Here is a 69,562-nt window from a genome sequence, read left to right as displayed (position 1 = left end):
AGGCCACGATCTACACTTCCACCAAGAGAAATTTGATTCCCCCCACTTATCCCTAGCGGATCTTGTTACTCTTGGGTGTTTGAGCACCCTAGACGGTTGAGGTCACCGCGGAGCCATAGTCCATTGTGGTGAAGCTTTGTGGTGTCGTTGGGAGCCTCCAATTAAGTTGTGGAGATTGCCCCAACCTTGTTTGTAAAGGTCCGGTCGCCGCCTTCAAGGGCACCAATAGTGGAATCACGGCATCTCGCATTGTGTGAGGGCGTGAGGAGAATACGGTGGCCCTAGTGGCTTCTTGGGGAGCATTGTGCCTCCACACCGCTCCAACGGAGACGTACTTCCCTTCAAAAGGAAGGAACTTCGGTAACACATCCTCGTCTTCACCGGCTCCACTCTTGGTTATCTCGTTCCTTTTCTTTCGAAAGTTTACTCGAGTTATATCTCTTACTTGCTTGCGTGCTTGTTGTCATTGCATCATATAGGTTGTTCACTTAGTTGCATATCTAGACAACCTATTTTGATGCAAAGTTTAATTTGGTAAAGAAAAGCTAAAAATTGTTAGTTGCCTATTCACCCCCCCCTCTAGTCAACTATATCGATCCTTTCAATTGGTATCAGAGCCTCGTCTCTTTATTAAGGACTTTACCGTCCAAAGAGTATGGTTGACGTCGTAGACGGTGCGGAGGAGCACTCCGGTGAGAATCCAGTCTCGTCTACGGGAGATGGGGGAACCGCGGTCTCTCGTGAGGAATTCAATGTGGCGTTGGACACATTGAAAACCTCCATGACGACCAAGGTCGAAAGCATGTTGAATAAATTCTTAGAAGGGCTTAAACTTACCACCGCACCGTTGAAAGTGGGTGATCCCGCTAACAAGGTGACGGATGCTACCTCCGACAAGGGGGAAGCTTCTAGCGAGAAGGCTCCTTGTTCTAGTGATAAAAATGGGACCGGCATCTTTGCCCATGTGGAACCTCCACCTGTCTATGGTGGACCGCTCCCTTCCACTCATTTGAATCATGCCGGCCCGGCCCCTAAGATTGAGAAGAATGTAGATTTTGATTCTTGGGTCTATCGTTTTAAGCGTCATTTAAATCATGTGAACACTAACCTTTGGAGAATCATTGAAGAGGGTTTTTATCCGCATGACCGAAGTAACTTCACTCCTAGAGAAGTTGTGGATCATCAATTCAATGAGAATGCTCTCTTCATCATCCAAGAAGCAATCCCACCCGAAGATCTTCCTCATCTCCGGCCTTACACCGTGGCCAAAGATGCTTGGCTCCAAGTTGTTTCCCTCTATCGGGGAAGCGCAAGCATTCAACGCTCCAACTATGAAGTGGTGCAAGATGAAGCCGACGAGTTTGCAATGAAAGAAGATGAAGAACCTCGTGAGCTTTTTCGGAGAGTAACCAAACTCGCGGTCTCTCTCCGAGATCATGGAAGTAAGGACACGGATGACAATTGGATCAAGCGCAAATTCCTCAAGGCAATGATGCCCTACCACAAAGCCATGTCCTCCGTAATTCGTCAAAGGCCGGACTTCCACACCTTATCATCAAGTGAAGTGTTGGATGAATTTGTTGCTATGAGCATCTTGGACAAGACCGCCGACAATGCGGTTCTTCGTTCTCAAAGAGTAAAGAAGCCCAACCTTGCTTTAAAGGCCAAGGTTAGTATGGAGGAAGAGGATGAAGAGGAAGAAGAGGAGGGCAACCTCGAAGATACGAAGTATGCCTATCATGAACACATGGCTCTTGCTTCAAGGCAATTTTGGAGCAAGAAGAACACAAGGCCAAACTTCAACAAGAGCAATTCAAGTGGCGCAAAGGGCAAGCAACGGATGAGGACTTGCTTCAATTGTGGCAATGTGAGCCACTTTGTTGCGGAGTGCCCTTACGAGAAGAGGGAAGACAATGGTGGCAAGCTCATTAGAAAAGACAAGGCCAAGTCGTTCCCCAACAAGAGCAACTTCACCAAGAAGACTCCTCCCAAGGCGTTGGTGGTACAAGAAGAGTACAATGAGGATGATGACGATGATGAAGATGGTGAGTCGGTTGCCATGGCCTCCGTTGCCATTGCGGAGACTCCACGGGTGTCTCTCTTCGACTCACCCAATGAGAACATCACCGCCAAGTGCCTCATGGCTAAAGCCACAAATAAGGTAACCTCCAACATCAAAACTACCATCATTAATCATCCTTCTTCGACGGATAGCATTGATGAACATGAGGGGACAAATGTGGAGGAAAATGAGTTTGAGATCTTTATGGGTAAACTCAAGGGTAAATCCAAGAAGCACTTCGTTGCTCTCTTGGAACAACTTGGTGAAGCCAATGACATGATCGAGGCTCACGAAGATACCATCTCTAAGATGGAGGGGCATAGTCGTGACTATGCCGATGAGATTTCGGATCTTTCCAATGCTCTTGACGAAGAGCGTGGTCTTCGTTTGGCTCTTGAGGAGTCATACAACGATGATCATGCTAAGTTAAAGAAAGATCTTGATCATGCTCTTGTTGTGTCTCGTGTGCTAAACTCCGAGAAGGCAAAACTTGGGGTTGATCTTGCTAGACTTAAAGAGGAGTTTGACATTCTCGACAAGGCTCACAAGGTCTTGAAGGGTGCTCATGCTAGCCTCAAGGAGTCTCATGATCAACTCCAAGTAATGCTAACAAAGGAGAAAGCCACCTTTCCTCATATGGTGTTAATTGATAATGCAAATGCTACTAACCCTTGTTGTGAGCATGTGCATCTTGTTGAGGAGAATGCTAAGTTGAAGGAGCAACTTGAGAAAGGCCTTGTGTCATGCATACAAGGTGAGAAGAACCTCAACGACCTTTTGAGAAACCAAAAGGAAGTTGTAGCCAAGGAGGGGATTGGGTTCGCTCCCAAGCCCAAGAACAAGAAGAAGAATGACAAGACCAAACGACCTCCCCCTCTCAAGCAAACTTTTGTGAAAGAGGGAGAGGGTACTTCCAAGGAGAAGAAGAACAATGCGAAGGGTGACGGTGTCAAGAAGGGCAATTCCACCCCATCCAACAAAGCCGGCGACTTTAATCCTTCTTATGTGTTATGTCGTGCAAGTGATGGGCATGTTTATGCCAAATTTGTTGGTTCTCCTCATGAGTATATTGAATGGTCCATTTGGGTTCCTAAGACCCTTGTTACTAACATCAAAGGACCCATTACAAAATGGGTACCTAAAACCAAGCATTGATCTCTTGTAGGTGTTTGCTTCCGGTGGGGGATCATGGTTGCTCGATAGTGGAGCTACAAATCATATGACCGGAAGCAAGGACTTGGTGGTGGACGTGCACAAGATTCCATCTATGCCCACCAATGTCGAGTGGGGTGATGCCTCGTCTTCTAAGGTATTGGGACTCGGCAAAGTTGTCATTTCTCATGATCTCACGATCGAGAAGGTCATGCTAGTTGAGTCCCTTGCATACAATTTACTTTCCGTTCGTCAACTTGCTATCATGGGCTTTGCCACTTTCTTTGATATTGATACCGTGGCCCTCTTGTGGAGCAAGACTCTTAAAGTAGCCTTTGTTGGGCATGTCGAGAACGGTCTCTATGTGATTAACTTTTCGGAGCGACCCACTAAGACCGCGACATGCCTAATGGCTAAAGTTGACGTGGGATGGCTTTGGCATCGCCGTTTAGCCCATGTCAATATGAGATCTTTGCAAAGTCTTCTCAAGGGGGACCATGTCCGTGGACTAACGAACGTTAGTTTTGCTAAAGATCGTGCTTGCAGTGCTTGTATCGAAGGAAAGCTTCATGAGAAGGCTCACCCTCCCACGACTCTCATTTACTCGAAGAGGCCCTTGGAGCTCCTTCATTTGGATCTCTTTGGGCCTCCATCCTTTGATAGTCTTGGGGGTAGAAAATATTGCTTGGTAATTGTGGATGACTATTCTAGATACACTTGGGTGTATTTTTTCAAGAGGAAGAGTGAGACCCAACAAACAGTCATTGACTTTGCAAATGAAGCCCAACGTCAACACAATGCAAAGATCTTGACTATAAGAAGTGACAACGGCACCGAGTTCAAGAACTACACCCTGGATGAGTTTCTTAGTGATGAGGGGATCAAGCATCAATATTCCGCACCTTACACCCCTCAACAAAATGGTGTTGCGGAGAGGAAGAACCGGACGTTGATGGATGCGGCAAGGACCATGATGGCGGAGTTCAAGTCTCCATACAACTTTTGGGCCGAAGCCATCAACACCGCGTGTCATGCTTCAAATCGGCTCTATCTCCGCAAAGGCTTGAACAAGACTCCATATGAGATACTCACCGGTAACAAGCCCAACCTCAAGTACTTTCGGGTGTTCGGGTGTAAGTGTTTCATTCTCAAGAAAGGTGTTCGTTTGTCTAAATTTGAGACTAGAGCTCATGAGGGCATATTTGTTGGTTATGCTACAAACTCCCATGCTTACCGTGTCCTCAATAAGTCCACGGGACTTATTGAGGAGACATGTAACGTGGAGTTTGATGAGAATAACGGCTCCCAAGTGGAGCAAAGTGGTACTTGTGATGTAGGTGATGAAATTCCTCCCCAAGCCATAAGAAGAATGGGTGTTGGATATATCCTGCCCATTGAGGAACCCCTTGTGGCCGAAGGAGAAGGACAATGCTCCACTCAAGTGGAGCCATCACCAACCCAAGACCCACACGCTTCCGAAGAACAAAGTGAAGGCCCTCAACCTCATGAACAAGATCAAGGGCAAGATCAAACTCAAGATGGTGGTGATCCACCAAATGATGCCCAAGGTCAAGTTCCTCCCCTCGAGCAAGTTCAAGATCAAGAACAAGCTCAAGACGACACTCAAGATGATCAAGTAACCCCTCCTCACTTCACTTCCGAGGAGGAATTGGAGCGTCGTGCCGCTAAGATCGCTTCCAAGCTCACCACCAAAGGTCATCTCATGGAGAATGTGGTTGGAAGCCTAAGAAAGGGGGTAAGCACTCGTAGACAATTAGCAAACTATTGTGAACATCATGCGTTTGTTTCTTGTGTCGAACCCCAAAAGGTTTATGAAGCGCTCGAGGACCCGGATTGGCTCAACGCCATGCATGAAGAACTCAACAACTTCGAACATAACCAAGTGTGGAAGTTAGTGCCAAGGCCAACCGGAAATCATAATGTCATTGGAACCAAGTGGATATTCAAGAACAAGCAAGACGCTCATGGAATCATTGTTCGCAACAAGGCTCGTCTGGTGGCACAAGGCTACTCCCAAGTCGAGGGTATCGACTACGGTGAAACCTTTGCCCCCGTCGCTCGCCTTGAATCTATTCGTTTGTTGATTGCTTATGCTTCTCATCATAATTTCACATTGCAACAAATGGATGTGAAGAGTGCTTTTCTTAATGGTCCCATAAATGAGTTGGTATATGTCAAACAACCCCCCGGGTTCGAAGATCCCTATTTCCCCGATCATGTGTATCAACTCCACAAGGCGCTCTATGGCCTTAAACAAGCCCCACGTGCGTGGTATGAGCATCTTACGGAGTTGTTACAAGATCGTGGATTCGAAATCGGGAAAATCGACCCCACTCTTTTTACTAAGAAGGTCAAAGGGGAGTTGTTTGTGTGCCAACTATATGTTGATGATATTATTTTTGGTTCCCCTAACAAAGCCTTCAATGAAGAATTTGCCGCTCTCATGACCTCAAAGTTCAAGATGTCTATGATGGGAGAGTTGAAGTTCTTTCTCGGATTCGAAATCAAACAAAGAAGAGAAGGAACCTTCATCAACCAAGCCAAATACACTCAAGACATGCTAAAGAGATTCAAGCTAAGTGATGTCAAGCCGGCTTCCACTCCAATGCCCACCAAGTGCCAGCTTGACATTGATCCCAATGGTAAAGCGGTGGATCAAAAGGTATATCGCTCCATGATTGGATCCTTGCTTTACCTTTGTGCATCTAGACCGGATATCATGTTGAGTGTGGGAATATGTGCACGGTTTCAAGCCGCACCTAAGGAAAGCCACTTTGTGGCGGTCAAGCGAATCTTTCGATATTTGGCTCATACCCCAAACTTTGGCCTATGGTACCCAAGAGGAGCAAACTTCAAGCTTGTAGGTTATTCGGACTCCGATTGGGCGGGAGACAAAGTGGATAGGAAGTCCACTTCCGGAGGGTGCCAATTTCTTGGTTGCTCTTTGGTAAGTTGGTCTTCTAAAAAGCAAAGTTGTGTGTCTCTCTCGTCCACCGAAGCGGAGTATGTGGCGGCCGGAAGTTGTTGTGCACAACTGTTATGGATGAGGCAAACTTTAAAGGATTACGGTGTCATTTGTGACAAAGTGCCTCTTTGGTGTGACAATGAAAGTGCTATCAAGATTTCTCTCAACCCGGTGCAACACTTCAAGACAAAGCATATTGAGATTCGGTATCACTTCATCCGGGATCATATTAGGCGAGGGGAGATCGAGCTCAACTATGTCAACACTCATGATAACCTTGCAGATATTTTCACGAAGCCATTGGATGAAGCAAGATTTCGCGAGTTAAGGCATGAGCTAAATATCATTGATTCGAGCAATGTGGTTTGAACCTTTGCACACCCCTCACATTCATTGTGCATTCTTGTCTAGGTGTAGGCATGGACGTAGGGGGAGTGTTGTTCTCTCAATGAACTTTCCCTCCCCCACAATGCATAAACTGATCTCACTCTTTCACATTAGCCATTTTTTATGGTACTTGTGCTTCAAAGACGAGCTTTGGTCATGGGCCCAAGGATAATTCTTCGCGGTGCCATACCAAGTGACTCAAACATAGGTGGCCTTGGCCACCGCCCTCTCGTATAGAGGCGTGTGATTCTTGTTCTCTTGCTAGTGCTCTTGTGTGGTCTTTTTGCCGTTGTTTCCCGTCTTTTGATTTGCACTATATGTGTTGAGTCTGGTTTGAGTTGCGCTGGGCGGTACTACCATTGAGAAGGCGCGGTACTACCGCTCCACGGAGCGGTACTACCGCTTATGTGGCTAAGCGGTACTACCGCCCATCACCACGGTACTACCGCTGAGGGGCGGGGCCAGGGGGTTAAGTCGTGGGCAGGGGTGGTTTCCTCCACCCCATACCCATTTGCTTCGTCCCCTAGTTCCTCTTCCTCTCTCTCCAGCGCCATCTTGCCGCGGGAGGGCTCCGGCGGCCCTCCGTCTCCGGACCGTCCCTCTCCATTCCCTTCGGTGGAGTCGATCCCCACCTCGTCCTCTTGCCATGGATGCCGGTATTGCCCCCGTTCCTTTTCTCTTCTTGTCTAGTTTTCAGATCTCGCGTTTTAGGGGCAGTAGTAGTTGCATCTCTAGATTTTTGGCCAAATCTAGGCTTGAGTAGGTTGGAGAAGGCAACTAGACTCTTTGGATTGATGTTTGGTAGGTTTATTTTTGAATTTGGCATCCCCGGTAGTGCCGGATCTGACCACGGCAGTAGGGATCATCCGTGCCCCGTCTCGGGCGGTACTACCGCCCATATTGCGCGGTACTACCGCCGGAGCGGTACTACCGCTGGGAGGGCACGGTACTACCGCTTGTGCGGTACTGCCGCAGTACAGGCACGGTACTACCGCTGGATGCCCAGTTCCATCGTTTCCTACCACATGTTGATCCATTTGTGTTGTGTTTATTTGGTTTTGATCGTTCCTTCTGGTTGTTTCTTGTGTCCGTGTGTTTGGTTCCAGGTGATGAACATCCTGAGCAGCAAGTCCGCCGTGTCAACCCCGGGCGTTCAACGTCAAAGCGGTACCGCTCATCTGAGACTGCAGGTGGTTCTTCCAGTGCTCCACCGCCGGCAGGGGTGCTTCCTCAAGTGCTAATCCTCCTCGCAAGAAGAAGATTGCCAGCCGACCAAAGCCAAGTGGCAAGAAAGTGACTGAGATGTCTAGCAAGGAATTCTGGGACAGGCGTCGGCGCAACCCCTATGAGGAAGACCAAGAACCCAACCTTGTCAATCGCCCGTTCTGGAACCGGTTTCAATATGCCACATACTTTGATGTGATCAAGGCTAAGAAGAACCTCTTTGTCAATGTTCATTCTATCAACACGGATGTTATGGAGAAGGACCCTGAGTACTTTGGTGATGCCCTTCAGATGTGCTCTCAGTTGAACATTCTCAAGATCATGCAGTTCAACAAGGACTTTGATGCAGATTTGCTGGCACAGTTCTTTGCCACTGTTCACCTAGGAACTGATGCAGACAGGACTCTGACTTGGATGACTAATGGGAAGGTGCTAGCTGTCATGTGGCAGGCCTTCATGGGGCTGCTTGAGGTGGAAGATCAAGGGCTCGAGACTCCAGTCGGTTTTCATCCTCACCAGAATGTTACCTCCACTCACAAGCAAGCCCTCTGGCCCTTCTGTACTCGCAAGGTCAACCCTGAGACCAGGAAGGAAACCTATGAGTTGTCTACCTATCTGGACATCCTTCACCGTATCTTCCGCGAGACTCTCTTCCCTCGTATTGGGAATCTGGACATGGTACACTCTTATCTTGTGGACATGCTTCTCTTCTGCCAGCGTGAGAAGGAAGCAAACACCGGCGAGTCCCTGGACATCTCTCATGTCATGTGGTCTGAGCTTCTGGCGGCTCTTTCTGAGCGCAAGTGCCCAATTTATGGTCTGTTCATTATGTTGCTTATTGAGAGGGCCTGGAGACATACCTATCCTGAGGAGCAGCTGGAAACTGGAGAGTTGGTCTCTCATGAGATCAACCGTCTGAGGAAGAAGGATAATTGGGGTAGATCTGGAGCTCCATCTTCTGCTGCTGCCATGGAGACCGAGGACGAGGCTGATGCCGGTGATGATGATGAGGATTATGTGCCTCCTGGGACAGAGCCTTCTGCGGCAGAGCCCTCTTGGGCAAAGAAGCTCAAACGCAAGATGAAGAAGCTGTTCTGCATGGAGTCTCACGGTCAGTACTTGACTCATGTGGCTGAGAAGAAGGCAAGGGGACGTCATAAGGAGCTTATGCGTCAGATGGGTGCGACCGTCACCAGCGGCTCTGAGGGTCAGATTACTGAGGAGGAGGAGTGGATCCAGCAGCACTGCCCATGGACTGATTCAGATGCCGAGCAGTTTCCGGGCGAGGACGGCAGTGCAGATGATCACGCAGAGTCCTGATGTTCGAGATCCTCAGCATGCTCTCACCTGGAGCCGTAGGTTAGCTCTTTGCCCCTTTTGGTGTCTCGATGCCAAAGGGGGAGAGAGTTTAGGGATTTGCGTCGTTGTGTTGCGAGTGTGTCTTTGCCTTTGTGCTTTCGTTGTGTGCTACCTTGTGCTTTGCTTGGACCTTGTGCTTTGCTTGATTTTGTGTTCTGTGAGACTTTAGTTCAAGTCATATGGTGTGAGACATATGCTACCCTATCCTTATCATATCTTTATCTTTGTCTCTAGTCATTTGATATCTCATGAGTTATATGCTTCATTATGTTATATATCCTGCTATCTTGTATCTCGCTTAGGTTGTTGGTCTCTAAAATACAGGGGGAGTGTTGATCCTAGTATGTGTGTCGTGCAGTCCAAAGCACTTATCTTGATGGCACACATCTAGGGGGGGGGGCGTCTATATTTTAGAGATTTGCCCTAGTGGCTTCTTGGGGAGCATTGTGCCTCCACACCGCTCCAACGGAGACGTACTTCCCTTCAAAAGGAAGGAACTTCGGTAACACATCCTCGTCTTCACCGGCTCCACTCTTGGTTATCTCATTCCTTTACTTTCGCAAGTTTACTCGAGTTATATATCTTACTTACTTGTGTACTTGTTGTCATTGCATCATATAAGTTGTTCACATAGTTGCATATCTAGACAACCTATTTTGTTGCAAAGTTTAATTTGGTAAAGAAAAGCTAAAAATTGTTAGTTGCCTATTCACCCCCCCTCTAGTCAACTATATCGATCCTTTCAGATGCCCATATAAGCTAATCATGAAAGTTTTGGATAATCGGGTGGCGGTCTTTGCTGATAAACTGATTAGTAAACATCAAAATGCCTTCATTAAACACAGAAACATTATGCATGGGATACTTACGCTACATGAGGTGTTGCATCGTACCCATCAAAAGAAGAGGGTGGGAGTTGTCTTAAAGTTGGATTTTGAGAAAGCCTACGACAAAATTGACTGGGACTTCCTCCTAGATTGCCATCGAGATCGGGGCTTTGGGCCAACCTGGTGTGGCTGGATTAAAAATATACTTCACAATGGCACTGTTAGTGTCAAGCTGAATAATGAAAAAGGCCCATATTTCCAGAGCCACAAAGGAGTGCGTCAGGGCGACCCCCATTCCCCTTTTCTGTTCAATCTGGCAGTTGAGGCTCTCTCAAAAATGATCTGCAATGCATAAAAAGAAAAATTGCTCACTAGATTAGCACCAGACCTTATTGAAGATGGGGTGGCCATTATTCAATACGCTGATGACACGGTCATTTGCTTTGAACACGATAAAAGTGCTGCTGTAAACCTGAAGCTGTTGCTTTACATCTTTGAGCTTATGTCAGGACTCAAAATCAACTTCCTGAAAAGTGAAATCTTATGCATTGGAGGGGATGATGATACACTAGCCTTTTATGCAGACCTTTTCAACTGCCAAATATGACATTTCCCAATGAAATACTTGGGAGTGCCAGTCAGCTACTCTACCCTTCGTAACCTGCACTGGAACTTTGCTGATGAAAGATCCCTTAACTGCTATGAATCTTGGATTGGCAATGCGGCCTCCTCAGGAGGAAGGCTTATCCTTCTTAATTCCTCCCTTACTAGCATTATATACTTCTATATGTCCATGTTTTTGCTGCCAAAGATGGTCATTGAGAAACTGGATAAACATCGTAAACGTTTCTTTTGGCAAGAACACGAGGGACGCAAGAGATATCACCTGGTGAAATGGGCCAGAATCTGTAGATCTAAAAACAAAGGAGGCCTGGGAGTGAAAGATCTCCGGAAACAAAATATTAGCCTGCTCACCATGTGGTGGTGGAAATTAGAGACACAGCAGGGGTTGTGGCAAGAGGCGATTCGAGCGAAATACCTAAAAAAAGATACGGTAGCCTCGGTCAAGTGCAAATTTAGTGATTCCCCCATGTGGAAGGCAATTATGGAAGTTAAAGAGTACTATCTAGTTGGACGAAAAGTGGTAATGAACTCGGGTAATTTAGCCAGAGTTTGGAAAGATTCCTTAAATGATGACCCTCCTATGAATCAGAAATATCCTGTGTTATATGACATTTGCAATGACCAAGAAATCACAGTGGATAAGTTCAGAAGTGGTGTGGGGGGTGGTTTCTTCCGGAGACAACTCCACCCCTCACTTCTAGATCAATGGGATGAACTTAAGGCTACGGTTGCTTCCTGGCAATTATCAGAAGAACCTGATCAGGTTGTTTGGAACCTTAGCAAAAAGAAAAAAATCACAACCAGATCGGTTTATGATTATCTAGAGAGAAATATAGCAGGGTGCAACTACAGGTGGATTCGGCAAGCTAAGATTCCCCTAAAAATACAAATCTTCCTGTGGCAAGTTTTTCAAGATGCAATTTTGACTAGGGACGTCATGAGCAGGAGACGCTGGGCTGGCAACCCAAAATGCTCATTCTGTAGTGAAAGAGAGAAATCTAAACACCTGTTTTTTACATGCCCTGTGGTTACTCTGGAGGATAGTGGGCTGTGTCTTTGGCACGGACAAGTGCCCGAACAATATTTGGCAATACTTCTCGTGGTGTTATGTATTCCTTCCAGATGGGGAAAAGTTGTATACTTTTGTGCTAGCGGCCATATGCTGGGCAATATGGAATTGCCGCAACCAAGCTATCTTTGAACAGAAAAAATTAAAGACTCCTTTCTTTGTGATTTACTCCGCATGTGGCTTTATAGCTTATTGGGCAGGGATGATGACTGGAGCGGATCGGGAGGCGATGGAAGGGGGGGCAACATGCTAAGGGCTAGCGCTTCAAACATGATGAGGATTTGCGCGGCACCAGGCGAGATGGCGCAAGACTGATGGGAGGATCTCGGCTAGCGTTGGGCCATGTCAGAAGTGTTCCTTTTGGTTCCTTCACTTCAATTCAAACTGTTTATTCTGCTCCTGCGTGGGCATTTGGTGTTGCTCCTGCGAGAGCCCTTTTGGTGTCCCATCTTTATTCACCCTTGCTGGTACTTGAGTAGGTCTAGCTCTTGTTTTGGTGTCCTTGGATTTTCGCCCCGCGGTAAGCTGCTCGACGACGAGTGCTTGTAGTGGGTTTTCCAAGGATGCGTTGAACTCGCTTTCCCTTTTCTAGTTTCCTTAGTAGTTTCAGCCTGAGAACGTTGTATTTCCGTTATGTCAAAGTAATGGAAAGGGGTAATGCCCGGTTCAAAAAAAATAGCTGTTGGGAACAGAAATTTCTTGTTTGGGTAGGTATTTAGATTGACAAGGATGCAAAGCAACGCATTCATGTAGAGCCAACAACTAGCTAGCCTTTACTTATCTCAATTAACCGAGGCCACGAAACGGATCTGCCCATTCCATGGGAACACCACCGGGCACGCAAGTTACATATCTCAATTCATGATCTACGCACCTAATTAAAAATCTACTAAATCCACTCCTAAAGGAAAGAACAACGCGTGCACGGGTGCAACATCACATATTCCACTTTATAGCATGCATGAGAAGGTGAGATTGTTCTTGCTGATGGGTAACTAGCAGCGTATCATATCATAGCATAATGGCATGGCAGTAGTATAATAGCAGTACGTCACACGCAACCCATGTCGATGACACGCGCCTCGCTCCCACTGGCCAGGAGCGCCTATTTAGGCGACCACTCCCTTGACCCATCCGTTCACGTGCCACCCTTCCCCCCTGCGGCTCCTAGCTAACTCGTCTCGCCATGGCCGTGCTGTCCCACCACGACGCCGGCACGGTGGTTGCACAGACGCTGCTTCTGCTGCTGACGGCGTCGTCGTCGTTGCTGGGGGCGGTGGTGCCGGCCCTCGCCGCCGACCCGCCCTTCTCCTGCGGGCCGTCGTCCACCGCGGCGACGCAGGGGTACGCCTTCTGCGACGCGACGCTTCCGGTGGCGCAGCGGGCGGCGAACCTGGTGGCGCGGCTGACGACGGCGGAGAAGGTGGCGCAGCTGGGCGACGAGGCCGCGGGCATCCCGCGGCTGGGCGTGCCGGCCTACAAGTGGTGGAACGAGGCGCTGCACGGGCTGGCCACCTCCGGCAAGGGCCTCCACTTCAACGGCGCCGTCCGCAGCGCCACCAGCTTCCCGCAGGTCAGCCTCACCGCCGCCGCCTTCGACGACGACCTCTGGTTCCGCATCGGCCAGGTACGTACGTACGTACGCACGCATAAGCTACCCGTACTGGCCGGCGCTCGCCGGCTGGCCGGCGGGCGGGCCGACTGCTGGCGGTTTCTTTTCGCTTTTTCTCGCACATAATGGCGTGCGGCAGTTTCATTATGGAATGTTGCGTTGGATCGCTGTCTCGGACAGTTAGTTGTTTGGGTTGGGTTAGGGTCGATCGATCGGGCCCAGGCATCATGCATGCATGCCTGCATGCGCGCGTGCATGCCATGACATGCATCATGCACCAGCCATTTTCTTTCCTTTCACCGGGGGGGGAGGGCTCCTTTTCTTGATCCGTGATTTGGGAACAGACAAAGAGCGCGGTTGTTTGTACAGTATGGGGATGCTCGTGGGCTAAGGATTTGCTAGGTAGCCCCTCTTGCCAGGTAACATTATTTTTCATGGTTCTGTACGGCGCTATTATGGACATTTTACTTCTATATATATAGTACAAACTAGGAAAGAAATTATAGTGTCCTCAAATCTTCAAGGTAAATAACCTCGCAAAAAAATCTTGGAAGTTAAACAACGAAAGATATAATAAATATTCTAATTTATGTTAGATGTTATACTACTATATTGATCTTGGAATATGTAGCTTCCAATTTTGGTTTCAACACAAAGGTGCATTCTAAGTATAACAAATAATGCCAATTAGTAAAAAAATTAATGAAAAAGTGTGATGTTTTTAGAAATACACGTGGATCATATCACATATACTTGTTTATGTGCAAAGTATATATTAATTGTGAATCAAGTAGCTAATTTAGACAAACTATATTTCTGTCACCCCACACACATACAAAAAAGAGTGCTAATATGCATATTTTATATTTTAAGTACAAAGACATTAAACCTAGATATTTAACAACATTCACATGAGATTTTCTTCCAACACAGAAGGATGTGGCAAGAAGAAGAAATAACATACTTCAAGATATAATTTGGACAAGTATGATACTCCATATTCGGAGTATATTTAGTATTTTACTTTGAACGAATATCATAATACTATATAAGGAAGGCACTATTTGAACTGAGATGGCATCAAATCTGTCAAAAAAAATAGATATTCATCTTGTCCTAACTATATTTTAGTAGCCAGATTTCCCTTGGCCTACCGACAGGCAGTATTAAATTATCCTCATGCCTCTATGAGTGGGAGCGTCTTAAAATTTCTTAAACTAATGAAGTAAGTCCAAATTATCAAATTCCTTTCGTGTTTTCCTCCCTGCAAACCATAGGACAAACTGCCGTGTGTACACCAACACCCGGAGGCACCTAGAAAAGAGCTACAAAGGGGCAGCACGTGAGTACACGTAGTGTGGTGAGTGCCAACGACAAGGAGAAGAATGTTTGCGCGGGGAAGAAAAGTGGCGCCTTTTTGGTTGTGGGAAGCCGGCCACATGTGAGCTGAGGCACACACAGATCTGATACGAATAGATCGGGCCTTTTCCATCGTACCCAACCTTTTGGTTACCCTGTTGTCCGTGGGTATGGACTATTGAGCGTGCCCACAATGCCACAAAGGTCATGCCTCACGGTACACAGCCCGTGCCTCTTGTTAGCAGCAGCAGCTAGCTGGATCCATATGCATGTGATTTGATTCTGGCACTACTAATTTAAGATAGATTACTGCCGGATCAAGTATGTCGTTAACTTCATGTTCGAGTTCTACCAACTTTATGTTAGGCCTTCCTGATCACTAATTGTTAGGCCGTATAAAGTCTGCAAAAATCAACTAATTGTTAGGTTTGTTCGGTCAAGGACCACTTACTTGTTCAGTCATATATACCCGCAGTTCATGCACTCCCTCCGTTCCGAATTATAAAATGTTCTAACATTTTTCTAAATCGGATGTATAGACATGTTTTAGTGTGTTTATTCACTCATTTTAATCCGCACATAGTTTATATTGAAATATCCAAACCGTCTCATAACTCGGAGGGGAGGTGGTAGCATACTTTGAGAAGGCGTCACGAACTTGGTGGCCACCATGCAATGCAAGTTTGTGTTGCAAGCATGTCTTAATTATTGTCTAGTACACTATACGTGTATCCATGTCTTCTCCTTTTCGCATTACCTTTATTGTTCACTGCCCATTGCGTGACACGTACACGTCGGCGTGCATGCGTGCAGGCGATCGGCAGGGAGGCTCGGGCGCTGTACAACCTGGGGCAGGCGGAGGGGCTGACGATGTGGTCCCCGAACGTGAACATCTACCGGGACCCGCGGTGGGGCCGCGGGCAGGAGACCCCCGGCGAGGACCCGACGACGGCGAGCCGCTACGGCGTGGCGTTCGTCAAGGGCCTGCAGGGGAACTCGTCGGCGTCGCTGCTGCAGACGTCGGCGTGCTGCAAGCACGCGACGGCGTACGACCTGGAGGACTGGGGCGGCGTGGCCCGCTACAACTTCGACGCCAGGGTGACGGCGCAGGACCTGGAGGACACGTACAACCCGCCGTTCAGGAGCTGCGTGGTGGACGGCAAGGCCAGCTGCGTCATGTGCGCCTACACCGGCATCAACGGCGTCCCCGCCTGCGCCAACTCCGACCTGCTCACCAAGACCGTCAGAGGCGACTGGGGCCTCGACGGGTACTCCTCCTACCGAACGCGTTTTTTTGTTTTTTGTTTCGATTGGAAGTCACATGCATGCGGGAGGGAGTGCGGTCGTCTTCACGCGCTGCTACTGATGAATGCCATGGTCTACTCTTTTGGTTGCTTGCGTGCGTGCGTGCAGGTACGTCGCCTCCGACTGCGACGCCGTGGCCATCATGCGTGACGCGCAGCGGTACGCGCCAACGCCGGAGGACGCGGTTGCACTCGCGCTCAAGGCCGGTACGTTACCATCACTAACCACTTTGCATGGATTTGCATTTGTTCAGTGAACACACGACTAAAACTCATCCTCCTTCCTGACCTGTCAATTAGGACTGGACATCGACTGCGGGACCTACATGCAGCAGCACGCGGCGGCCGCCGTGCAGCAGGGCAAGATCACGGAGGACGACATCGACAAGGCGCTCAACAACCTCTTCGCCGTCCGGATGCGCCTGGGCCACTTCGACGGCGACCCCAGGGCCAACATCTACGGCGGCCTCAACGCCGCCGACATCTGCACCCCGGACCACAGGGCCCTCGCCCTCGAAGCCGCGCAGGACGGCATCGTCCTTCTCAAGAACGACGCCAGCATCCTCCCGCTCGACCGTGCCGCCGTCGCCTCCGCCGCCGTCATCGGCCCCAACGCCAACAACCCCGGCCTGCTCATCGGCAACTACTTCGGCCCGCCGTGCGAGTCCGTCACGCCGCTCAAGGGGGTCCAGGGCTACGTCAAGGACGTCAGGTTCCTGGCCGGGTGCGGCTCGGCGGTCTGCGACGTGGCCGACACGGACCAGGCGGCCGCGCTGGCGGCCTCGTCCGACTACGTGCTCCTCTTCATGGGGCTGAGCCAGCAGCAGGAGAGCGAAGGGCGCGACAGGACCAGCCTCCTGCTCCCCGGGCAGCAGCAGAGCCTCATCACCGCCGTCGCCGACGCCGCCAAGAGGCCCGTCATCCTGGTGCTCCTCACGGGCGGGCCGGTGGACGTCACCTTCGCCAAGACCAACCCCAAGATCGGCGCCATCCTCTGGGCCGGTTACCCCGGCCAGGCCGGCGGGCTCGCCATCGCCAGGGTGCTCTTCGGCGACCACAACCCCGGCGGGAGGCTGCCGGTGACCTGGTACCCGGAAGAGTTCACCAAGGTGCCCATGACCGACATGCGGATGCGCGCCGACCCGGCCACCGGTTACCCCGGCCGGAGCTACCGCTTCTACCAGGGAGAGACCGTCTACAAGTTTGGCTACGGCCTCAGCTACTCCAGCTACTCTCGCCGGCTGGTCTCATCCGGCAAGCCCAACACAGACTTGCTCGCAGGCCTGAGCACAATGCCATCGCCAGCGGCGGAAGAAGGCGTCGCGAGCTACCACGTCGAACATATTGGCCCCAAACGGTGCGATCAGCTCAAGTTCCCGGCCGTGGTCGAGGTGGAAAACCACGGCCCCATGGACGGCAAGCACTCGGTGCTCGTGTACCTCCGGTGGGCCAACGCAACGGCCGGCCGGCCGGCGAAGCAGCTCATCGGGTTCAGGAGACAGCACCTAAAGGCAGGAGAGAAGGCCAGACTCACATTTGACATCAGCCCGTGTGAGCACTTTAGCAGGGTGAGGAAGGATGGCAACAAGGTGGTAGACAGAGGGTCTCATTTCCTCATGGTTGACAAGCATGAGATGGAGATTACATTCGAGGTTTGATCTCTCTAGATTGATTGATTTGCAGGGAAGGGGTAGAGGTGGATACATAGAGTGTAATTCCCCCCACTGTAGTAGTATAATTTATATTTCCATTGGTGTGAGTGCCCTTTCGAAAAACTAGGATGTTGTAAGGGAGGATGAGTTCGCCGCTTTTTTCTTCAAATAAAGATAAGATCAATTAGTACAACAAAAAGACGTGTCTTTTTCCCCCCAATATCATCCAGATGGAGAATGTCATGCAAATGTCAATTTTAACAATTGATTGTATCACAAACAAAATATAACCAGACTTGTACCAAACTAACAGATGTGCACCTACTTAACTGCACAGACTAGAGAGGGCAAGACACCAATTGCTGTAGTGTTATGCTATGATAACATAGAGGAACATAGTTGATGCAAACCAGTGCAAAGGCCAACTCTTGATTGTTCATCACCAAGCTCATGCAAGCACATCTCCATATCCGCCTGCAATCCATCTCTTGTGATCATTCATGTTGCAGAAAAACGAAAAAAAGGAATAAAGAATGCACCAGCTAGCACGAAGCTGTCTCAAGTGTACCCTTTTTTGCTTACCATGAACAGCTTATTCTTTAGGTCTGGTTGCCTGGATATGTATGCAGAGGATGGGGGATGAAACACTTCCATTATCTAAAAGACTGTTACATATGTTGAGAATGTGTGCTTCTTGTGATTAGACATCCTTGAAAAGAAGCTGGAATCTGGGTATCCTCTCTGGTGGAAGTGGGCAAGACACTATCAGTTTGCCTTTCATCGCGCCCCTGAATACTGCCTGCCATCAATACATCACAAAGAGGTGAAATGAAAAATATTTGTCTAGCAATGCTGTACAGAAGAACCTGTGATACAGAATGCCAACCATCACAGATGAGCTCTGCTGCCTTCAATCAACTAAGTTTTTTGTTGGGCAGAGACAATTGCATACCAAAAATCTCAGATAAAGGTACTGTTAAGAAATAACAATCATTGAACTTTTCAACAATACTGCCTTCATACTTGAAATAAAGGCCAGCAAGTTTTGTCTAAAGTCAAACGATGCAAAGTTTGACCAAGTTTACAGGAAAGCCTATTAATACATACTCCCTCTGTAAACTAATATAAGAGCGTTTAGATCACTAAAATAGTAATCTAAACGCTCTTATATTAGTTTACGGAGGGAGTACAATACTAGATAGGTATAATACAACAACAACAACAAAGCCTTTAGTCCCAAACAAGTTGGGGTAGGCTAGAGGTGAAACCCATAAGATCTCGCAACCAACTCATGGCTCGGGCACATGGATAGCAAGCTTCCACGCACCCCTGTCCATAGCTAGCTCTTTGGTGATACTCCAATCCTTCAGGTCTCTCTTAACGGACTCCTCCCATGTCAAATTCGGTCTACCCCGCCCTCTCTTGACATTCTCCGCACGCTTTAGCTGTCCGCTATGCACTGGAGCTTCTGGAGGCCTGCGCTGAATATGCCCAAACCATCTCAGACGATGTTGGACAAGCTTCTCTTCAATTGGTGCTACCCCAACTCTATCTCGTATATCATCATTCCGGACTCGATTCTTCCTCGTGTGGCCACACATCCATCTCAACATACGCATCTCCGCCACACCTAACTGTTGAACATGTCGCCTTTTAGTCGGCCAACACTCAGCGCCATACAACATTGCAGGTCGAACTGCCGTCCTGTAGAACTTGCCTTTTAGCTTTTGTGGCACTCTCTTGTCACAGAGAATGCCAGAAGCTTGGCGCCACTTCATCCATCCGGCTTTGATTCGATGGTTCACATCTTCATCAATACCCCCATCCTCCTGCAGCATTGACCCCAAATACCGAAAGGTGTCCTTCTGGGGTACCACCTGGCCATCAAGGCTAACCTCCTCCTCCTCACACCTAGTAGTACTAAAACCGCACATCATGTACTCGGTTTTAGTTCTACTAAGCCTAAACCCTTTCGATTCCAAGGTTTGTCTCCATAACTCTAACTTCCTATTTACCCCCGTCCGACTATCGTCAACTAGCACCACATCATCCGCAAAGAGCATACACCATGGGATATCTCCTTGTATATCCCTTGTGACCTCATCCATCACCAATGCAAAAAAGATAAGGGCTCAAAGCTGACCCCTGATGCAATCCTATCTTAATCGGGAAGTCATCAGTGTCAACATCACTTGTTCGTACACTTGTCACAACATTATCGTACATGTCCTTTTCATATTATAAAATACTAGATAGGTATAATATGAAAATATATTTATTATGTATTTACTCATACTAAATTGGTATTGTAGTTGTTGATAGTCTTTTTATAAACTTGGTCAAACTTTCCACCGTTTGACTTTAATCAAAATTTGTAGTCCTTTTCAAGCATGGAGGGAGTAGATTACAAAGGCTCTGTGTTTCCCTTCCCACCAATGGTTTGGTGATCATTTTTACAAGGCCAATGGCCTATAAAAGGCACCCCATGGATCGTTTGTAAGAGCTCTCCTTAAAGGTGTGGTCCATAACTTCTTTGAGATGACCCATTTGGACAACTAGAGGTGCAAGTGAATTTTCCCTGAGCATTGGTCTTGGACAGAGTACCGCTAAGGAAATCGTTTCGTGTCGATGGACTGGCCGCCGACACGTCTCCGGATTGACATCTCGTACCCACGGCTACAACCTTCAACAGAACTATGACACGCTCAACTGGGAGTCGTGGTCGAAACTGGTTAAAAAATATCATGTGCGACAAGACATCTGACAAGTCTCCATGTTGGTAGTTGGACCCTTGTTGAGAAGGTTGATTTATACTATGCCATTTTGTTTCCATCAAAAGGAAACAGGGTACTGACGTTATTACAAAGTATACCTTTTGAGAAGTTATAGTATGGCTTTGGGTTCTTATGTGGTCTTATCCAATTTTGAAAATAGGTTCCAGTAGAGGACCAGTATCCACAGATTAAAAAAATTACCATTTTCATTCAGCTTTCTTTTGTTATCCAAGCATGTACTCCAATCAACCGTTTGCAAGAGATTACACAAAAATGTATAGGATATCAGCCCAATCATGAAGGGCTTATCTATTCTCTTCACATATATTCTTGGTCATGTGGATTCTAAACAACAATTCACACATGTATGGACAAGTATCGATAATCTGTATTTGTGTATAATCTGCAGCTAACTATAATCAGTTCTCCTTTTTAGTTTCAACTGATTAACATTAATGGATTCCATGTACAGATTTAATATTACAATTATATCATGATAATCTGCACTTACCATGAAAGCAAAAGAATTATGTTGTTCACATGGTTAACTTGCCATTGTCAATAGTCGAATCAGATAACTGAAAGACTTGGAGAAAGTACATCACTTTTTGCCCACTCACCTCAACAACATCAATGAAGTCTTGCTTGCTGCTGAAAGAGCCTATCCATTTTGTGTGATCAGGTGTCCTGTACATATACATTATAACAAGTTCATCATTTATTTTGCAGCTAGATTATGCCATCAAATGTAACTAGTATGATATCCATGTTGGTGCATACAATTCAGTATCAACTTAACCAACTCTATGAAGTTCGATGAAGTTCGGACTGCAGCCACAGATACATTTACACAAATGTTTGAAAGTTTATTCATAAACCTTTCATGTAATCTATCTACTTGAAATTCCAAATGAGACATTTTAATCTTTTGTAGATCTTCCGTGTAGTGGTTAAAAGAAACTCGGTAGTCAGTAGTTTCAGAGGAAAATGGATGTCTCAGATTTTTACATCATGATACATATCTATGTGAAATCAACATGAACACAGCGTGCCAAATATTTGGAAATAATATATCAGCTAACCAGGCAGTATTTGAAATACATCATAGGCTGTGATAAATTGAGGTCGGTGTTATTCAGATACACACAGCTCATTTCAAACTTTGAAGGAAAAGGCTTGAACGGTATCAACATGAATTCATATATAAGTATAAAAAGTAAGACAGATATCTAAACAGCATCATAGCAACAGATAAAGAACAATAACATACCCTGAATCCATTTTCATGTGATGAGCGTTGAAGAAAAAAATGATTGCTGGGACCAACGTGATATCAAAATAGTCAACATACACTTGAATCTCCTCAGAATCCATGTCAACTAATGCTACCGTTGCAAATTTGGATATGTCCCAAGAAGCTTTTGCGAGCTGTTGAAACAGCAAGAAGAGGATAAAATTAAGAAAATGGCATACATATTACAGAACTCATAAAATTCGATGCAGAAAAGGACGTGAATGAAAAGCTTGCCATCAGTAAGTTCAATTAATTTACAAACTATCCTATCAAACAAATGAGGTGGTAGCCACCAGGAGTTAGGCAGGATGACCTAGGAATGTTCAAGCATTCTTTTCCTTTGCTCCTATTTTGTTCATGTCGCGTCACTGTAAGACATGTGTATTAACAATCTAGCTTTTACCATGATTGGCAGATTCTGCTTAGAATATACTCAGTAATCCAGTTTAAGGTTAAGTCATTTGAATATCAGGATTTGCCTCTTAACCCTGCCCTGCTCAAGCGACCAAGTTTGTAATCGCAGAAACCAGGCTTGTCATTTCATCCCCACCGGGAAAATTATACTACTGGGTATTTGTGAACAGACAACAGTGCAATCACTCTTAAGAGTAAAGGAAATGACTACCTCGCTATAACCTGACAGTAAAAAGGCCCTCCAAGAACTTAATCAGACTGAACCAACTGTTCCCAGCTATAAGATTGGACTCGCCTACCGATCCAATCACATCTGTGCAGAAGGAATAAGGAACCCCTAGTGGAGTATTCATGGACCAACTTGACGAGAACCGGTGGAATCTTTCGGTAGCTACGGGGGAGAGGAGAAGGGAGAGGCGCTGCGGCGGCGATGTGCTGCGCACTTACGACGTCGTCGAGTTGGAGGCAGGCGGCGTCGGAGGCGCGGCCGAATCGGAGGACGAGGACCTTGTCGAGGGTGTCGCGGATGGCGGTGTCGACCTCCCGCTTCCGCCGCAGCGTCGGCAGCACCACCGACCCCATCTCGCCCCCTCTCTCCTCGCCGGACCTTTTTTTTTTTTAGAATTCCCTCGCCGGACTGCTGCAAGGAAGGAATCAACGGATTCCCCCCACCTATCCTTCTGCAAACAGGCCTGTTGTAGCCTGCCGTTGAAGCGGCCCAGAAATGAATATGCGCCTGTTTCGGCCCTCGATTAGTCTTCAGCCCAGGTTAACAGCCCACACATCTTTTTTCTTTTTAGAAAAATAATTATTTGTATGCCTCAAAAAAATTGCTATTTGTATTTTTAGGAAAAATCAACATGGCTAAACGTGTTTTTTTTCAAAAATGATCAGATCTATTATAAAAGATCACTGGAAGTACAAAGCAAAGCATCTCAAACATAACAAAAATTACATCAAGATTTTGAGATCACCAAACGACCACTACTTCCACTAGAATAAGCCACCAACACGCCGTTGTCCCCCCTCCCCTACCGAAGCCGGCTTGACCTTGTCGATGACAACAGTGAAGTCTTTATGCACGTGCCTTAAGGACCAGCGCCCTGGAGCCGTAGTTGTTGCCGTTGAACCCTTGCATAGATCTGAAACACCAGACACCAAATCTCACCACATGACGGGAAATCTTGACCTCACCGCCCCAAGGAAATGACAGGAATGAATGACATAGCTTCGTCGACTACGTCCAGACGGACGAACTCGAGGAGGATCGAAGCCCGAAAGACAAACTCGAAGAAGAAGCGTTGCTATCCGCCCGAGCGCTGCGCCTGCGAGGACTTAAAAATCGCAACGTACACTACTAACAGGAGCGGAGGCACCAGAATTCCCCTCCCCGCCACCAGCAGCCGGAGCGGGAGGCAAAGGGAAGGCAAATCCACAGGCTTGTCAGTGAAGTGTGGATGATGGAAGGAGAATCAAAAGTCCACTAGACAATTTGTTCCCCTAGTGATTTGTTTCCCATACCCTAACACAAGCATGCCCAGAATTGTAGCCGAATCCTACGAATATGACCTGGAAGAGTTATTTCTTTCCATGGCTACTATGAAGCCAGGTTTCAAGGGAATCACTTTGGGGTCTCATGTGACAAGATATGATTGCGAGATGTTTTCCTACTTCCAGCCATCATGGAAGGGGGTTCTGAGATGAAAGAAATAGCAATATCCATATATTTCAATTTGTGCGCAACATTCTTTTCTTGTCACGGTGAAAGATTCCACATGAGCATATATGCATATGTATGTTGTAACTTTGCCACAGAATAAGGAATTTAACATTCTATCACTTGTTAGTCAACTTATTATACTTCACAATCAAGGCAATATGGAAAAGAAAAGGAGGAATTTCTCTGAAGATTTGCGTTAAAGTTATTACGGAAGTGAAGAACTTTTGTAAAATGGCCCATTTTCATTATGGTGAGCCATAAATTAAAGTGTTCAAAATGCCCTACTGAAAGATCCTACCAATTAAACTAAATACACAAGCTATTTTTTTACCAAGAAATCATAATACAAAAAAATCCAAGAAATAAATAACACTATATGTATTTAGGGATTTGATCGTGTTTTGACATGACCATAAGTGCCTAAATGAGGAAATTGCACTGCATGCCCATGAACTTGGTGCAAGGGTACAATTTAGTCCACAAAGCCTCACTGCGAACAACTACGATGACCGCAATACAATGATCATGAACCGCCCTCAGAGGATGTGCACCTCAGCTACCATTGAGCTTGCATACATGTCATGGTGCACAAACGCATGCATTAGCCTAGGGTCTTGTTGGTATGGCATGGTAAGTTTGATGATGGCAATGACGACGGGGACGTTGAAGTAGGTGGCAATGAAGTGGCCCGAGGTGGCAAGGAAGTGGCCCGAGGTGGCAAGGTGGGCCTCGAGGAAGAGCAAGAGTTGTGGGGCCGGACATCGTTATGGATGACAAAATTAACGAGAACAGTGACACGATGGAGTAGCTCGAGAATGCAGAAGCTGGGTTGATGGATGGTGACCACGATAGTCTTGTCGTGCACGGTGGCTAAGTCCATGAGTGTATTGACGACGCATTTGTGCAAAGCTGGAGACAAGGCCAGAGTTGGCCTCATCCAACAACAACACAGTTAGGTCTCGATGCCGATGGACATTCCTCCGCTCGTGACCCTGGAGCAGGCAATTTGAAAACGTATCATATTTGATATTCATCAAGGAAAACAACAACCAGTACAAAGAAAAGATAACATGACAAAAACAACCAGTAAAGATAGAGATCAAGAGGAGCTTCCCAAAAAGATCTCACGATTTTGCTCAACAAAACCCTTTGAATTTGTTTGAGAGGCCACGTCAACTGCTAGTGTGCGCTAGCATGTCGGATGTAGGCATGTAACAGTACTAGTATGATTTGGATGAAATGTAGGCGACCAGGTCTGGTGCTATAGGCTTGTTTTTGGCGGGACAGTAATGGAAACTTCTTGACAGCTCAAGCTTAGTATGAGAGAGCGGCAAATCCACTAACCATGGAGGCCCTAGAGATCCGTGATGGGGTTAGGATGGCACTACAGAGAGCCCTGCCACACGTTCACATCGAAATAGACGCGCCACAGATAGTCAAGTTGTGGAAGATCAACAAATTTGAATGATCAGAAGTTGAAGGCATTCTACATGAGATCAGCAAGGGCCGGTGGCTGCTGCTCCGCCTTCCGGCGGTGGTGGCTATCGGCAGCGGTGGATCTCTAGCCGTGGGCGGGCCCTCGGGTGCGGCAGCGGTTGGAGCAGCGGGGAGGACGCGTCCCTCATGACCCTAGTGATCTTTGCGCAAAGTCACCGTTCTACTTGAGATCAGTCCTCTTTGATTTCGTCATCGGCGAGTTTCGGACTTCTCCTTCGAAGGAAAACAGGGACTGGCGTATATGACGCTTTTTGGACACCTTGATTGGATTGGTCCGGTCGAGTACACCCGCAACATCAGCATAACTAGCTTACCGGGGTATCGCGAAGCTCTATTTTTGTTGACACCTCGGGACATGTCTGCACTAAGATTTCCAAGGGATCAACACATGCGAAGAATGCCATGGCGTGATTGGAGGAACTGCAAGCGACGAAGGCAGGGTCTTGGATGCGATGAAGACTTTGCTTCACATGTAGTTGTCCAGACTTGGCCTGGGGGATATGTTCCCGTCCAAACCGGGCACGAGTTCCTGTGAGCCTGGTGGTACGAGACTTCTAGTAGTGGACTCCGAAAGTGGGGCGGTAGCATTGGAGGACTTCTTTGTTGGTGGTGCTCCTTCGAGTACCGAGTCGTCATTTTCAGGGTGAAAAACCAAGGTCTGACCTTTATTGGCTATGCCTGGCAGTGACCTTGTTGAAGGCATTATTTTGGGAACGCGGTCTTTCTTGAAGGTGAAAACCTACGATTTTTTATCGGGCAACGACAATGCTTGTGCATTGTTTCCTCCTTGGAGGCGTTGCTTTTGAAGAACCTTATTTTTAGTTCGGGTGTTGTCTTTGGTGGTGGTTAGAGTGTTGCTACTGTGGATGATTGATCACCGTGGCAGGGTCTTTTTTCTTCTTCTTTTTTTTCCTTTTTTTTTGGCTGTTTACATCCTGAATGTTTTTAGAGATCTTGTTGGTCAGAGGCTAGGTGTAATTGATATCTATTTAATATTAATATATTTCCCTTTTCAAAAAAAAACATAAGATCAAGGAGTTATGTGGGAACTTCTCTAGTTTCCTTTTGAGTTTTATTGGGAGAGATGGTAATGTAGCAGCTCATCTTGACGTAAAAAAGAACGAGTGAGTCTAGGTGTAGATGCTTATGGCTTAATTACATCCCTCGCTCATACTCTTCGGCAAGTTGTAATCCTGATAATTGATCAATAAAGCTCATTGATTCGCAAAAAGAAAAGTTTATTGAATGGTTTGAAACTGTGTACAATTATACCCTTCGCAAAATTTATCGGCCCACAATGCAATTTTTTCCTCTAAAGGGCGCTGCTACGCGTCCGCCGGTCAATGTTTACATTTTATCCATCGCCTCGATGGCTGTTGGATACCTGAGCTGATAGCCGTCCGATCCGTTGTCCGCGCACGCCCACTTGTTATTTCCCGCAACAAACGCTCTGTTGCAGAAACAAAATATTCTTGACCCGACCCCGACAGAGCTGCGCCCGCGCGGGGCCGCCGCCAACCCACCGTAAAATCTTCTCTAATTTCCTGCAACAAGAGCTTTGTTGCGAAATTTTTGCATCTCTAATTTCCTGCAACAAGAGCTTTGTTGCGAAAACTCCTTTTCTCTAATTTTCTGCAACAAGTCCCCTGTTGCAAAAACTCTTATTCTCTAATTTTCTGCAACAAGACCCTTGTTGCAAAAATTGAAAAGACACATCCCGCCGCGCCTAATTTTCTGTAACAAGTCCCCTGCTACAAAAATTACAAAAACATCTCCAGGCGCGCAGCGCAGTCTTCGCTGCCGCCGTTCCGCAACAACATTATTGTTGCAGAAACTTGTAGTGTGTGTGTGGACGTAAGGCGTTGTGATGTCGCTGTGTCTACCGTTGGTGGTGCTAGGACGATGGTCGCCCAGAAATGCGGGGGGAATGGGGGGGGGGGGGGGGGGGTTGGTCTCCGATCCATATCTGCTGGAGTTGACGTCGGCGACCGCCGTCGCCACTGCTCTGGATATGCCCCGGTCGCCGAACGCCGCCGACCCCGCCGCGCTCCCGAATCCAGGAGTGTTGCCCTCCCAGAGAAAATGAACGCACATGACGCGGAAAGCGATAAAACGGACACGGAGCCGGCGGATGTGTGCGAGAGATCGGTCAGCTGAAGGAAAGCTTTTCCCCTAAAGAAATAACTAAAGAGGAACGCTGTAACAAAAAAAACTAATTGAATTAAGCACGGCACGCTTATCACGTCCATCAACTGTAACGAGCAGCCTCCAAGCAGTGAGGAAGATACGGCGGCTCAAAGGAATCGCAAAATCTAGATACATATCCATCCACGGTCGTTTTCATCCAGGATCCACCCATGTGTTAAGCGCCAGCCATCGGCAAATTCCTGCGGCGGAGCATATATGTGTGGTGGCATGGATGGACCAGATCCGAATTAAGCGAACGATGACGATGAACATTGGACCGCTTGCATTGGGTGCCAATTACCATGTCCCACGCACTCCATCTTCAAGTGGGACGAGGGTGGTGGCTTCCGGACCGTGTGCCACATTCCCGGAACAAATCGGGCATCTTGCTCGTTGGCCCGGAGGAATCCGAATTCTGACTCCACTTGAATGCAACATCTCAGGGCTTGCCAGTTGCCACGCCGCCTCCAAATCCAGCTCACCTGGACGACACACGCGACCAGCGCAGGGAGAGGTTCCTCCTCCGGCATTCCGATACTTTTACGCATCCTAATTCCCAGGTTCGCGCTGTTGCCGAGCATGTCACATTGTCACTCGGACACTCACTGGATAAATAGAAGAATAATCGACTCGGCTGAAAAAGGAGTGACCATATCTAAGCGGAGAATCCTAATTAGACAGGTTGGAACGTTGTATCTTTGTTTCCAACAGCTGGACTAGTTTTTCATTAGTCATTAGCAGAATTTGCTCGCTCCAAGATTCCATCTTCCTTCTCCATCTAGACCCTGATCAAGAAACTGCTATAAATAGGCACGAGCACAACGTCGTTTTTCACAAGGCGAGTGCAGACGTGTAGTAGCACATTCAGCTATACACTAATCCGCACTTTCGCTCGCCAACGGAAGCAGAAATGGCGAGTCGGTGGTGCGAGTTGGTGTGTCCGCAGCCTAAGCAGGTGGCGAGCGAGAGCATGCACGGCGCTCGGCTCGCGGCGCAGCAGCTGAGCAGGGGCCGCGATGCCTGCGACGTCGAAGCAGGCAAGCCATGTCAGGAGGCCGACGGCGGGGGGAGGGTCGAGGCAGTGGCAGTGACCACTCAGCAGCACCACAGCAAGCCTACCAGCACGTTTGCCCAGTCGGTCATCAACATGGTTGGCATGCTCATAGGTAAAATAAAATGCTTACGCCACGTATACATATACATACTTTGTGCCTCACATTTTAAATGCCGGAATGACTTCATGTTGAGCTGGTACAGTTTGTAGCTGATATATAGTCACCTGAACACTACACATTATTCATAATCAAAGTACAAAATGAAGAATTAATGTGCTGGTACTCCAAAAGTAGCATGAATTGGTGATGGACTGATGCATGGTTACATGTTGATCCAAAAGTTTTGAAAAGTGGGGGTACTATAACATTTCTTCTTCTTCTTCTTCGAATTTGACCAAATATTGCAGCTTTAACCTCTAAACAGTCTTGCTACATCTCACTCAACTGAAATTTGGTTATGTCTCAGTCCATGCTTATATTCATGAGATTTTACATTGAGATCCATGTATTTTTGGGAGGGTCACTTGGCTGAGACTTGATTAGATCTAGTTAACTAACTCACCGATTCACCTTTTTTTCCAGGACTTGGGCAGCTCTCCACTCCCTACGCCTTGGAGAACGGCGGCTGGGCCTCTATTTTCCTCCTGGTCGGGCTCGGCATCATGTGCGCCTATACCGCGAACATCATCGGCAGGTGCCTAGACGAGGAGCCCAGCTCCAAGACGTACCAGGATATTGGCCAGCAGGCGTTCGGCTCCAAGGGCCGGCTGATCGCCTCTGCATTCATCTACCTCGAGATCTTCTTCGCCCTGGTCTCCTACACCATCTCCCTCAGCGACAACATCCCGCTCGTGTTCGCCGGTGTCCGCCTCCACCTACCATGGCTGCGCCTCAGCACCACGCAGCTGCTCACCGTCATCGCCGTGCTGGTGGCTCTTCCCAGCCTTTGGCTAAGGAACCTATCGTCCATCTCCTTCCTCTCCTTCGCCGGCATCCTCATGTCGATGGTCATCTTCGTCACCATCCTCTGCACCGCGGCCTTCAGCAATGTCGGCCTAGGCAAGCACATCCCAGTCCTGAGGCTTGACAAGATCCCGACGGTGTCCGGCCTCTACATGTTCAGCTACGCCGGCCACATCGTCTTCCCCAACATCTACACTGTCATGAAGGACCCCTCCAGCTTCACCAAGGTCTCCGTCACGAGTTTCTCCATGGTCGCCGTGCTCTACACGGGCCTCGCGTTTGTCGGCGCGAGCCTCTTCGGTCCCACTGTGAACTCCCAGGTCACGCTCAGCATGCCGCCGGGGCTGCTGGTCACCAAAGTGGCGCTCTGGGCCACCGTGCTCACGCCGGTCACCAAGTACGCGCTCGAGTTCGCGCCCTTCGCCATTCAGCTCGAGCACCACCTGCCGGCGACCATGGGGCCTCGTGCCCGGATAATCATCCGTGGCAGCATCGGCTCGGCGGGGCTTCTCCTCATCCTGGCGCTGGCGCTCTCGGTTCCATATTTCCAGTACGTGCTCAGCCTCACCGGCTCGCTCGTCAGCGTGGCCATCTCGGTCATATTCCCCTGCGCGTTTTACCTCAAGATCCGCTGGGACCGGCTATCGCGCCCTGTCGTCGTGCTGAATGCGGCGATGATCGCCGTTGGTTTTGTTCTCGCGGTGGTGGGGACCGCTTCGTCAGCTAAGCTGCTGGTGAAAAGCATACAGAATGGACATGTGGCGTAGTTTGTATTACACTATTACTAGAATTTGTAGATCCTGTATATGTGCATCAAAAGTGTCATTAAATTACGCCCGTACATACACCACGTGAAAATAAGAAATACGTAAAGTATGCTTGGGGTGTATATTTAGTTTTCTGAAAACTGTATACTTGGTTGAAGAATGGTAATTGTCGGTGAGAACGATACCTATGAGATCACTGGAATCACTTCTACGGTCGGCGGGCGCGGGGTTGTGAGGAGAGCAGGTCTAACAAAAAGCATACGGATCGTTTACCGAGGTTCGGGCCGCGAGGATGCGTAAAACCCTAATCCTACTTTGGTGGATGTATTGAGTGTTCTTGAGCTTCTGAACTAGCTACGGTGGCTGCGTAGTTTCAAAAAGCCGAATCCCTCTCCTGGTCGCCTCGGGCCTCCTTTTATAGGGAAAAAGGGTTGCCACAGTGGCACACAGGAGGTGGAAAGGTCTACAGTGCGCGAGCTTATCGCACGTATTACAGGACAAGACGCATTTAATGCGTCGCTTAGGTGTCCCTTAGCTTTATCGGGGACGGGAACGAGGCCCGTCCCGTTCGTTGCCGCCTCACCTTGCTTCGGCACGTGCCCAGGCCAGCGATCACTAGTAGAAAAAGGGCCTAATGTTCAGCTCATTAGTCCCGGTTGGTATTTGAGCCGGCACTAATGTGACCATTAGTGCCGGTTCCAACGGCTAGGCGGGCGGCGCTCATTAGTACCAGGTCGGGGCGAACCTTTAGTACCGGTTCGTGCCACGAACCGGTACTAAAGAGCTGGTGGCCTTTAGTACGGGTTGGTGGCTCCAACCAGTACTAAAGACCCCCCTTTAGTACGGGTTCGTGCCACCAACCGGTACTAAAGGGTGCGCTGCCACCCGTCGTGCACAATGTTTAGTCCCACCTCGCTAGTTGAGAGGAGCTCGCACCGGTTTATAAGCCCCCGCCGCGGCTACCATGTTGAGCTCCTCTCTAAGCAGGCCTTTGTGGGCCTATTGCAAGTCTTCTGCCCTGTGGGGCCTACTGGGCCTGCATCCTGGCCCAACTAGAGGTTGGGTTTCTAGTCGTATGCAGGCCGTGCCGGCCCAGTAGGTGGGCTGTTTTTTCTTTATTCCAAAAGAAATAAAAAAATCCATTAGTACCGGTTGGTGTTACCAACCGGTACTAAAGGTTACAGAACCGGCACTAAAGGGCCTTACGAACCGGTGCTATAGCCCGGTTCTGCACCAGTGGATGCATGCGGCGCCATGTAGGCAGGCAGGCAGCTGAGGTGGCGCGGTGGTAGGGTCTTCACGAAGATCTGCATGCCACCACGCAGGTGCTTGCTGAGTCGGCGTAGAGGCCGCCCGTCGCCACGCAGGTGCCTGCCCAGCTGGTTGAGCTAGCAGCTGCTTGGGGACGGCGGTGGAGTCTTGGTCGACGCGGGCCTGACAGTGGCCCCGCTGACGCCCTCGACAAGGGTCTTGCCGTGGCGTTGCAGTCGTCCCCGGCAAGGCGCTTGCCGGGGGTCTTATGGATCTCCTCGGCAAGGATCTCGCCGAGGGTCGCCGTCTTCTGGTTCTTATCTGATCTCATATATCTATGGTCTTGACAAAGATCTGCATGCCACCACGGAGGTGCCTCCTGGGCCCTAGTTCCAATGTGGTTGGTTGGGTTGGAACCCGTGGGCTCAAGGGTGGCTCACTCTGTTGGCGTCGAGCGTGCCGCCCCGGCAAGGCCCTTGCCGGGGAGCCTGCTTCGCCCTTCTGTCCTTTGTGTTCTTGGTCTTGGCGTTGCCTTGGCCATCTTGTGCTTTGGCTTCTCTCCGGCTCCCCTCCTCTGCCCTGCTTAGTGTGGCCGCGGCGCGCGGCTCCGACTGCCCGTGCACAAATAAAGGGGTACAAAGGGGTGCCCCTACTTTGGTACACCGACAGGAGCCCCCGGGCCTGGGCCACACATAAGCGCGACACGTTGTTGGGCCAGGCCCAAACGGTGCGCGGGCAGGCGGGGCGGATCTTTACCGTAGTAACTCTTCGTCTGCTGCGCTTCCCCACGACCCGCGTTGAACGCGCGACGTGGGGGGTCGTGCGTGACGTGGGGGTCATGCGTGGGGCGGTCTCTACATGCATGCGTCACGTCGTGGTTAATGGGAAAGGAGGCGACCCGCGCCTTCCCCGTAAAAAGGGATAACCGCGGGCGCGCTGCTCACTTTACCCCCCCTTCCTGCGTCTTCTCCAATCTCAGAGCCGCCGCCTCCCCCTCCGTCCTCTTTCTCGAGCTTTTCGCCTTTGCTCGCCGCCGCCGCGCCTTCGCTGTCCTTTGCCCCTCGCTTCTTGCAGCCGCCATGGCTCCCAAATCCACCAAGGGCAAGGTAGTGGCCAAAGATGCCGGGGCGACGGAGCCGCCGGAGAGTGAGCAGGCGGCGCGACGGACGCAGCTCGCCTACTTCCCCTCGACAGTCGACGTGGTCGAACTGCGGGACTACTTCAAGCCCCTGTGGGGGTGCAAGACGGGGGGGGGGGGGGACGACGGGGCATCCAGCCACGCGTGTCATCCCCGTCAATTGCGTCGAGGCCGCCCCAAATCGGTATCCATTCTTCGTTTATTACTTCTCTTGCGGCCTCTGCCCCCCTTCTCTGATTTCTTCAACGACGTCATGCACACCTACGGCTTCCATCTGGATTTTACCCAAATGTCATGGCGTGCATGGCTCTCTTTGCGCACCTCTGCGAGGGTTTTGCCGGGGTGCATCCCAACACGGCGCTCTTCCGTCACTACTTCTTCCCTCGGATCCAACCGGGGGGCGCCATTTCCGGTTGCGTCGCCTGGATCCCACGGACCAAGGGGGCATACCCGGAGGGCGCTCAGAAGGAGATGTGGGAAGAATGGCAGAGCCGGTGGTGCTGGATTGAGGAGGATGATCCACAATATTTCTGCTGGGTTCGCCAGGCGCCGCCGGTTCGGCGGAGCGACTGGAGCGATGTTGATGCCGACGATGCGAAGCTCATGGTCGCCACCACCAGGATTTTTCGCCTCACCGAGGCCGGGCTCACCCTTGAGATGATCGGGGCGGATTTCATCCGCCGCCGAATCGCTCCGCTGCACAACAAGGGGAGGCCGGCCTGGCTTTTCACGAACGCCGCCGACATCATGAGGCTCCGCCCCGGCCTCGACCACAACCTTACGGTGATGAGGCACGCCCATCTCTGCCAACGGCTCTTCCAGCTCGACGTGAACCGTGATGGCGAGGTCGAGCGGTCCGGCAAGGCCGCGAGGGCTGCCGCGAAGGCCGGCAAGGTCGCCAAGGGACCCTTGTTTAAGTTGCCAGTGGGAGTAGTCCCGCTAAGCAACAACTCTCGCCGGACCGACATCATCGCCATGATGCCGGACTTCAACGCGCATGGTCTTGTGAGATGTCGGTGAGAACGACACCTATGGGATCACTGGAATCACTTCTACGGTCGGCGGGCGCGGGGTTGTGAGGAGAGCAGGTCTAACAAAAAGCACACGGATCGTTTACCCAGGTTCGGGCCACGAGGATGTGTAAAACCCTAGTCTTGCTTTGGTGGATGTATTGAGTGTTTTTGAGCTTCTGAACTAGCTACGATGGCTGCGTAGTTCCAAAATGCCGAATCCCTCTCCTGGTCGCCTCGGGCCTCCTTTTATAGGGAAAAAGGGGTTGCCACAGTGGCACACAGGAGGTGAAAAGGTCTACAATGCGCGAGCTTATCGCACGTATTACAGGACAAGACGCATTTAATGCGTCGCTTAGGTGTCCCTTAGCTTTATCGGGGACGGGAACGAGGCCCGTCCCGTCCGTTGCCGCCTCGCCTTGCTTCGACACGTGCCCAGGCCAGCGATGCATGCGGTGCCATGTAGGCAGGCAGGCAGCTGATGTGGTGCGGTGGTAGGGTCTTCACGAAGATCTACATGCTACCACGCAGGTGCTTGCTGAGTCGGCGTAGAGGCCGCCCGTCGCCACGCAGGTGCCTTCCCAGCTGGTTGAGCTAGCAGCTGCTTGGGGACGGCGGTGGAGTCTTGGTCGACGCGGGCCTGGCTGTGGCCCCGCTGATGCCCTCGGCAAGGGTCTTGCCGTGGCGTTGCAGTCGTCCCCGGCAAGGCGCTTGCCGGGGGTCTTGTGGATCTCCTCGGCAAGGATCCCGCCGAGGGCCGCCGTCTTCTGGTTCTCATCTAATCTCATATATCTATGGTCTTGACAAAGATCTGCATGCCACCACGGAGGTGCCTCTCGAGCCCTAGTTCCAATGTAGTTGGTTGGGTTGGAACCCATGGGCTCAAGGATGGCTCACTCTGTTGGCGTCGAGCGTGCCGCCCCGGCAAGGCCCTTGCCGGGGCTGCCCCGACAAGGGTCTTGCCGGGGGAGCCTGCTTCGCCCTTCTGTCCTTTGTGTTCTTGGTCTTGGCGTTGCCTTGGCCATCTTGTGCTTTGGCTTCTCTCCGGCTCCCCTCCTCTGCCCTGCTTAGTGTGGCCGCGGCGCGCGGCTCTGACTGCCCGTGCACAAGTAAAGGAGTACAAAGGGATACCCCTACTTTTGTACACCGACAGTAATGTACATGGCACGCAGCTGCAATGGATTTTAAATTGTAATGAGAAACGTCATGTACCACACAAAGGTCTCGTTGGCTGTGTGCGTCAGAGGCACCCTCCTTAGAAAAAAACCATAAAGACATAGAGACCCATATCTGATGGCTCTCTTTAAGGCCTCGTAATGCGAGTATCAGGACTTGAACTCTGGTGGGCTAGGGATACCACTGTCTCTCTAACCATCCAACCACATGTTGGTTCGCCACAAAATTTTTGTTCGCAACAACTATTTATAAGTTGCTCGACAAAAAGTTGTACTCCCTCCGATCCATATTGTTAGTCGCTCAATGAATGTGTCTAGCACTACAATATGTCTAATATATCCGTTTGAGCGACAAATAATATGTAAATTGGAAGTGGCGGCCCCGGCAAGGCCTGGCTACTCGCTAAGACTACATACGAAACGTGCATGATACGGCTTGCTGCCGTGTAGCCAGCAGAGAAAGAGGCGAAACTTGATCTACGCGAGTGTATGGCCTTTTAGCTCCGACTCCCACTCGAATTAGATAGCTACCTCGTTGGAGGCGGAATGGAAATATTATGCGGTACACAATATGTCTAGGCTGGGATTTGAACCTTCGGCAATGAAGAGATACACTCTGGGCCCACTCAGTATTATGGTATCCAACATCGTGTGGCAGGTATAGTGACTAAGGCGTTAGTCGCGAGGATACCGGTATAGAGAGACACACTAAGGAGTTTTGGAATCAAAATTAGGATCTCATATCCCTTATTTGTAGGAGGGTTTCTGACGAAAGGAACATTGCTCTACTAGCCCCTTATTTTGCCAAGGATGTTCGTTTGGATCTATTTGATATTGGTGCTTTAAAGGATTTGGAACTTGATGGGCTTCATGTAATTTGCATTCTGAACTGTGACCTATTCTCTTTCAATACTATGAAATTTTTCCATAAAAAAATAATACTATGAAATTCCATTCCCATTAGATTATTCATTGAAATGTGAAAAAAGAGGAAAAACTCTAATACAGTAGAAAATAATAATCTATTTTAACCCATTTGCGAGAAAGCGTGAACTAAGAGAGTTGAACTTTCGACTTGAACAATAAGAATTTTATGATTTGTATAGTCAGATTCAAATTAGCAAGTAAACTGGTTGTCTTATTTTTAATATAAATTATTGCAATATTCAAATTGCAATATCGATGAATTACAAAAATCATTTAAGTGAAAAATAATAGTATGTGCACTACAGGCGTATGATCATTACCCTTTAACCGGGTTATTCTATTCCACCTCTATACATATAAGAAAACTAAAAGAGAATACATAATAATACGACAAAACATTTATAAAGGACACCTATCCCAAGCACACACAAGGAAACCATAGACAGGCAAGTGAAATCCAATCCACGAAATAATTTAATCCATCGAAGATCAGTGTATCGATTGCTCCTAAAGATGGGAATGCGAAAGAAGACGACGATGGATTCTATAGCGTGAGAATGTGGTGCACCCCCAGGGTCTGCTAGACCGGTTGGTGCTCCCGGCTAGTCAGCGGTGAAAGAACATGCGGTGCTCCCATGTTTGGTTTTGGTAATTGATGACAATCTCTATGGACTAATGGTTGCTTTGAGTTATATTTGAAGGATTTGTCCATCGGCATTTCTTGAAGTCCATGTGTTGGTTTCAAGGAGTTTATGTGGTGACCAAGGTGTTATTAAGGAATTATCCAAAGATTGGTCATGTGAGAGCTGAGCTTATTGCAAGCATGTCTTGAAGAAGAAGATTGTGTGATCATTCATGTTTACCTTCAAGACATCATCCAAATGAAGAGAGTTGGAAAGAGTCAAGGTTGATCAAGACTAAGTCAAGAGTGAATCAAGTTGATCAACACACAAAGCGCATAAGATGTACCGAGGGATCAAGCGATCCCATGGTATGGTAAGCATTGTCAATTACGCTTTGTGTACTAACCCATGGTCTTCATGAGAGTTCTTTGTGGGGTTAGGTTGTGGTGTGCAAGTTCAAGTGAAGCGGGCAAGTTCAAGTAAAGCATCACGAAGAGATCAAATGCTTGAAGCCATTGTGGTGACAATGGACTTGTGAAGATGTGCGGAAGGGTGGCTCACCCATAGTGGAGTATGGGGGAGCAATCAACTAGTCTTCATCGAGCCAACACAATCAAGAAAGGTGGTCCATCTTGAGGGAGTCAAGATCGTCATCATCTAGCTCAAGTGGACCATGTGCAAGGCAAAGGTTTGCTCTTGATAGGTTTTCTATTTTACCGGTCTCATGATGGTAGTTGGGAGACCGGGTTATAGGATCGATTGCCGTACTATTAAGGGGGGCTCTTGATGAGTAGCTTGATCGTATCGTTCATAGAGAGCTCAAACCATTGCATCCTTGCATCATCTTTATTGGTTCTTGTTTGGTTCTTCTCTTTGTGAGTTTTGGAGCTTATGGTCATATTGATGACAAGCTCGAGTTCATCGAAAACGGAGTTCACTCGCATCTTCTATGATGTTTTCGATGTTGGAGGTTATGCCGGTTCTTCTCGGTTGGAGGTTTCACTCCTCTATTTGTTGGCATACCTCCCCTGCCTCTTCTTACTATAACCAACAAGCTTGAATTTGCTCAATTCGGAGCTCATATGAAGAAGTTTTGGCAGTTCTGTTTTTCTCCCTACGGTAGTACCGCGGTGGTAGCGGTAGTACCGCTTGTAGCGTCAAGTGGTAGTACCGCTCTAGTACCGCTCTACTACCGCCTCGATTTTGGGTCTGCTCTTTTCGTGTCGGGTTCAGCGGTAGTCGCGCAGCAGTAAGGCACGGTAGTACCGCTCCGGTCGAGCGGTAGTACCGCTATTGCACTACTGCCACCGTACTCTGCTCTGTCCTGCCTCCTTTTGTCCCGTGTTCTGCTCCTCCAGCGGTAGTACCGCTGGGGTGTGCGGTAGTACCGCTTATCGGCGGTACTACCGCCCCAAGGTTCTTGTGTTGTTGCTCCTTTTCACTGCTTCTTCCGCCCGAGCGGTAGTACCGCTCGTGTGCGGGCTGAGCACATAACGGTTGGATTTTCCCCCTCCTATAAAAGGGGGTCTTCTTCCCCAATGAACCTTATCCTTTGAGCTCGTGTTCTTCCCCCATTGTTGACCTTCTTCGAGCTTGCTAACTCTCAATCCCTCCATGGATTCTTGCTAGTTTTTTAGGGAAAAGAGAGAGGAGATCTAGATCCACATTTCCACCAATCACTTTGTCCTCTTTGTGAGGGGAACCCCTTGGATCTAGATCTTGGAGTTCTTGGTGTTCTCCTTCTTGTTCTTCCTCTCATTTTCCTCCCTAGCGTTAGTTGCTTCGGTGGGATTTGAGAGAGAAGGACTTGGGCACTCCGTGTGCCCTTGCCATTGCATTTAGTGCATCGGTTTGAGTTCTCCACGTGATACGTGGAAGTTACAAGTTGAGAAGCTTATTACTCTTGGGTGCTTGGTACCCTTGAGCTTGTTCCTCTTGGGTGCTTGGGCGCCCTAGACGGTTGGTGGTGTTCGGAGCTCAATCATTGTGGTGTAAAGCTCCGGACAAACGTCGGGGTCTCCAATTAGGTTGTGGAGATCGCTCCGAGCAATTTGACGGGTACCGGTGACCGCCCCCAAGGGTTGCCAAAGTGTACGGGTTCGGTGACCGCCCCCAAGGGTTGCCATTTGTACGGGTTCAGTGACCGCCCTCAAGGGTCCCTTAGTGGAATCACGACATCTTGCATTGTGCGAGGGCGTGAGGAGATTACGGTGGCCCTAGTGGCTTCTTGAGGAGCATTGTGCCTCCACACCGCTCCAAACGGAGATTAGCATCCGCAAGGGTGTGAACTTCGGGATACATCGTCGTCTCCGCGTGCCTCGGTTATCTCTTATCCGAGCCCTTTACTTATGCACTTTACTTTGTGATAGCCATATTGTTTCTTGTCATATATCTTGCTATCACGTAAGTAGTTTTTCTTGCTTAGCATAAGTTGTTGGTGCACATAGGTGAGCCTAGTTGTTGTAGGTTTTGTGCTTGACAAATTAACCGCTAGGTTTATTCCGCATTTGTTCAAGCCTCAACCGTAATTATTTTAAAGCGCCTATTCACCCCCCTCTAAGCGACATCCACGATCTTTCAGGCGGGCTGCTTGGTGAGGTCACCAGATTTCTTGGTGTGTGTGGCGAGGTTGTAATTCCAGAGGAGTCATTATTGCAAGGCATAAAGATTAAAGAGGGAGGTCATAAGCGCCTATACCATAAAATAGTTTTCGGATGGATTCAGAAGACATATCTGGTAGAATCGTAACCATAAAATATGATCCTAATCAAAATGCGTGTGCATGACCATGAGTCATTGTGTTATATCTCATCTACACCTGGCGTGAACATTGTTTAATAGATTATATGTCTACACAATTTTATTAAGTAAAAAACACTAGAAACATAACGGTTGTAAGTAGCAAGACAACAGTAATCGTTGGCAAGTCATGAAAGTTGGTCCATGGCTCTCGATTACAAGATCAATATTGAACCTTTGAACCGATTCATTCCATGAGTTATTGATTGAACGAAATTCACTTGTGCACGAAAACTAAGTATTGGTCCCCTTTCTTCTCTTATTGGATTAATTACTTCATTTTCTTTTTAGTGTTGGATTTTTGATATTTTTTAGATTTTATTTGGCATTATTCAACAACATTTTTTATACAAATTCCTTTTTTAATAGCAGGTACAGTGTTCCTTGAAATCCAGAGGGCCACCTATCATGGATGTTGGGCATAATTCCGCAAATATATGGCCAAAAGATGTACCAAGAGGTTAGGACCGGTTCCTTGTGCACTACCGATCACATGACGATTGCAAACCCATTTCTTAGTTCCCACCAGGGAATCGACCATATTCTCTAAAACCGCCCTCAATTACATGTGATAAATATCTAGAAGACATCGATTCCATAAGTCTCCGAGGATCCATTTGAAGATGGCGGTTGCCACCAAAGACACGAGCAATACACATATAAAATGTAGTATAAATATAGCGGTGGCATTACATTTTAATAAGATCATGTACTTGGTTCAAACTAGAATTCGTAATGTGGAGAAGTCAGAGCTAAGGTGTGTCACGGGCCGTCGCAAACGGGATTGGTTTGTCATGAGCCGGCTTCGTGTGTATTATGTGGTGTCCGTGTCGAGACTTTCATCAAAGTCAGAATCATCAGATCGTGAGTGTGGGATGATGACAATGATGCTCATGGGTAGCGTCGATAGCCATGGTTCTTCATCCGTGTTTGCAGAGTGTTTGCTTGCGGTGCCGTGGCTTTTTTTTCGTATATTGTTGTCCTTTGCATGTTTGTTAAAATTCTTTACGTTTCACAATGTTGGGTTTTATCCCACTTTTCTCTAGTTATCTGGTAACAAGTTTGGTGTCAATTATAATTGAACCAGACAGGTCTTTTTTCCTTCGCTTTTGAAAAGAAATAAACAATTGTGTTGATCAATCCTTGATCATTGGATATATACAAAAATAAAATATGAACGTTCAATGTTGATTTAAAGGCACCGTATGCAAGGTGCTAAAAGACTTAGGTGTGTGTACGCGACGTCTCTTCCAAGTTGAGCAATGCTATTTTTTTGAATTGTTTGAATTGCTTACCACATATGTCACGTGGTGAGCAATGCTATTCTTACGTGCTGATTTCACAAAAATCTTGCGCACTAGTTCAAATCGCTGACGGTTATTCCGTTATTTTTCTCTGGATGGTTATTGTCTCTCTCACGTATATAAGTTTTGCGTAGAAGTAGTGCGTATGAATAGCATTTTTGCTTGCAAGTCTCGCATATACCAGTGCATGAGTCCAATTGCAAGGGCATTCAGATTCCTCTGTTGACATTTGGGAAGAGAACAAAGTAGACTGATTGCCATTACTTCCGAAATTACTTTGTCCCTATGCGGCGATAAAAATACAAACGGTGACAGCAGGTAAAGAACAAGAGACTGGACATATGCAATGCCAATAGCCTTGCTAGGCTCATAAACCTTCTGCATGATTCTGTCTTTTCTCCGTTTTCCTTAAGCTGCAGTCCCGTTGTCCGTATGTCACATGTGAATGTAGTCTAGTTAAATTTGTACATATGTATGCAACCTTCAATTTTGTTTGTTTTGAGTTTAAGATCGTGGGAGAAAGATACACCTCCATGTCATGCATGGTTAGCAGCTTAGCATGCACGTGAGAAGATTTTGTATGTATGCACTTCTTTTTCAACTACGCAAGAAAACACATTCCTGCTCTTTTTTTTTAACGTCAGTACAGATACAAACGCTCATAAACCTTCAATTTTGTTTGTTTTGAGTTTAAGATCATGGGAGAAAGATACACCTCCATGGAGTATTTAACCAAAAACTACCACATTTCACGGACTTGTGACAGAAAACTACCACTTTACGTTTTTGTGCGGAAAACTACCAAATTTGTCCTAAAACGTGGCAAAAAACTACCAACTCGCGTAAGCGCTCGTTTCGCCCGCGCTAACCCCGAATCTGACCGGTTGGGCCCACGAATCAGTTGCCACGCAGGCAACGGACGGCCGCCGCGCGTTGACGGCCGTTAACGGCCCGTCCGCCTGACGGAACGGCGGCTGTCGGTGGTCCAATAAGTGAGAGCGAGCTCAGCCACTCGCTCAGTCTCTTCCTCCTCGCTCTCACTCGTCCTCATCCTCTCCCTCTCCCTGGTGCTGTTAGCTAGGTCAGCCTATCGCCGTCGCCGCCGCGGCCATTGCTGCCGGTAGAAGTTGAGGATGCCATCCTGGAATGATGAGGAGAGCTCGGACGAGGACATCAACATGGTTTCAATGGATCCTCAGCTCTTTGTAAGTGCATAATGGTGGAACAGAGTTAGGGTTAGGGTTAGTTCATCCAAATTGGAGATTCCAATTTGCTTTAGGTTTGATTCGAAGTTTCTTTTGCAGGAAACCCCTGACAGTGTGGTGGAACCAACTTTTTGTGGTTCTTACACTGAATCTGAGCCGACGTGCATGATGCATCATCAGAGGCCGAAGAAGATGGTGGCTTTTGAAGGTGCTTTGACTGGGAGGCGATTCCTGGGTTGTCCTGTGCAGCAGGTATTTAATCTGGAACGCTAACTTGTTTTGCTGGTGGAGATGTGTGATGTGTTTTGCTGCTGGAGATGTGTGGTGCAGCATGTGGTGCAGAGATGTGTGATGTGCAGAGATGTGTGCTGTAGTTTACAACTGAAACTTGAAAGTGCCATACATATGCAGAGATCTTTAGTGTACTGTGAACTGAATGTATTAGTTAGGTGTTTTCTGAATATAGCTGTTAACTGAAAAAGAACAGAGTTAAATGAATTTATATCTACTGCTAAATATAGCTGTTAACTGAATTTATCTCTGATGCTAAGTCAGGTGATGTGTGCTTACTGTGAAAGAATTATCTTTGCATAATTCAGAGAGCATATTGATGTAAACAAAGGGTTTCAGTTAAATGAGATGACTTTATAATTTTAGTTATCTGTACTAAGATTGTTACTAGTGCTTTGTGCTCAATTATAAAATAATTGCTTCTGTAGGATGTAGGTGTGAACTGTGGGGTTGTGGAGTGGGTGGATGGTCCTTGGCCAGAGATTCTACAAAGGTGCCTAACCAGGATTTGGGACATGTACCATGAGCAGAACTTGGGAAGGGTGAATGACAAACAAGCTCATGAGAAAGAGGTGGCCAAGCTACAGAAGGAAATTGATTTCCTGTCAAACAACTACAGCCAGTTGGTGGAAGATGTATCCAAGCTATTTGACTATCAAGATGGCAAGATGTCTCATGACATGGGCTATACCAGCAGGCAATCAATGAACTAAATGAGAAGAAGAAACAACTTGAGGATCAGGCAAAGATTGAGTTAAGTATGGAGAAGATGAAGCTTGCCAAGGAGCAAAGGTGCATTCTTCAAAGCCAAGCAGATATCATTCAGAACATGAGGAAGGCCATGAAGGAAGTGGAGGGGGAGAGGGACCTACTAAGGCAAGAGAAGAAGAAGCTGGAGTATCTGATTGCTGATCTGCTCAAGGCTGGGCATGCCAGCAAAGATAAACTGGAGAGGATCAAGGCAATTATGAATGAGTGAAGTGGTTGGTGTGTGGGTTAAGTAATTAGTAGGCCTATATATATAGCTGGCCTTGGAATGTCATGCATGATAGGTACTTAGGTGTATATTTTGGGAAAGTTTCATGTGCTTTTAGAATGGTATGAGGGAGGGAGGTACTGTTATGGTTTAAGAACTAGTTGGTTTTATCTATGATGTAATGACTATGCTAAGTTAAGTAAGTAAGAATGTTTTATCTATGATGAGGCTGTTTTACTCTGCATATATCATGTGTGGATAACTGACAGTAGTGACATAGTTGGAAGTAGCAAGTAACATATATAGCAATTAGCTTAGATAGTCTGACAAATAACTTAACATATGTAGTAAGTAGCAAGTAGCAAGTAACATATATAGATAGTCTGACATAGATAGATAGTACTAGCATTCATAGTCTGACATAGATAGGAACTAGTAGTAGATAGTGCCTGACATAAATATAAATAGCAACTAGTAGTAGATAGTGCCTGACGAAACTGAACCTAGGAACTTACTGAACTTAAAGTTCAGGACTGACGAAACTGAACATTAGTGCATAACTGAAGGCAGCACTTCACTCCTCCTTCTTCAGCTTCTGCAGGCGCTGGGAGTGGCGCACCGCAGTCACGACCGCCCTCTTCTTCTTGTTCTTCTTGGCCGGCGCCGGCTCCAGCACATCTTCCTCACCGCCATCTTGTTCTTGCTTCACGACGACGCCGTCTAGGAGATCGGCGACCTCCGGCAGCGCATCCACGTGGATTGGGAGGTTCCTATCCCCCTCCACGGCGTCGAGGACGGGAGCCAGCAGCTGCACTCCAGGCTCGTCGTCGGAGAGGACGACGACCTCATCCACCTCGTCGTCAGAGTCGTCAGAGGGCTCGTCCTCATCATCGTCACTGGACTCGCCGTCAGAGTCGTCAGAGGGCCCAAGGACCCATGGATTGTGCCTCTCCCAGTAGGCGTTGTTGATTGGGGCTGGGAGAGCGAGGACGGTGTCGGTGACGTGGTCCGCGGCGGCCGGCGGCGTGGTGGATGAGTGGTACATCCACCATCGGGCGCGCTGCTTGGGGTTGGGGGAGCGCTGCACCTCGCGCATCGCCCGCAGCAGAATGGTCGCCGGCGGGATGGTGCGGCCGGCAGGGAAGGCGCGCTGCTTTTCAGCAGCTGTCATCACCTTAACCAGGCCGTGGGCGTGGTTCCTCATCATCTCAAGACTTGGGAACCAGCGCGCGATCTCCCTGTACTGCGCGCGCATCTCCTGGTTGTTGCCGGCGAGAGCTTCGATGGCGAGCTGCCAGTCCATGGCGACGGCGGTGGGGGTGGTTGTCGGCGGCGATTTCGACAGGAGAGAGGGGGAAGTGGAGTGGGCGGTGCGAGCGGCGAGTGGGCAGAGAGAGTGGTGGGTGGACACGTATTAAAGCCGTAGAATCTGAAACGTCTGGTGTTACTCAACGCTGCCGGCTAACAACATATAATAAGTTTGGCCGATGCTAGTCAAACAAATCACAAGCACTAGCCCATTGGTATTGAACGCATGGTTACAACCAACTGGTCTTGGGTTCGAGCCCTAGGACAGACTTTTTTTGTGCAGATTTTTTTTCTAAAATGAATTTGGCAGTAAATGGCAATGTAACTTCTGAACTGTTTAAATGGCAATGTAAAACAAATAAAACAAGTTAAAACAATTTCAAAATGCACCTAAACCATACATTCAACATTGTTCACAAGTTCACATGTCTGAATTTAAGCAGGCTAGTAGCACAACACACATTTAGTAGCAGAACACAAACTTAGTACCATACACTCAAACTAGGTAGCAGAACACAAACTTAGACACAGAGTTCAATAGTTTCCACTAGCATTGAAATAGGATGCAAACTTGCTAGGAGGTTTCCTCTTCCTCTTGCCTGCCAATATCCCTGGTTCTCCAGTGGATGTTCTTGGTGCATTGAATGTTCTTGTTGATGCTGATCCTCTTGGAGCTCTTGTTGATGCTGATCCTGTTGCAGGTGCTGGTGAAGACCTGGCTGCTCCTGCTGAAACTGTTGATGTTGAACCTCTCTTATTTGCTGCTGTTTTTCTGTTCCTCATTGCTTTAGGAGGTGGAGCAGATGATGCTGACATCTGTGCAGTTTGCTGTTGAGGTGGTGGTTGTGGAGGTGGATGTGTAGCACTAGAGGAACCCCTAAAATTTTCTCTATTCTCCTGCATGACAAAATTAAATTAGTTAGTAAATAGACCAGAACTAAAATAATTAAACAAAGAATGCATCATTTTTGAATGACCTGATGTAAGTTCTTTCTCATCTCAAGACTAGGTTTTAGAGCTTTCCCACAGTTTGTATATCTGTGGCCTTGTAGACCACAATTGCTGCATGTAATTGTTCCCATCCTGCTTGTGTCCTTTGGTGCAGGCACCTCAAACTAGCCCTTTCTCCTAGCTGTCTGTTTCTTGCCTGCTTTTTCTTTGAACACTGGGGGCTCAATATCCTGAGTATGGGTGTCAGGCCAGAATTCAGGACCAGGGACAGGGTACACTATGTCTTTGTATGCTTCAATATATAGTGGTTTTTTGAAAAATTCATGCACATAGTCCTCTGGGTGCATGTGAAGTTTGCTCATTGCTGCTATTGCATGACTGCATGTCACACCTGTCATGTCCCACCTCCTGCAGTCACATGATTTAGTAGCTATGTTCACACAATACTGATTTTCAGCACTAGACACTTGCCAGATGTCAGGACCAGCCCTATGTGCCTCAGAAAATTTGGCATATTTCTTATTCTCCTCTAGTTTCTCTGAATAGTTGGGTGTGATCATCCACCTGCTGTTCTCTGTTTTTTCCCTAGTCTTCTGCCTTTTGATCATCTGCTTAGTCCCAATTCCTTCAAACATAGTCCTAATTGGTTTGGCCCTAACATCAAGGATCATTTTGTTGAAAACCTCACTAAGGTTGTTCACAACAAGATCAGTTTTGCAATTGTAATCCATTGCAGACCTACACCAAGTCTCCTTTGGAATTTTTTTAAGCCACTTCCAGGCATCCTCACACTCTGCTTTAAGCTCTGCCATTGCTAATTCATGGCCATGTTTTGTGAATGAGTAGCTAGCCTGATCTACTAGCTTCTTTAGTTCTGCTCCTCTGAAACCAGCTGACTGAAAATTTGCATATATGTGCCTGAGGCAGTATCTCTGAGGGGAATCAGGGAACACCTCATTTATAGCCTTAAGAAGACCCTGATTGTAAATTAATAACCATGGTCATGAACAAAAAGAAATAAAGCTACTAATAACAATATATATCTGAACTACTGGCTAAGATAGGGTGCATACCTTTTGCCTGTCAGAAATAATGGTGTAGGTTCCAAATTTGCTACCACTTCCAATGCAACATCTTAGCTGGGTTAGGAACCATGTCCAACTCTCTGAATCTTCCTTATCAACCACACGAAAGGCTATGGGGTAGATGTTGTTGTTGCCATCTCTTCCTGTGGCTGCAAGAATTTGCTGTCCAGTAGTTAGCTTGATGAAGCAACCATCAAGCCCTGCATCCATACCCAAATTAGCTACCATAAATGTACAACAAGATATTTTGAACAAAATGCAGTTATATATTTACCTATAAAGGGCCTGCAACCATTAATAAATCCTTGCTTTGATGCATGCAAGCAGTAGAACATGTACTTAAATCTAGGAGTTGGGGCAGGGTTTTCTGGGTCCTCAAATGTTGTAACTACACACCTGCTACCAGGGTTTGTGTCAAGAATTGCTTGTAGGTAGTCCCTCAGTCTGTAGTACTGCTCCTTCTGGTCACCTTGTACAACCTTAATAGCCTTCCTCCTTGCCCTATAGGCCACACTCTTTGATACATCAACTGAAAACTTGACTTTGCTGTTTTTAATAAGAGAATCCACAGGTGCTCTAGGATCTGCTCTAAGGGAAGGCTCAACTGCTTTGGAAAGCCACTTAGTAGTAACCTTTGTGTTCTCTGCTGATGCTGGACAAGTGTGCTCCATGTTACACTTCTTAATGCAAAATGTTCTTTCATGAGCTATCCTGGAGGCACACATGTAAAATTCACATCCATGCTCTCTCTGTGAACACCAAACAATAATTCTTGTTGGAGTGTTCCTGTGGTAGTGAAAAGACCTCAAAGTCCTTATATGAAAATCTCTTAATGCTTCTCTGAACTGGTAAACACTATCAAAACACAAGCTCTTGCACAAGAGTAAATGTGAATTGGGAATTGAGGGGTCAAAATATAGCCTTTCCTTCATCTTTTTCTTACTACTCTTTGTCTTTGGCTTCTTCATGAGGTATGGTAGTTCAACTTCATCATCTTCGTCCTCATCACTTATGCCTGCATCACCAGCAAAACAAAACTCATCTGCTTCAGGAAACCAATCTTCAAAACGTTTTATCTCTACCTCATTGTGACATCTGCTAGTTGGACCAGGATTCTTCACATGTTTCACAATAGCAGTAGTTTGCAATGTTGTATCCTCTTCAGAGGCACACTCTATTTCCATTTGTTGAACAGCTTCAGCACTCCCATCTGAATGAACTGAATGCTCAGAACAAAATTCAGACACTTCAGTGTCTCCTTCAAAGTGGTTCAAATCTGCCTCTCTTTGAATCCTGCTCCTCTCAAGCTGAGCCTTTCTATCATCTATCTGATTCTGAAGCTCATATTGCTCCACAACCATTTTCACACAGCAGCTCTCTTGAGTGTTCATGTAATTCTCATTAGCCTGTGTACTAATTCCAGGTTCAACATCTCTCACAACCCTTATGTTCACAACCTTGACATAATGAAAATACTCCAACATTTCATGAACACTAGCTTCATTACCTAAATACTTTACTCTTTCAGATCCAATTTCCTCCTCCTTCACATAGTACATGTAATCACTGTCCTCATACCCTTCACTAGCAATGAGTGATTGTAGAGTAAGCAAAGAAATATCTGACTCAAATATACCCCTTTTCACAGGGTTTCTTCCTTCTAAATGAAACCATATATCCCATTTCTGGTCAGCCAAACTGCACAAATAAGTGCTCATGAATTAAATTGAAATTGACTGAGCTACACCAGCAATACAGTTTACTACACATGTCCAACTAACAGAAACAAACACATCTTACTAATCTGCCAGATTGAAGCAGCTAACCAACGGCCCAGCAGATGATACTTGCATACCTGCAACCAATTGGCGATGACTGGGAGAGCGGTGCCTCCGGCTGCTGCGAGCCAGCCTGCGTTGAGAAACTGGTGCTCCCCAACCAATTATCGACTGAGCCGCTGGCCATCAGTGGAGGCGCGTCCAAACTTGTGTCAACGCCGCCAGCGTCGCCACCGCCAACGTCGCCGCCGCCAACGTCGCTGCCGCCAGCGCCGCCACCCTCCGGAATCAACGACGACATGGCAGCCGCCACCTAGTTCAGAGAGAGGGAGAGGAGGGAGAGAGTGAAGCGAGAGGGGAACGGCAGATCTTGACCCGCGCCCGACCGACAGCCGCTGTCCCGACAGGCGGACGGGCCGTTAACGGCCGTCAACGCGCGGCGGCCGTCCGTTGCCTGCGTGGCAACTGATTCGTGGGCCCAACCGGTCAGATTCGGGGTTAGCGCGGGCGAAACGAGCGCTTACGCGAGTTGGTAGTTTTTTTGCCACGGTTTAGGACAAATTTGGTAGTTTTCCGCACAAAAACGTAAAGTGGTAGTTTTCTGTCACAAGTCCGTGAAATGTGGTAGTTTTTGGTTAAATACTCACCTCCATGTCATGCATGGTTAGCAGCTTAGCATGCACGTGAGAAGATTTTGTATGTATGCACTTCTTTTTCAACGACGCAAGAAAACACATTCCTGCTCTGTTTTTTTAACATCAGTACAGACACAAACGCTCATACATACACGCATACACTCATCTCTATGAACGCGCACACATACATCCTACCCCTATGAGCACCTCCGAGAGACTGAGCCGGCATATCATCTTGAGATTTTACGAAGTCACCGTAGGCGTCTCATAGTCGACGGGAACGTCTCCTCCACTGAACGAGTATCACCGGTAATCCTGAAATAAATCCAGAAAAAATGCAAGCATGAGGATTTGAACCCACTGTCCACCTAACCATCCGACCATTGCAATGTTATTGTAGCCAAAGTGCTGGCAATAAAATATTCAAGGTATGTGTTTGCGCATTTGTCCATCTCTTTTGTAATAGAAAAAAGAAAACATATTTCCTATCCCTTAGGCAACTGAAAAACAAAACCAGTTCAATCGATTCCGGAGATAGGAAGCAAAGCACCAAAGGCGGAGCCGGGGGCGTTGCCAGCGGGGCATGCAGGGAACGAGTAAGCGACGGGGAAGCCACAACCGGCCACGAAGTCGCTAGAGGAAGCGAGTTCTAGGGTTGATGGTATGGGTGTGGTGCAGAGGTGTTTATCGATGCTGAAGAACACGGGGGTATAAAGAGATGGTCGGGGAGAGCAACTTCAATGGGGCGACCGTCCGCCGTTGTCCGTTTGGGTCGGCGCGGACAGAAAAGACGGCCCAACGCGCTGATTCAAACGGACGCGCGTCCGCTTTTCGTCTGCGTGCGACCCATTCCCGGTCCATTTTTGAGCCGGATTTGCGTCGGCGCGGACACGCGACGGACGCGCGCACGCTCGCCTTCTCCTCTCCCCGGGTCCTCTGGTCGGTGGCTCATTGGCCTCTCCCCACCCTCTAGCCAACAGCAACCCTCGCCCGCCTCCCCGCTTCCTTCGTCGCCGCCGCCGCCACCCTTTTTTGCCGGCGACTCTGCCAGCTGCCGTCGCCTCCACATCCGCCCAGCAACGCCGCTCACTCCGCCCCTCGCCCCGCCACCGCCGTCTTGCCGCCGGGGAGCAAACTGTTTCCCACCGCCACTCCCCCGACCGCACAGCCGCCCGCGACCAAGAGGCCACCTCGCCGCCCCGGCCAGATCCTCACCGGCACGCTCGTCGGACGCCGGCCCACTCGTCGAACGTCGGCAGGGCAACTAACTGGTCCGTGCGAATACCTGGAGCACGCAGAAACTATGGGAGGTGATGACTGCTTGTGTGATCATGCACAATATGATCGTAGAAGACGAGCGTCCGGAACGTCTGTACGATCAAGGGTTTCAGTTTCAGGGTGAGAATGTTGTGCCTGAGCATGGAGTAGCGGCAACATTTGAACAGTTCACCCAATTTCATGAAGACATGCGTGATTGGGAAACTCACGTGCAGCTGCAAAATGATTTGGTTGAGTATATGTAGGCTCATGTTGGCAACCAATAGATGTATCTTCTTTTATTCGTTTGCAAAACTATGTGAAACATTTTTATTTGTATCCAGCTTGTAAAACTATAATATTTTTATTCGGTATTTGACAATTTGTTTGAATGCAAATCAATGTAAAATATTGGGCGGCCAGTCGGCCACGCCGGCACATATGGGCGGCGCGTTGGGCGCGCTGCCGACCCAAATCTAAAAGAGGGCGGACGCAGGACGGGGGACCGACCCAAACGAACAAAAAACGGACGAAATCGTCGTCCGTTTGGGTCGGCCCGTTGGAGTTGCTCGAAGATAACAACTTGGCATAGAAAGCGGCTCGGACAGAACGGGGCGTGAGGGGGCGCAACAACACGATGTCGGCCATGGGTGGTGGGCCCAACGGTTGGACCGCGGCATCAGAGTCAAAGTAAGAAGGTGAACAGAAATGGAGGAAGAAAAAGTATACTGAAGGAAGAGTTAACTACCACTGGTCGTCACCGGAGAGTTTTGTTGTGTGTTTGACCTCTGTGTTCCTCCATCAGCATGTTTGAAACAAGATCACATGTCAATAGATTCCGATGAAACTTTTTTCAGGCGCAAATTGTATTTCCAAGCAGAACTGGCCTGTGCTTCCAATGTATGTTCTTAACTAGGACTAATGTGTGCTCCAAGGTGAACTAAACTGTGGTCCCATCATAAACTAACTTGTCTTCCACTCTGCGTCTCCCACTCCACTTAACCAGTTGCTCCCTTTTTCAGCCACGTGGCAGCCAGCCAGGTCGACGAGGTGCCCGAAGATGTATGTTTTTTCATCACGTTTTTTTGTTTGTCCTTGTCTTCACTTTTTGTCTATATTTCAATATTTTTGAAATAATATATTTCAAAAAATGTTTTATTTACATTTTCAAAAGTGTTCATCACAAAGTAAAAAAATGTTCATGCTGTGTTTTGTGCAATTAAAAAAATGTTTGTACCATTAAAAAAAAATTGTGACATTTGAAAAATGCCCATGCATTTCAAAAATATGTTTGCGACACTTAAAGAAAAGATTATACAGTGCAAAAAAAGTTCGTGTAGTTCATAAAAAAAATAATATTTGGTACCATTCAAAAAAAATGTTTGTGGCATTTAAGAAGAATGTTCATGCGGCTCAACAATATTTTCGTGACAATTAAAAAATGTTTATACAATGTAAAAACATCATACCATCACAAAAATGTTCACATGTTTGAAAAATATGTTCGTGACATTTTTATAAAATGTTTACGCTATTAAAAAACATGGTACCATTTAAATCAAATGTTCATGAGATTACAAATATGTTCTAATACTTGACAAATGTTCACACGGTTTAAAATCAATGTTCACGGCATTTATGAAAAATGTTAAGTGTATGTTAAAAAAATGTCTACCGTGCATTAGAAAAAAATTCAATGTGCTTTTGTATTTTCCACCGCTATTTTCTTTCATGCTCCCCTTTTTTATTTTTCTGTTTTCCTGAATTTTTCATTCATTGTTTTCTTTCTTTTTATTTTTGGTTTTGGGTCATTTTTTCTGTTTTCTGCTTTAAATAATTGAATGCTTAACATATACTATATTAAAATGTGTGAACACTTTTCTAAAATTACATAAATATTTTTAAATGCATCAGTATATTTTAATTAGATGAATATTTTTTCAAATGCACGTGGAAGAATTTTGAGTACATGATATTTCCTTTTGATTTCACACTATGAATTTTTAAATACACGATGGAATTTTCAATACACCATGAACACTTTTTAATACACGACGGATATTTTATTAAAATAGACCACGCACATGTTCTTAATACGCGATAAATTAATACAAGATGAATATTTTTAAAATACCCAAGGAACTTTCTAATACATGTTTAACATTACGAAACATAAACGAAAAGGAAAAAAAAACGCCTGCAAAACTGTACGTAGCCTTTACCAAACTAGCTATCAGGCTTAATTGGTTCCAGTACAGTTATATTCCCTCTATTCCATTTCACAATTTTTTTTGCCTCTATTTCAAATTATTTGTAGTTCTAGTTTGTCCCAAGTCAAACCTCTTTTTATTTAACCAAGTTTATCAAAAAATATTTTAACATCTGCAACACCAAATTAGTTTCATTTGCTTTTTCCATAAGATATATTTTCATACTATATGCATTGATGTTGTAGACATTAGCATATTTATCTATATGTTTGGTTAAACTTCAAGAAATTTGACTTGACAAAACTAGAACTTTAATTATCTTGAAACTGAGGGAGTATATAGGGCGAGCACAAGGTTATCAAAAAATATATATTAACATTTACAACACCAAATTAGTTTCATTAGATTTTTTCCATAAGATATAATCATCTACGCGAAGGTGGCTCCGTACATAGTTCGTCGTCTCAGTTGGCAATAAGAACTGGTCTCAGTTGGCAATAAGAGCTGGCCATCGAGCACCTACGAACAGCGTAGGTAGCCATCTTTTCAAACACTAGCATAACTCACACAAACACTCTCTCTCTTCCCCCTCCATGCGATTGAGCACTGGACATAACTCCACCTTCTTTAGCTCTTATTGTCAGATATTATACAGTAGTTTTTTTTGCGGGGAATATTATACAGTAGTTACAGTGCCATTGTTTTATCGAATTTGTTAAATTCATGGATTACTTCAGCTACGCAACCGAGGCAGATTATGTACTTGACTGGACAACTGAAGCAGCTTTCTATCGCACCTTATGCGGTAACGAGCTTCAGTCTTCTGAAGAATCAAGTTGCTCCTTGATGCAGCTAATAAGGCTCGAGGTTTCATTTGGCTCAATAGAGCTCCTCCTAAAGCTCTGTAATTTTTTAGTTGTGATTGTGATGAAGAATGTCAGTAGGTGATAAGACAAGTTATTTTGCTACCAACAGCCCCAACTTAAGGCTAAAGGTTTTGAAAATGGAAATATAGAAATGTGGAAGACAAGATACCTCTGTCGGCCACAACTTGTCACCAGATCTACGAGGAATTATGTGGAAGTGGGTCTGTGGATAGTTGAAAGCACAATAAGGATCAGTAAATAATTCTAAAGTTGATTATAAACAAATGCAGAGGAATCATATGGAAGTGAGAACGCTGTAATACTAGAAAACAATGACATACAAAATAGAGCCTATGCACTTTGAGTTTGAGATATTATTACTCACATGGAAAATAACTTGTCCTGCAGCTTCTCCATTATTGACGACCAAGTTGAATGCATCTGAGTTCCAAGACAATCAGATCAAATTAATATGCAAATCAGCAAATGTTAGATAACAAATGGCATCTTAGACGCATCACAACAGATCAGCGCAATTGCCGAGCTACGTTTCTGAAAGATTAAGATATAAGTCTAATTGACTAATCATGTTGCGGTAAATAACACATACATTGTATTGGTTTTGTATAGATGCACGTAATACAAAATAGCAGACTGCAAAAACTAGTCATATTACACAATCCATTATTTGTGCAAAAGGGATAACTGAGTGCCTTTTTAACACACTGAAAATGGCAAATATATTGCAGAGTGCAGAAAGCAAGAAAGTTGTGCTCATGTTTTCTTGAAAATTCAGGGAAAAAATACATGAACTTTGGAGATTAAGTCATCCACATAGTGCATGCTGACAAATGCAGATGCGTTATGCATATGGAAGAAACTGTGCAAGTACCAGATCGAAACACTGCTAATCTTGAAGTGGCACACCTATTTTTATTTCTAACCTACTCATGCAAAAGCTTATTATTAATAGTGTCAAACTCAACATTATCCCAGTTTGAGTGTTGAATGGTACATGTGGAGGTATTTTTTTCTTTCTGTCACATTTAGTTGGAACCAGCAAATAAATCGACTTTATGTTCAATGCATACAATGTAGGGATTATTTTCTCATTTTGGGTTTCTATTACGGTTTTGAAGCAAAGTACTTCAATCTCAGGACAGTGTTCTCATACTTCTGTAGATTTATGTAATCCACCATTGAAAGATTGAAATTTGGCACCATTTTAGCTAGTCAACTCATAAATCTGGCATTGAAGACACTCAGGCATTCCTAATCATATGCATGTTTGGGATTAATGTAGAAAACAAATTGAGAAGTCCTTTTGGATAACTCAACAGCCTATGTTGATTCTTTTAAGTTTAGTCCAAACAACAATATTTGGACAAAATTATGTGCAAGAGACTGATCATAAGTCATGAGAAAGTATTTCATTGGGTTATACACAAGCGATGAAAATTTTAGTTCTGCTGTGCGTCTTCAGTTTATACAGACAGTTCTATTACAATAAAATATATAATTTAGTTATGCCAACAACGAACAGAAAATATTTGTAGTCTACCTACCGCAGTCAGTAGCCTTCATAATTGCATTGCTCAGAAAAGGTACTTTGGAACACATGGCTGCTATGACCTGGCTCAGAGACAAGATATCAACATCAGAAGACGTTATTATATGATTAATCTGGTAGATGATCTAGAAACTGAGCAATGGGGGTGCAAACTTTCTAGCTTGCTTTGTGCATTTTTTTACTTATTTCATTGAGATGCTTTTCGCCTGATTAAAATGCATCCTTTAATCACATCAACCCTCATGGACCGGCGACAGATTATCAAGGGCAAAAGAATGCAGCCTCAGAAATCTTCTACACAGGAGTTGATCAGACTAGTGATCACTCCAAAAAAGGGCAGTGTCGCCTCTAGCAATGGAGAGGAAGAAATTTGTCTGAATACATGAGATAGTTTAAAAATGTCACGCCATCAGAAGGAACCAACAGGCCCGGAGGCATGTGGAGGAATGGTCCAATAGTAGTTACGAAATGAATCTACCAGTTGATCATCAGATTTCCCTTAGTAACATCAGGTCTAGGCATGACTATTTGGCTAGTTAAGTAGCTTCCACAAATGGCAAATAACAAAAAAAAGGTTGCATGTCATCTGTTTTGTCTTCAATCCGCTACAAAGATTCGGATGTGGTATCTCGAAATTTTTGTGCTCAAATATAATTTAGAATCTAAAATTAAGCTTTCATACAACAAACTTTGAGATATGCGAAAAACTAATGCAAGAGTAAATTGGTAGTCAGCTCATGGAATAAATACCGCAGCATTTTGATTCGTTTGGCCCCTAAGAAGAAAACCTATTTGGATGTGGCATACGATACTATTTGTTCCATTTTATTTTGGAAGCAGGAGACATTTTTCCAATCAATGAGCCCACTTAAATGCAAAGTCAAGATGACAGAATGGATGTTATTTACCTACTACATATTACTTGCAGAGAAAATATCAAAAGAAAATCAAATACCAAATAGGGTATTTTTTTTGCTCAGGTTCCGCTTCAAATCGAGAAACAATAATTTCCTAGAAACAATATCATGTATATTATAGTAATAAAACACTTACATGAGGTGGAGTGACCTCCATAGATGAAAAATGGCATTTTGGAATTATCAACGAATGCCTGAAGATGTGAAAATGACAAGGAGACAATATCACTTAAGAAATGGAAAATAAAATGAACAAACAAGTATAGGTTAACACTCATTTAACCAGGAAAAAAATTAACTAAGCGCATGACAATTAAGATGAATGGTGATTCAAGAGAGAAAATTCAAGGGAGATTAACCTGTGCATCTAGTAAGCTACACATTGCTAATTGAATTGAATTTAAAGCCAGCACAAATGAATGAGTATGGTTTACTAAGATATATTATGTTCCTTCCACCCAACCAACCAATTGCTAAAACCTTATTTGGCAGGAAAATGTGTTGGTCACTATTCGTTTAGTAGTGTTTCTTGGGCAAGAAAATATGATAAAAGCTCCTTTGTTTAGTAAACTAGTGTTTAAAAGTATAAAGAGGCATACCAAATGTAGAGAGACAAATCTAAATGCATTTCACTGACTCACTCTTCTCCACATTTCCCTCTAATTTACTTTCATACTTTGAATGGCCGTGGTTGTGGCTTTGCCGTGGCCGCTGTATGATGCTTTTAGTTTTTTTGGGCTTGTTGAGCTGTGCCCTCAGCATTAAGCTCTGTACTTTGCTCGTGTGCTACCGTGTGTGTGTGTCATGTGGTTTGGATCTTTGTTGAACTCGTTGGCTCTAGTGGTTTGCTTTATATATAAAGCGAGGCGAAAGCCTTTTTCGGTAAATTAACTGTGAAGATCCGGCAAATAAATTAAAGCGGCTGTGAATCATGTAAAAAAACCAAGATTTATTTTTGAAATTAAATATTGATATGCTGCAATGAATGCATTTGTATTGAATTATAAATTGTAGCAATCCACCGGATAGAAAGTTCAGACACTTGTCATAAAACTTTATGATCATTGATGGATGAAAATACTTTATGCATTATGTATAGGGCTGTAATCTGAACCTGCAAACTTGGTTCTGCAGGTCGAATCTATTGAATTTTATGAGGATTGTCCAACCTTCTCCATTAGTTCAAACTTTTGGTTCTATTGGTTGGTGCATAAAATTCAATAGGTTCAAGAAAAGATTGCCAGATGAGACTCTTGGCCTCATACTCCACAAAAGGAAATGGCCTAAGAGATGCCCAAAAAGTACTAAATACTATAGCAAAAGTTGAACTGCACACATTTTGCCAGTTTTGAGCGAAGGCATAAATCAATCAACATTACATACTCATGTAATTCTTAAAATCAAGGAGATAGAAAATATTCTTCCAAGCAACGACAAGCATTTATACCCCAATCTGGAAATGCTCTATAATCCTCCCAAGATATTGGTCGTCAAAAACTTCCAACCATATAATTTGACAAATATGGGTGAAAGAAGGGATCAGCTTACCCAAGAGCCAATGGATGGGAATCCAATATGCAAATGCATACATCATCTTCGTAGAGCTGCAAATTACACAAACAAAGCTGTTCAAAGCAATGAACCGGCCGCCCCTCACTAAATAGGTAATGGAAAAAATGGATGCTTAATGAATTCATCCAATTATGGCCGTTATTCAATTCATGTACAAGCACCTTAACTACGAATATTTACTGTCTATGGCGACACAGAATTAGAGGTTTCTTAGATTACGCATTGTCGTAGAGCAAGCTTCGTGTTTACAATTTGGATAAGTGAAGGTCTGAACGAAGCTGCCATGTAATCCCTCTTTGAGGCGACCGTGCAGCAGAGAGGACTCGCGAGCGCGGTGGCGGCAGCAACCAACACAAACGGGAAGACGGAGGAAGGGCCCGACGCACCTTGAACGCCGGCGCCTCGTCGCGTATGATCCGGCAGAAGACGCAGCTCTCCGCCTCCCGATCCCCCACGCGACCGGCCACCGCGCCGCGGCCGTCGTCGCCGCACGGAGAGGCAGATATCACCGTTTGCTGCCCGGCCGGCCGCTCATTCTCGGCTGGAGGCTCCGCGCCGTCGGGCCGGAGGTGGGAGCAGAGCACGGCGAGGCGCCTCGGCGGGGACATTTTGGGAGTGGGTAAGGTGGTCGCCTGGGCGTGTGGCTCGTACGCGGTTCGGCGGGTCAACGACAGTGAATAATAGCTCACCAGGCCGGGCCTCGTTCAGATGAATCAGGGCCAGCCCGAACCCGGCCCAGTTCTAGCCCTACACCTCATCGGGTTCGTCGTCTTGGGCCAGCGTAACAGCCTCATCCTCTCCCATAGCTTCATTCCATCTCGATCTCTGTCTTCTTCTGAGAGACTCGTACCAGTCGGCTGCCCACCATCGCCGGTCCAAGAAGCCGCCTGCTCGTCGGCTACTCCGCCGCCCCACTCGCCCTTCCATCCCCCCTCCCTCCCCCGGATTCAGGACCGGATCGGCCTTCCCCTGTAAGTCTTCAACTGGTCAGCACCCACTCCCCTCGCTGAGTTCTTCACCAATAGTTTTCGGCGATCCGTTCTTGGTGGTAGAGCCTAGTTCCGTTCCGGTAGTCGATTAGAATAACCGCGAATTTGCAACAACTGTCATGCGATTCTGATAAATTGTGATGTGCTTGACGCGCCTACCTTCTGCGTCTTTGGAGTTCCACTCTGTCCCCGAGCGATCTTTCTAATACCGTCTGCCTATATATCTTGGTAATCCCCGGTTGACCAGTGTCAGTGTTCCGCTGAGTTCTTGAGCTATCTTTCTGGTCCGGGTTTAGTTATTGGCTCCCTCTGTGCTTTGCCTCGATTAGATTACTGCGCATATTCCTGCCTGGCCCCGACTTTTTAATCAAGTTTAACGAGTCTGTGATGTTCTTTGCCACCTCTGTTTTGTTTGTATGTACGTATCATTTAATAGGGTGGAAATGAACATTTAGGAGGCATAGACCGTGGGAACATGATTCGACCCCTTTTCGTGCCCCTTGTAATAAATCTAGCGATTTTGACTCGTGTTTGGTTACTAGAATGAAATGTATATGTGTTTTTTGTTGGAGATTCTTTTAGTTACATGTGAAAACTTTTGTTGACCAACTAGTGAATTGCCCTATGCATAGTAACATAATTGTGGAAGACCTTAGACTATCCATAGTGGGGAGTAACTTAGACTAGTAACATGCATATGTTACTAGTCTATGTTACTACCTCTATAGTGGGGAGTAACATATGTGTGGTAACATGCAACACTTGATTTATTAGGCTATAGACACATCTTGCCTTGATATGTGTGATGTTACTCATAGTGTGAGTAACTAGCTATGTTATTCAATTTGTCTCTCTCCTCATTAATTAGCTGCCACATCATCTTTTCTTCTTCTTAGGTGTCATCTATGTTACTCCCACTATGGGTAGTCTTATAGTTCCTAACCATAACCAATATAGAAAAAGGAAAGGGAGAAGAAAGGTGTGCAAAATATCTAATTATGTTGACTTCACTATCTCTAAGAGACAGTTTGTAACGAAAATATCCTTCAATAATTAATGTGGCCAACTCTCATTTCTTAATCTATTCTTGGTATTTGGACATGATCCCGTGTCCATGTCATCATACTCTTTCTTTTTCTCTAGCTGTAGATGGAAATCACAATTAATTCCTTGACGTACAAAGGTTCGATTCCAGATGCAATTAATCAATCAAGAAGGAAGAAAAAACTCTTTGTAATTTACATATCAGGTGAGTTTGTTGTTGAATTCAACATCTTGTAGATATGCTATCTATGTCATCCTTTTTGGTAGCCTGACAATGACAGGCAATATCCATGATTGTTCTGCATAAAGAAAATATACTATCCAGTACAATCCTGTCTGGACTGATATTCTACTATTTGAATGTAGTCCAGTCTATTGACAGGACATCTATTGTTTCATTTCAGGTCAAGATGAAACCTCAAGTAGTTTGGAACAGTCTACATTGGTTGATGAACATGTGGGTTCCCTTAAACTTCCTTCCTTGTACAGAAGATTATTTTCTGTTGTGGATTTACATATTGAATTAGCAAATTGCTTATGTGGGGTATTCGCAGGTGGCTGCAGTGATAAGCAGATGTTGCATATTCTTGCAACTAAAACAAGGCGATGTTGATGCGCTTCAATTTTCAGCTATCTGTATCCTTGCACACACATATTTGTTATCATACTGTGGTGATGATTGCTCTGGATTAGCTGCTGGATTGACAGCATACTATTGATTTACAGCTCTAGATTAAATATTTGACAGTCTTCATCTATAAGCCTTAGTTCACAATTCCTTTCGATCGCGAAACATGTTAGTCACATCATACTGACATCATGGAGAGTTAGTGGTTTGATAGAAAAACATAAAATAATTTATCACGAATTGAAGTAGTTCTTCAAAATTTCCATGGCAAAAACAGAGAAATGGTTTGCTGTCATAAATATGTTGGTATCATATTTATGTAACACCACAAAAAAAAATTCGCGTAAAGACTAGTCCTCATGTGCGATGGATCTACATATTGCCCTCTTGGGGTATCGTTCTTGTTTTGCCCAAAATGACCAGTCCTCAGTTACTTTGTTTTGATTCCCTAATTCAAGCATTATATGTAGTCGGACTAACCCAGCAGTACTACTACACTTTGGTGGTTAGGCCTTTGGCACTTTGTTAGTGAGGTTTGAAGAAATGAATCATCCTTTTTTTTTGGTCTCATCTGATCTTCTAATTGATTATCGGACATATATCGTACAATCCATGTATGGTTGTCGAGATGTGTCCATGCCAAATGATCCAAATCCATTGGAACCTTTCCATTCCCAATCCTACATAGTATCTAATTTATGTTGATACATATGTTTTAGCTAGACTCATATGGTTTTGAGACCACATTGTTCGATCTATGACCCTACCAACATCATACAGTAGTAGAATCCCACGATACAGGTCTTGCCAACACAAAAACGAACCATCTAATGTTCCCATCCCAGAGTCCTTCTGATCATGTTGGATTTGCTTATTCACTGCTATAGTTATAATGTGGGTGCTATACGTCTATACCTGCCCTCGTACTTGTCATAGTTTCAGTATATTTCATGCATTTTTTCGCGCAGCTATTTTGGTACTTGTATGATGTATCTCATCTTAGCAACCATGGAACTGGTCTTGCAGCTAATGAAGAATCCGTTTGTTTATTCATATCTATAATCACAATGTTCTACTTTGGTTGTGCAGTTTCATCCTTGACTTTTTCTCAATCAGATCCACAGAAGTCTGTCCCAAGTATATCTGTCGTTGGACTGAGTGGTGCTATGCTATGGAATCATGGTATGAATACAACTATGCTTCCAATTTTCTTTGTGGAAACTATCTTTCGTTAAGTGACAGTTTGGACCAGTGCTTAATTGAGTCTTCTGGCAGAGGGGTATATTAGCCCAGAAGATCTTAAGGAAAGCATTGATAAAGCTTGGGCTGCACTTCAACTGCAGGTATATAAACTGTAAAATATAGATCTGTTGTTAAAGTTTATTACAAGCCTGTTCCGTAGTTATTTTCAGTTGCATTCATTTCTATACTTGCACTCTTTTTATCACTTTGAGTGGCAGAGTTCAAATGGCAGGAAAGTTCTATTAGATAAGATACCGGAGAAATGGTAGGTGCAGCTTGCCTAGGTATAATTGCAATTATATGATGTTAATCAGTCAATCTCTAAGCAAATTACTTACTTGAATAACTATAATTTGTATTGTCCCTGTGTCAAATCTTGGGGTAACGATTGAAAAACCAGGGTTGCAATTATACACACTGCATGATATAGGGGCTATAGTAGGTTCGTGCGGGCCATAGCGAACTCTTAAAGGCACTACAGCTGCACAAAGCGATAAGCTGCTGTATAGAATAATGTGCTACTTAAAGCACTATTTGGTACCAACAAATAGAACTATGTCGGTGAGGGTATGACATAAATAGTGCCTCTTCCTGTCTCTTTTGTTTTGGTCAATTAATTGTCGAGTTCGTAAGTTAAATTAAATTCTGCCACATGCCAAATGATATGACTTTATAATCATATCACTATAATAAAAATATGTGGTACAAATCTGGAGTATTATTAATGTTCATGTGCATGGGTCAGAGAAAGTATATTAATCAATCTAAGATGATAGGCGACTCTTTTATTAAAATTCAGTAATATACTCATGGGTGATCTGACCTCCTTAGATTCCGCTTGAGATGTTTTGGTTCCATAACAACAGTGACAAAGCGTCATTCTTGTATTGTTTAAGATTTTTACTTGTGTACTGTTACATCAAACCTGGTCTTTCCTTATTGAACTACAGGAAAAAGTATGTTTGAAAAAAGAAAATAAGAGTGGTCTTCCTCTCCAGAGGAACCATAGGAAATCTTATAATTTTGTTAGTTGTTACTGTATGATCTTTGTTGGGTTATTCTTCACACTAGTGCAGTAGTGCTATAGATTTGCTAAATACGAGCTACTTGGGATCTTTTTAGGAGACAGCGGCAACCCTGTTAGCTGCATCACTTGCTTCAAGAATGTCTGAACCTGCGAATACTGCTTCGACAACTATGCCTGGTGAAGACGGTTCATCTACTTCAGAAAATCATTCCAATTCATCAGGTCAATCCTCAGAGTCTTCTGCAGTCCGTGGGTTTGCTAATTCTACTGATTTGGTAGCACAACCACCTAGTAGCACAAGCCATGCTGTAAGTTTGTCTGTCCATAGTCTGCTACCTTTCAGTTGAATGAAGTTTTGTTCGGTATAGTGCATGAGAAAGAGAAGGGATAACTCACTGCTTGCATATGCACCAGGAACTTCTCAAGACAAGTGAAATCCCAAAATCAGATTCAGCTCCATGCAACATAACCGCTGAGGAAAAGCTAGATTCAGCATGTCAGGCTCTATTGCCAGATTTTCCAGCAAGCTCAAATGTGGACAGTTCCACAGATCCAAATCAGACAGGCAGTACACCTTCGCCAAAAAGGAAGAATATGGTGGATGGGAATAGCACTAAAGTTCCCTCCAAGCCAGCTTCTAGCATACCAACTAGGAGTACTCCACAGTTGCCTGTGGAACAAGATAAGGCAACTACTAGCAGAGCTATTGAAGTGACCACAGATTCTGCAAAGAAAGATGATATTCAGCTGGCCATTCGTATGCCTGATGGACCTAGCCTGCAGATTAAACTGACAAAAGAAGATGTTTTAAGGAAGGTGAAGACTTTTGTGGATGAAAACCAAGGTAGTGGGATTGGATCATATAATCTTGCAATGCTTTATCCTAGAAAAGTGTTCACGGAACAAGGTACTGAATCTTCACCCTGCACCTATGGACATATTTAGAATATAAAGCTTTGTTTTATCCTGCATATTGACCAGAGATCAATCCCATTCAGTTCTCTACTTCAAGGGACTTAACTCAGTCTTCAGTTTTTGCATGGACGAGGGCTTGTTCTTTGTTATTAGTCGTTAATTAGCTGCAAATGAGCAATAACTTGCCTCCTGGATTGAAATCTATGATAAGCTTCTTTATAATAAAAAAGTGTGCTTGCATGTTGCACAAAACGTGGTTCCTACTACCAGTGGGGGAAATTATTTGTTGTGTGTCATTGCATTTTCTTTGAAATGATGATAAATGATGTGTATCATTGATAGCTGTGTATAAATTCCCAGCAAAGAGAGTAAATAAACTTGGGCAGAGAGAAGCTAGCATTAAATTCACAAGGCACACTTCATAATAGGAAGAAAAATTGAAATGCTCGCATGCTTTATAAATGGTACAGAGTTAGTAAGACTTAGGACTAGTTAATTTTATGAGAAATAACTTGTAAAATATATGCGGTAATAGTTTTTGTAGATAGATTTTTGTACTATCAGGTATTCTTCCCCTCTGCCTCTACTCTTCACCATTACTTATCCTAACCATTCCTTCCGATCCGTAAAGGAAGGCGCAAATCTTCCTTTGCTAAGACCAAAGCAGCGACTTGCAGCGCAATTTTTGCTGTGGCTTGGACGATTTTGCCCCTCCAGTTATTAGCCCACACGCAATCTTCTCACCAGTTGGCAGTTGCTTTTGATATATTGAATGCTTTTGATATATCTTACAATCAGCGGGGCAACGCAAATAGGTTACATTTGTATTTTTTTAAATTCGGGTTCTTGACTACCCAGAAAATCAAATGTGTTATTTATAGACAAAAAATATACTGTTTTCATCTTCTTGACTACACAAATACAAACACAATTTATGAAAAATTAAATCTAAATTATATAACCAATGCATCATGACTAATTTGCAATACTGGTACGCCAGAATAAAAGAAGAAATCACTAACCTAACTAATTTCATCTAAATCATGAAATTGCTGCTGCCTGATGTAGACCTGTAACATGTATGATACAAATCAATGAAGCAGAGACTGACTGTAGGATTTTCGTGAGCATCGCCATGGTCGCCCGACGGGGACGGAACGTGACTGCTTCGGCCGTCGATCAGGATCGGGTATGCAGTGCCGTCTGCGCCCAGCCCTTCTCCTATAACTACCCAAGAGACAGGCACGCAGCGAGGGTTGTGTGTCGCCTCGGCGCTGAAACAATGGATAGACGATGAGGATTCCCTAGACTAAACAGGCCGTTTTGACCAACTAGTAATGGGCTGCAGTACGTACTATTCCTCAATCAAATTAATCTGCAGCTGGGCGTGTGGGCTTCAAGCCTCGAGCACATCGTTTAGGGGGGAGTCGGGGGGGGGGGGGGGGGGGGGGGGGGGGGGGGGGGGGGGGCAACCATTCGTTAATCAAATTAATCTACGCTTACCTACGTACCTACTACTCAGTACGATACAAGCAGACTTCTCTCTCCTCACTGCTGGGGATTTCTGGGTCTGCCATTGAGAAAAGGAAAGAGGAAGAACCTCGCTGTGGAAGAGAAAAGGAGAAGGCGAAAGGATAGGGGAGGCAAGGAGTTACTGTGGAATGAAAAGGAAAGAAAAAGGAGACGTCCCAGTCGAAGGGGTACGCAGGTGGATGAATTGGTGTGGACCGTTGGAGGGGTAAAATTAGGAAACAGATGGAAGAATTGAGGTTGAGCCTTGTTTTACAGAAATTACATGGAAAAAAAAATCATGTCTTGCTTGTAGGAACAGAGTGATTCTTGGTGAGAATATACTATTATCATTTGCATGTGAAATATCTAAATATTTTGTGTACCATTTTGAAGATCTACGCGAGTGTCTTTTTGGCTTAAATATACACCACAGGTTGGCTTGAAGTTTTGCTTCACCAGGACTTTCCTGATGAATTACCAGGACTTGCGCTATATAGGCATAGAGTGTTAATCCATTTATTTGCTTAACGTTTGGTTGCACACGGCCACACATTCTAATGCACCATCTACTTGGTATGAATGATAGTATGAACTATGAAGTAAGGCTTTCATTTGGTCCATAAGCTGGTCATGTATGCTTGAACTCTTTCTTGCTATTAGTTCAGATAAGTATTCTTTTCATATAGACTTCAAAATAAAATTCTGCATGTGAATCCCCCTCTTGAGGTTAACTTTAACTTCCTGGGCATTTGACTCTAATGATGTAAACTTGAATAAGGTGTTTCGGGTATGGTCCCATTGTGTTTTACTTGTGTGCTGAGATTGCATCACTTTTTTTAACAAACATCCATGTTGTGATTTTATACAAGACTTTCTATTTAGAAGCTCATACTTCATTGTACTAACTTCAGATCATACTGTTGAATTGTTGGATCTAACTGATTGTCAAATTCTTGTTCAGATATGGAAACCACATTGTATGAGCTGGGTATTGAAACCCGCCAGGCCCTTGTTGTCGTTCCAAATCGTCAATCTGTTAAAGTGGCAAGGCACCAATCGTCACTGCCATCCAGTGATCTGGATCGCACTGTGGATTCAGACAAGTCACGTGGTTGGGGTTTTCTGGGGGCAGCGTTATCATACGTGAATCCATTGTCCTACTTGAGAGGAAATCCCACCCCATCACATCCTGATCAACTGGGAAATGAAGGCTCGCAGCAGTACAGTATGTTTTCTTATTTAGATTCTTCTGCTGATATTTCTTTGTTGGTCTGTTATTTGGATTCTTCGTGATTGAAGAGTAGTATGAAAAATATCCCACTTCTGACTAGTGAAATTATGATTACTTCTCTGGCAGGACCAAGCTCTGAATCCCAACCTCTTGGTGGTGATAGAAGTCAACAAACAACTACTCATAGCTCTGGAAATACCTTGAGAAGGCGGCCCCGACAGTTCGGTGGCAACATTCACACTCTAAGCAGTGAAGAACAAGATCCTTCTGATAATAGAAATGTCTTCTGGAATGGGAATTCTACAGAGTTTGGAGGCGATGAAAAGAAATAGGGGGTGACCAGACTGCATCGAAGTTGGTTGATACTTGAACCGTTTAACGGGGAAAAAATATGTTGGGAACGAACTGAGGTGTTAAACAGTTAAACTAAAGTGCTTATACATATGTTGGGAACAAACTGAGGTGTTAAATTACAGTGCTTATACATAACTAGTAATATGGCACGTGCAACCCTAGAAATTACTTTGTTCACCCCAGGAATGACCTTTGTTATTTCCATACGAGCATATATAATTTGATGTAGTATCTCGTCCTTCTTTGTGAGCTTTTACTAATTATTTCATTGTAGTCTATTATGGCTGTAAATTTTTCATATATTTAGGCGTCTTTCGGTTCAAAAGAATAGTGGAGCAAACACAGGAAAAATAGTGGAGATTTTTCTTTGGTTTCAGTTTCAGAGAAAAAATGCAGGAATTTTACAATTCACTTGGACCTCTTTTAATTTCCTACGCATGAAGAATGAGATTGAGATCCTTAGTGGCATAATAACATGCTAATTATACCTTTCCATGTGGAGTATTCCTGTATAAAATTCCTATGTTTTTCCATCCTTTGTTTTACACATGCATTCCAATCCAATTTCTGCTGATTCTTGTTTTTTTTCCTTTCCTTTCCTGCGTTTTTAGAATCTTCTGAATCAAAAGAGGCTTTAAGCTCTTGTTACAATTTATTTGTTTCTCCTTTAGTCTGTAAAACACTTGGGATATTAATTCTACCGTAAAAGGCTAACTATGTATGATGATTATAGAACAACATATCTTATATACTTCTGGTCTGAACAATTGATGGTTGTAGAAGTGTTTGGTTCTCAGCTGTGATGAGACAAAGGACGGGGACCAGACGATGCAAATAATTCATTGCAGGTGGCGGCGTGCTTATCTTAGCAAAGTTCTCTCCACATGGAAAAAGGTCGCTAAGATTGCCTTATATTTGTGCACGCCTAGCTGCTTTGGCTGTCTCCACCTCTCCTCTTCTCTGGAAACATCCCACCCTATCTCGAGAAATGCGCGGCTGCACATGGTTGCAGTTGCGTCAAGGTTATTGGCGGTGAAGCATGCTTCAAGATTCCGGACACGGTGCCTGCTACTCTGCGTATAATGAGATTGAAACATTTTCTTTGATTCGTATCGTAGACGTATCCGGGGTTCCCTCCGTCCCATAATATATGAAAACGATCCAGTCTCTCAAACTGATCTTCCGCATGAGGGCGGTTGTCGCGGTCAATAGAGGCACATACACTTTATTCTGGTTGGATTGTTGGTTCGGGAATGACCCCCTCAGGGTGCAGTTCCCTTTATTATTTGCCATCTTTGAGCACCCAGTGATCTCGGTGGCGACGACCGTGGAGGATCAAGGACGAAGCCTCACTTTCTGTAGGTCCCTTGGCCCACCTGAGCCCGCGGAGTGGCTTGCGTTGTCCTCCTTGGTGGCTAGCGTTACCCTCTCGACAACTTCGGATGAGACATCATGGAAGTTGGACCCCTTCGGCCTGTTTTCAACCAAATCACTCTACGATAGACTTGCGACTGGAGAGGGTCAGGAGGAATTGAAAGCCTTATAGAAAGCTAAGCTACCACCAAAGATAAAGGTCTTCCTACGGCAACTCATCAGGGGGCGGTTGCCTTTAGGAGACCAAGTGCAAAAATGAAACGGGCCTGGCGATGGGAAATGCCCGCTTTGTGGAGTGGCGGAAGACCTGAACCACATTCTTTTTTATTGCGTGTCCACCTAGTTCATGTGGAGTTGCTTTCGGGAAGTTTGGGGCAATGATTGGTACCCAACCTCCTTCCCGAAATAGCACCAGTTGATGATAATTGCACTGGCCAGGTTTGCAGATTGATGTGGATCAATTTTGGTACCTTGGCTTGAACTCTTTGGTGTGATTGGAATAAGCTCTAATAGAACTTATATTTCTTTCCAGGGCCACAGACTCGATTTACAAACTCTGTGGATTCTTGCAGCTTTGGAAGCCTCTCTCCAAGCGGCAGGACAAGGTGGTCATTGACAGATTGACGAGGAAGCACAAGGACGTGGCGACTAGACTTCTCATGATCATTTATCCCCCTTGAGGCTGTATTATGCACTTTACCTTTGTGGGCTTGTTGAGCTGTTGCTCCCAGCTTGTGCCGTACCTTTTTATTTTTTTCTTTGTTTTCGTGGACCTCCGTTTTGCGGTTAATTGTTATGCTTCTGTTGTGGTTGTTTTATATATAAAGCAGGGTGTTGTCACATCCCTAGAATATTTGCTTGTAATATTTATATTAGGGAGCACCATGCATCATATTTAAAATCAAGAAATTTGAAGCCTCAAAAATTAAATAAAGGGAAAAAACCTTAAATATTGCATTCAATGAAACCAAAATGCTCCTCATTGATGTTTGATATTTTTTACAAGGGTTTCGATCCAAACTAGAAATAATGTACATTTTTAAGAATTATTTTGGGCTTTGAAATTAAACCACTATTGTATTTGGATTTGGATTTATGAAATATATTTTCAAATGTCTCTGATATATTTTATGTTCTTTGGAATAGTCCAGAGAAGGGGTGTGAAGCCTTTTTCAGTAACTGGTAGCCCACATCAGGGCCACAACTAATCCTATGCGGAGACTTTTGTGGTCTTGCAATTTTTTTTAAATGGAGACAAAAATTTGGCTCATATATTAATTAATAGGAAGAGAGTTATATGAGTAATTTATGAAAAGTCTTGCACATGAGAGCTGGACGGGCAAAGAGAGCTTGTTAACATGCCTAGGGCCCACACAAAACAAAACTACTACGTCTCGGGGCCTACTTGTTCTTATCTGGCACCAAGGATACAACCTCCCTATCCTATCATCTTGCTTAGTCACTCACCCAGCGACTTAAAGGGAAGACGTCGGTCGGCTTCTGTGACGCCGAGCATCGATGGTGTGCTAGTGCTGTGAAAATGGATGCTGCTGAACGAGGTGCACCAAGCGGCCCTCTTCACCCCCGACATCGATTCAGACTTGCAGATTGCCACAATATGATCTGGACAGCTCTATCGATTCAGGCATATTTCGACCTTCTATTCATATTTTGGACACAACAGGTAAATAAAATGGCATACATTCCAAGCAAGGGAAAGTAGTGGCTGCACCAAACTTTGATGCACCCACATAGTGAACAGTAAATTTGAAAAAAAAATCAAAAAAATTCAAAAAATTATGAGAAGTTTTTTCGAAAAGGGGATCTCCCCGGCCTCTGCATCAGAGTGATGCATACGGCCATCTTATTAAAGAAATAAAAGGTTTCAACAAGGTTCCAAAGTCTCCAACTGAAAAGTAATAAAAAGACAGCTCACACAGAGCTAAAGAGGCTGGCCCCACAGCCTAGCCAAGATAAGACGCCACAACCGGCTGGCTAAAGATAGATAGGTAAACTAATTTCCTATCCTATTACATGACCGCCATCCAAACCGGTTGAAGATATCCCGAGCTACCATCTCCCAGCGGATAGATCCAGTAACCAAATGCTC

General features: G+C 45.7%; 6 protein-coding genes across 8 annotated transcripts; 4 read left to right on the top strand and 2 right to left on the bottom strand.

Annotated features, from left to right (window-relative positions):
- The first annotated feature begins 12,819 nt into the window (after positions 1-12,819).
- Positions 12,820-17,726, top strand: LOC123096096 (probable beta-D-xylosidase 7). 2 transcript variants are annotated; one of them, XM_044517700.1, is made up of 4 exons: positions 12,820-13,263; positions 15,475-15,929; positions 16,075-16,172; positions 16,266-17,726. In XM_044517700.1, the coding sequence occupies exons 1-4, from the start codon at positions 12,877-12,879 to the stop codon at positions 17,621-17,623; spliced, it is 2,298 nt and encodes a 765-aa protein (XP_044373635.1). In that variant the 5' UTR covers positions 12,820-12,876; the 3' UTR covers positions 17,624-17,726. The 2 variants fall into 2 exon arrangements, with proteins under 2 accessions (XP_044373635.1, XP_044373634.1); XM_044517699.1 differs by having other exon boundaries at positions 12,820-13,317.
- Positions 17,727-17,855: 129 nt separating this feature from the next.
- LOC123096097 (thioredoxin-like protein 4B) lies at positions 17,856-22,781 on the bottom strand. Its single transcript, XM_044517701.1, has 5 exons — positions 22,547-22,781; positions 21,662-21,819; positions 21,012-21,078; positions 18,200-18,416; positions 17,856-18,091 (listed from the first exon to the last, which is right to left on the bottom strand). The coding sequence occupies exons 1-4, from the start codon at positions 22,679-22,681 to the stop codon at positions 18,318-18,320; spliced, it is 459 nt and encodes a 152-aa protein (XP_044373636.1). The 5' UTR covers positions 22,682-22,781; the 3' UTR covers positions 17,856-18,091; positions 18,200-18,317.
- Positions 22,782-28,413: 5,632 nt separating this feature from the next.
- On the top strand, positions 28,414-30,288 carry LOC123099568 (amino acid transporter AVT1H-like). The gene is made up of 2 exons (XM_044521701.1): positions 28,414-28,669; positions 29,141-30,288. Exons 1-2 carry the CDS (start codon positions 28,414-28,416, stop codon positions 30,286-30,288), a joined length of 1,404 nt encoding a protein of 467 aa, XP_044377636.1.
- An 11,444-nt stretch (positions 30,289-41,732) lies between these two features.
- Positions 41,733-43,107, top strand: LOC123099567 (uncharacterized). Its single transcript, XM_044521700.1, has 2 exons — positions 41,733-41,972; positions 42,440-43,107. Exons 1-2 carry the CDS (start codon positions 41,886-41,888, stop codon positions 42,722-42,724), a joined length of 372 nt encoding a protein of 123 aa, XP_044377635.1. The 5' UTR covers positions 41,733-41,885; the 3' UTR covers positions 42,725-43,107.
- A 9,711-nt stretch (positions 43,108-52,818) lies between these two features.
- LOC123096095 (adenylylsulfatase HINT3) lies at positions 52,819-57,816 on the bottom strand. Its single transcript, XM_044517698.1, has 7 exons — positions 57,523-57,816; positions 57,113-57,168; positions 55,701-55,758; positions 54,643-54,709; positions 53,463-53,518; positions 53,247-53,300; positions 52,819-53,113 (listed from the first exon to the last, which is right to left on the bottom strand). Exons 1-7 carry the CDS (start codon positions 57,742-57,744, stop codon positions 53,027-53,029), a joined length of 600 nt encoding a protein of 199 aa, XP_044373633.1. The 5' UTR covers positions 57,745-57,816; the 3' UTR covers positions 52,819-53,026.
- Positions 57,817-57,929: 113 nt separating this feature from the next.
- Positions 57,930-66,316, top strand: LOC123096094 (plant UBX domain-containing protein 11). 2 transcript variants are annotated; one of them, XM_044517695.1, is made up of 10 exons: positions 57,930-58,107; positions 59,269-59,374; positions 59,574-59,626; positions 59,724-59,805; positions 60,914-60,979; positions 61,073-61,140; positions 62,162-62,374; positions 62,481-62,973; positions 65,455-65,718; positions 65,851-66,316. In XM_044517695.1, the coding sequence occupies exons 2-10, from the start codon at positions 59,275-59,277 to the stop codon at positions 66,054-66,056; spliced, it is 1,545 nt and encodes a 514-aa protein (XP_044373630.1). In that variant the 5' UTR covers positions 57,930-58,107; positions 59,269-59,274; the 3' UTR covers positions 66,057-66,316. The 2 variants fall into 2 exon arrangements, with proteins under 2 accessions (XP_044373630.1, XP_044373631.1); XM_044517696.1 differs by having other exon boundaries at positions 57,935-58,107; positions 59,275-59,374.
- Positions 66,317-69,562: the final 3,246 nt, after the last annotated feature.

The sequence above is a fragment of the Triticum aestivum genome, chromosome 4D (genome assembly GCF_018294505.1).
Source record: "Triticum aestivum cultivar Chinese Spring chromosome 4D, IWGSC CS RefSeq v2.1, whole genome shotgun sequence".
Taxonomy (NCBI): domain Eukaryota; kingdom Viridiplantae; phylum Streptophyta; class Magnoliopsida; order Poales; family Poaceae; genus Triticum; species Triticum aestivum.
The sequence above is the reverse complement of the archived record's forward strand: the minus strand, read 5'-3'. Positions and strand labels throughout refer to the sequence as shown.

Excerpts from the sequence above, each read along its gene's own strand:
- LOC123096095 (XM_044517698.1), bottom strand. The coding sequence starts at position 57,744 with ATGTCCCCGCCGAGGCGCCTCGCCGTGCTCTGCTCCCACCTCCGGCCC. Across the intron at positions 57,169-57,522 it reads ACGAGGCGCCGGCGTTCAAG|CTCTACGAAGATGATGTATG; the intron begins GTGCGTCGGGCC and ends TGTAATTTGCAG. Across the intron at positions 53,519-54,642 it reads TATGAAGGCTACTGACTGCG|ATGCATTCAACTTGGTCGTC; the intron begins GTAGGTAGACTA and ends CTTGGAACTCAG.
- LOC123099567 (XM_044521700.1), top strand. The coding sequence starts at position 41,886 with ATGATGCATCATCAGAGGCCGAAGAAGATGGTGGCTTTTGAAGGTGCT. Across the intron at positions 41,973-42,439 it reads TGGGTTGTCCTGTGCAGCAG|GATGTAGGTGTGAACTGTGG; the intron begins GTATTTAATCTG and ends TTGCTTCTGTAG.
- LOC123096097 (XM_044517701.1), bottom strand. The coding sequence starts at position 22,681 with ATGGGGTCGGTGGTGCTGCCGACGCTGCGGCGGAAGCGGGAGGTCGAC. Across the intron at positions 21,079-21,661 it reads CACATGAAAATGGATTCAGG|GACACCTGATCACACAAAAT; the intron begins GTATGTTATTGT and ends GTATATGTACAG. Across the intron at positions 18,417-21,011 it reads ACTTCATTGATGTTGTTGAG|GCAGTATTCAGGGGCGCGAT; the intron begins GTGAGTGGGCAA and ends TATTGATGGCAG.
- LOC123099568 (XM_044521701.1), top strand. The coding sequence starts at position 28,414 with ATGGCGAGTCGGTGGTGCGAGTTGGTGTGTCCGCAGCCTAAGCAGGTG. Across the intron at positions 28,670-29,140 it reads CATGGTTGGCATGCTCATAG|GACTTGGGCAGCTCTCCACT; the intron begins GTAAAATAAAAT and ends CTTTTTTTCCAG.
- LOC123096094 (XM_044517695.1), top strand. The coding sequence starts at position 59,275 with ATGGAAATCACAATTAATTCCTTGACGTACAAAGGTTCGATTCCAGAT. Across the intron at positions 59,375-59,573 it reads CTTTGTAATTTACATATCAG|GTCAAGATGAAACCTCAAGT; the intron begins GTGAGTTTGTTG and ends GTTTCATTTCAG. Across the intron at positions 59,806-60,913 it reads GCTTCAATTTTCAGCTATCT|ATCCACAGAAGTCTGTCCCA; the intron begins GTATCCTTGCAC and ends TTTCTCAATCAG.
- LOC123096096 (XM_044517699.1), top strand. The coding sequence starts at position 12,877 with ATGGCCGTGCTGTCCCACCACGACGCCGGCACGGTGGTTGCACAGACG. Across the intron at positions 13,318-15,474 it reads TCTGGTTCCGCATCGGCCAG|GCGATCGGCAGGGAGGCTCG; the intron begins GTACGTACGTAC and ends GCATGCGTGCAG. Across the intron at positions 15,930-16,074 it reads GGCGACTGGGGCCTCGACGG|GTACGTCGCCTCCGACTGCG; the intron begins GTACTCCTCCTA and ends GCGTGCGTGCAG.